The sequence below is a fragment of the Phyllobates terribilis genome, unplaced genomic scaffold (assembly GCF_046119375.1).
Source record: "Phyllobates terribilis strain yellow unplaced genomic scaffold, ASM4611937v1 Scaffold_156__1_contigs__length_4398808, whole genome shotgun sequence".
NCBI lineage: Eukaryota > Metazoa > Chordata > Amphibia > Anura > Dendrobatidae > Phyllobates > Phyllobates terribilis.
Genome location: NW_027362916.1, coordinates 2,004,582 through 2,076,670, shown reverse-complemented (window position 1 = coordinate 2,076,670; position 72,089 = coordinate 2,004,582). Strand labels below are relative to the sequence as shown.

The following is a 72,089-nucleotide window of genomic DNA, read 5'->3' as shown; positions in this document are numbered from 1 at the left end:
ATCTTGCTGCCAGGTGGGAAAAAGGGGTTAAATCTTACTGTCGCGTGGAAAAAAAAAGGGGTTACATCTTGCTGCCAGGTGGAAAAAAGGGGATAAATCTTGCTGCCAGGTGGTAAACGGGTTAAATCTTGCTGCCAGGTGGTAAACGGCTTAAATCTTGCTGCCAGGTAGAAAAAAGGGTTAAATCTTGCTGCCAGGTGGTAAACGGGTTAAATCTTGCTGCCAGGTAGTAAACGGGTTAAATCTTGCTGCCATTTGGTAAAAGGGTTAAATCTTGCTGCCAGGTAGTAAACGGCTTAAATCTTGCTGCCAGGTAGTAAATAGGTTAAATCTTGCTTGCCCGTTGGTAAATGGCTTAAATCTTGCTGCCAGGTAGTAAACGGGTTAAATCTTGCTGCCAGGTGGTAAAAGGGTTAAATCTTGCTGCCAGGTGGAAAAAATGGGTTAAATCTTGCTTGTCAGGTGGAAAAAAGGGGTTAAATCTTGCTGCCAGGTGGAAAAAAAAGGATTAAATCTTGCTACCAGGTGGGAAAAAAAGGGTTAAATCTTACTGTCGCGTGGAGAAAAAAAAGGGTTACATCTTGCTGCCAAGTGGAAAAAGTTGATAAATCTTGCTGCCAGGTGGTAAAAGGGTTAAATCTTGCTGCCACGTGAAAAAAAGAGGTTAAATCTTGCTGCCAGGTGGAAAAAAAAAGGATTAAATCTTGCTGCCAGGTGGTAAACTGCTTAAATCTTGCTGCCAGGTAGTAAACGGGTCAAATCTTGCTGCCAGGTAGTAAACGGGTTAAATCTTGCTGCCAGGTAGTAAGCGGGTTAAATCTTGCTGCCAGGTGGTAAACAGCTTAAATATTGCTGCCAGGTAGTAAACGGGTTAAATCTTGCTGCCAGGTGGTAAAAGGGTTAAATCTTGCTGCCAGGTGGTAAGCGGCTTAAATCTTGCTACCAGGTAGAAAAAAGGGTTAAATCTTGCTGCCAGGTAGTAAACGGGTTAAATCTTGCTGCCAGGTGGTAAGCTGGTTAAATCTTGCTGCCAGGTGGTAAACAGCTTAAATATTGCTGCCAGGTAGTAAACGGGTTAAATCTTGCTGCCAGGTGGTAAAAGGGTTAAATCTTGCTGCCATGTGGTAAGCGGCTTAAATCTTGCTGCCAGGTAGAAAAAAGGGTTAAATCTTGCTGCCAGGTGGTAAAAGGGTTAAATCTTGCTGCCAGGTGGTAAACGGGTTAAATCTTGCTGCCAGGTAGTAAACAGGTTAAATCTTGCTTGCCAGTTGGTAAACGGCTTAAATCTTGCTGCCAGGTAGTAAACGGCTTAAATCTTGCTGCCAGGTGGAAAAAAGGGGTTAAATCTTGCTGCCAGGTGGAAAAAGGGGTTAAATCTTGCTGCCAGGTGGAAAAAAAGGATTAAATCTTGCTACCAGGTGGGAAAAAAGGGTTAAATCTTGCTGCCAGGTGGAAAAAGGGGTTAAATCTTGCTGCCAGGTGGAAAAAAAGGATTAAATCTTGCTACCAGGTGGGAAAAAAGGGTTAAATCTTGCTGCCAGGTGGAAAAAAAGGATTAAATCTTGCTACCAGGTGGGAAAAAAGGGTTAAATCTTGCTGCCAGGTGGTAAACGGGTTAAATCTTGCTGCCAGGTAGAAAAAAAGGTGAAATCTTGCTGCCAGGTGGTAAAAGGGTTAAATTTTGCTGCCAGGTGGAAAAAAGGGGTTAAATCTTGCTTGCCAGGTGGTAAAAGGGTTAAATCTTGCTGCCAGGGAGTAAACGGGTTAAATCTTGCTACCAGGTGGTAAAAGGCTTAAATCTTGCTGCCAGGTGCTAAAAGCATTAAATCTTGTCTTGCTGCCAGGTTTTAAAAGGGATTAAATCTTGCTGCAAGGTGGAAAAAAGGGGTTACATCTTGCTGCCAGGTGTAAAAAAGTTGCTAAATCTTGCTGCCAGGTGGTAAAAGGGTTAAATCTTGCTGCCAGGTGGAAAAAAAAGGATTAAATCTTGCTGCCAGATGGTAAACGGGTTAAATCTTGCTGCCAGGTGGTAAGCGGGTTAAATCTTGCTGCCAGGTGGTAAACAGCTTAAATCTTGCTGCCAGGTAGTAAACGGGTTAAATCTTGCTGCCAGGTGCTAAAAGCATTAAATCTTGTATTGCTGCCAGGTTGTAAAAGGGTTAAATCTTGCTGCCAGGTGGAAAAAAGGGGTTAAATCTTGCTGCCAGGTGGAAAAAAGGGGTTAAATCTTGCTGCCAGGTGGAAAAAGGGGTCAAATCTTGCTGCCAGGTGGTAAAAGGGTTAAATCTTGCTGCCAGGTACTAAAAGCATTAAATATTGTCTTGCTGCCAGGTTGTAAAAGGGTTAAATCTTACTGTCGCGTGGAAAAAAAAAAGGGTTACATCTTGCTGTCAGGTGGAAAAAAGGGGATAAATCTTGCTGCCAGGTGGTAAAAGGGTTAAATCTTGCTGCCAGGTGGAGAAAATGGGTTAAATCTTGCTACCAGGTGGAAAAAAGGGGTTAAATCTTGCTTGCCAGGTGGTAAACGGCTTAAATCTTGCTGCCAGGTAGTAAACGAGTTAAATCTTGCTGCCAGGTAGTAAACGGGTTAAATCTTGCTGCCAGGTGGTAAAAGGGTTAAATCTTGCTGCCAGGTGCTAAAAGCATTAAATCTGGTCTTGCTGCCTGGTTGTAAAAGGGTTAAGTCTTGCTGCCAGGTGGGAAAAAAAGGATTAAATCTTGCTACCAGGTGGGAAAAAAAGGTTAAATCTTACTGTCGCGTGGAAAAAAAAAGGGTTACATCTTGCTGCCAGGTGGAAAAAAGGGGTTAAATCTTGCTGTCAGGTGGTAAAAGGGTTAAATCTTGCTGCCAGGGGGTAAAAGGGTTAAATCTTGCTACCAGGTGGAAAAAAGGGCTTAAATCTTGCTGCCAGGTAGTAAACGGGTTAAATCTTGCTGCCAGGTGGTAAAAGGGTTAAATCTTGCTGCCAGGTGCTAAAAGCATTAAATCTTGTCTTGCTGCCAGGTTGTAAAAGGGTTAAATCTTGCTGCCAGGTGGAAAAAAGGGGTTAAATCTTGCTGCCAGGTGGGAAAAAAAGGTTAAATCTTACTGTCGCGTGGAAAAAAAAGAATTAAATCTTGCTGCCAGGTAGTAAACGGGTTAAATCTTGCTGCCAGGTGGTAAAAGGGTTAAATCTTGCTGCCAGGTGGTAAACGGGTTAAATCTTGCTGCCAGGTGGTAAACAGCTTAAATCTTGCTGCCAGGTAGTTTGCGGGTTAAATCTTGCTGCCAGGTGGTAAAAGGGTTAAATCTTGCTGCCAGGTGGTAAACGGGTTAAATCTTGCTGCCAGGTAGAAAAAAGGGTTAAATCTTGCTGCCATGTGTTAAAAGGGTTAAATCTTGCTGCCAGGTAGTAAAAGGGTTAAATCTTGCTGCCAGGTGGTAAAAGGGTTAAATTTTGCTGCCAGTTGGTAAACGGGTTAAATCTTGCTGCCAGGTAGAAAAAAGGGTTCAATCTTGCTGCCAGGTGGTAAGTGTTAAATCTTGCTGCTAGGTAAAAAAAGGGTTAAATCTTGCTGCCAGGTAGTAAACAGGTTAAATCTTGCTGCAAGGTGGTAAAGGGTGGTAAATTGTGCGCTCTGCGAAACCATTATATACTGTGGGGCTGTATTATACTCTATGGGGCTGCAATGTACTCTATGGGGCTGCATTGTACTCTTTGGGGCTGCATTGTACTCTATGGGGCAGCATTATACTCTGTGGCTGTGTTTTACTCTAAGGGATGGCCTGCATTATACTCTATGGGGTAGCTGCATTATACTCTATGAGGGGGGCTGATTTATACTCTATGTGGGGCTGCATTATGCTCTATGGGGCGGCATTATACTCTATGCGGTGGCATTATACTCTATGGGGCGGCATTGTATGATATACGGCGGCATTATACTGTATGGGGCGGCATTGTACTCTCTGAGGCAGCATTGTTTTCTGTGGGGCTGCATTGTACTCTGTGGGGCGGAATTATACTCTGTGGGGCTGAATTATACACTATGGGGCAGCATTATACTTTATGGTGGGATGGCAATATACTGTATGGGGCTGCATTGTACTCTATGGGGCGGCATTGTACTCTATGGAGCTGCATTGTATTCTATGGGACGGATTTATACTCTGTGGGGCGGCATTGTACTCTATGGGGCAGTATTGTACTCTATGGGGCAGCATTATACTCTGTGGGGCAGCATTATACCCTATGGGGCTGTATTATACCCTGTGGGGCTGCATTGTACCCTGTGGGGCTGCATTGTACTCTATGGGGCTGCATTGTACTCTATGGGGCTGCATTGTACTCTATGGGGCGGCATTATACTCTATGGGGCGGCATTGTACTCTACGGTGGAACGACATTATACAGTATGGGGCTGTATTATACTCTATGGGGCCGCAGTTTACTCTAGGGGGCTGCATTGTACCCTATGGGGCGGCATTATTCTGTATGGGGCTGTATTATACTCTATATGGCGTAATTGTACTCTATGGGGCTGCATTTTTCTCTATGGGGCTGCACAGTACTCTATGGCGAGGCACTGTAATCTGTGGGATGGCCTGCATTATACTCTTTGAGGAGCTGCATTGTGCTCTATGAGGGGGGCTGCATTATACTCTTTGGGGCTGCATTGTACTCTGTGGGGCTGGATTATACACTGTGGGGCTGCATTATACTTTATGGTGGGATGTCAATATACTGTATGGGGCTGCATTGTACTCTATGGGGCGGCATTGTACTCTATGGGGCGGCATTATACTCTTTGGGGCGGCATTATACTCTGTGGGGCGGCATTGTACTCTATGGGGCAGCATTGTATTCTATGGGACGGATATATACTTTGTGGGGCGGCATTGTACTCTATGGGTCTGCATTGTACACTATGCGGCGGCATTATACTCTATGGGGCAGCATTATACTCTGTGGGGCTGGATTATACACTATGGGGCTGCATTATACTTTATGGTGGGATGGCAATATACTGTGTGGGGCTGTATTATACCCTATAGGTCTGCATTGTACTCTATGGGGATCCATTATACTCTATGGGGCGGCATTATACTCTATGGGGCAGCATTATACTCTGTGGGGCGGTATTATACTCTATGGGGCGGTATTATACTCTATGGGGCGGTATTGTACTCTATGGGGCGGTATTGTACTCTATGGGGCTGCATTGTACTCTATGGGGCTGCATTGTACTCTATGGGGCTGCATTGTACTCTGTGGGGCTGCATTGTACTCTATGGGGCTGCATTGTACTCTATGGGGCTGCATTGTATTCTATGGTGGGGCGGCATTATACTGTATGGGGCTGTATTATGCTCTATATGGCGGAATTGTACTCTATGGGGCTGCATTGTACTCTATGGGGCTGCACTGTACTCTGTGGATGCACTGTAATCTATGGGATGGCCTGCATTATACGCTATGGGGTAGCTGCTTTTTGCTCTATGAGGGGGGGCTGCATTATACTCTTTGGGGTGGCTATATTATACTCTATGGGGTAGAATTATACACTATGGGGTGGCATTGTACTCTATAAGTCTGCATTGTATGCTATGCGGAAGCATCATACGCTAAGCGGCAGCATTGTATGCTACGCGGCAGCATTGTACTCTGTGGGGCAGCATTGTACTCTGTGGGGCAGCATTGTACTCTGTGGGGCAGCATTGTACTCTTTGGGGCAGCATTGTAGTCTGTGGGGCTGCATTGTACTCTATGGGATGGGCTGCATTATTAGCTATCGGTTAGTTGTATTATACTCTATGAGGGCGGCATTGTACCCTATGGGGCAGCATTGTACCCTATGGGGCGGCATTATACTCTATGGGGCGGCATTATACTCTATGGGGTGGCATTATACTCTGTAGGACAGCATTGTACTCTATGGGGCTGCATTGTACTCTATGGCATTCTATGGGGTAACATTATATTGTATGGGGCGGCATTGTACCCTATGGGGCGGCATTGTACCCTATGGGGCGGCATTGTACTCTATGGGGCTGCATTGTACTCTATGGCATTCTATGGGGTAACATTATATTGTATGGGGCGGCATTGTACCCTATGGGGCGGCATTGTACCCTATGGGGCGGCATTGTACCCTATGGGGCGGCATTGTACCCTATGGGGCGGCATTGTACTCTATGGGGTGGCCTGCATTATACTCTATGGGGTGGCCTGCATTATACTCTATGGGGTGGCCTGCATTATACTCTATGGGGTGGCCTGCATTATACTCTATGGGGTGGCCTGCATTATACTCTGGGGTGGCCTGCATTATACTCTATGGGGTGGCCTGCATTATACTCTGTGGCTGCATTATACTTTATGGTTGGGAGGCATTATACTGTATGAGGCTGTATTATATTCTATGGGGCTGCATTGTACTCTATGGAGCAGCATTATACTCTATGGGGCAGCATTGTACTATATGGGGCGCCATTGTTCTCTATGGGTCTGCATTTTATGCTATGCAGCGGCATTATACTCTATGGGGCATCATTATAATCTATGGGGATGCATTGTACTCTATGGGGCAGCATTGTACTCTATGGGGCAGCATTGTACTCTATGGGGCAGCATTGTACTCTATGGGGCAGCATTGTATTCTCTGGGGCAGCATTCTACTCTATGGGGCTGCATTATGCTTTCAGGTGGGGTGGCATTGTACTCTATGTGGTGGCATTGTACTCTATGGGCCTGCATTATACTCTATGGGGTAGCTGCATTATGCTCTGAGGGGGTTTGAATTATACTCTTTGGAGTGGCTGCATTATACTCTATGGGGTGGCTGGTTTATACTTTATGGGGCAGAATTGTACTCTATAGGTCTGCATTGTATGCTATGCTATGTGGCGGCATCATACTCTATTGGGCAGCATTATACTCTATGTGACTGCATTATACTTTATGGTGGGGTGGCATTGTACTGTATGAGGCTGTATTATATTCTATGGGGCTGAATTGTACCCTATGGGGCTGCATTATACTCAATGGGGCGGCATTATACTCTATGGTGGGGCAGTATTGTACTGTGTGGGGCGGCATTGTACTCTATGCGGCGGCATTGTACTCTATGCGGCGGCATTGTACTCTATGCGGCGGCATTGTACTCTATGCGGCGGCATTGTACTCTATGCGGCGGCATTGTACTCTATGCGGCGGCATTGTACTCTATGCGGCGGCATTGTACTCTATGGGGCGGCATTGTACTCTATGGGGCGACATTGTACTCTATGGGGCGACATTGTACTCTATGGGGCGGCATTGTACTCTAAGGGGCAGCATTGTACTCTATGGGATGGCATTATACTTTTTGGAGCGCCATTATACTGTATGGGGCTGTACTATATTGTATGGGGCAGCACTGAACTCTATGGGGCGGCATTGTACCCTGTGGGGCGGCATTGTACCCTGTGGGGCGGCATTGTACCCTGTGGGGCGGCATTGTACCCTGTGGGGCGGCATTGTACCCTGTGGGGCGGCATTGTACTCTGTGGGGCAGCAGTGTACTCTGCTGGGCTGCAGTGTACTCTATTGGGCTGCAGTGTACTATATATGTACTATATGGGGCTGCATTATACTGTATGGAGGACTATGTGGAATGCATTATAGTATACGAAGGACTATGGGATGCATTATACTATATTGAGGACTATGGGGAGTGTATTATACTATATGAGGACTATGGGATGCATTATACTATATTGAGGACTATGGGGAGTGTATTATACTATATGGAGGACTATGGGTTGTGCATTATACTGTATGGAGGCCTATGGGCTGTGTATTATACTATATGGAGGACTATGGGGAGTGCATTATACTATGTGGAGTACTATGGGCTGTGTATTATACTATATGGAGGACTATGGGGTGCATTATACTATGTGGAGTACTATGGGGAGTGTATTATACTATGTGGAGTACTATGGGCTGTGCATTATACTATGTGGAGTACTATGGGCTGTGCATTATACTATGCGGAGGGCTATGGAGTGTATTATACTATGCGGAGGACTATGGGGAGTGCATTATACTATGTGGAGTACTATGGGGAGTGTATTATACTATGTGGAGTACTATGGGCTGTGCATTATACTATATGGAGGACTATGGGCTGTGTATGATACTATATGGAGGACTATGGGCTGTGCATTATACTATATGGAGGACTATGGAGTGTATTATACTATGCGGAGGACTATGGGGTGTATTATACTATGTGGAGTACTATGGGCTGTGCATTATACTATATGGAGGACTATGGGCTGTGCATTATACTATATGGAAGACTATGGGCTGTGCATTATACTATATGGAGGACTATGGGCTGTGCATTATACTATATGGAGGACTATGGTCTGTGCATTATAGTATATGGAGGACTGTGGGCTGTGCATTATACTATATGGAGGACTATGGGCTGTGCATTATACTATGCGGAGGACTATGGGCTGTGCATTATACTATGTGGAGTACTATGGGCTGTGCATTATACTATATGGAGGACTATGGGCTGTGCATTATACTACATGGAGGACTATGGGCTGTGCATTATACTATATGGAGGACTATGGGCTGTGCATTATACTGTATGGAGGACTATGGGCTGTGCATTATACTATGCGGAGGACTATGGGCTGTGCATTATACTATGTGGAGTACTATGGGCTGTGCATTATACTATATGGAGGACTATGGGCTGTGCATTATACTATGCGGAGGACTATGGGCTGTGCATTATACTATGCGGAGGACTATGGGCTGTGCATTATACTATATGGAGGACTATGGGCTGTGCATTATACTATGTGGAGTACTATGGGCTGTGCATTATACTATATGGAGGACTATGGGCTGTGCATTACACTAAACAATCAAAATGCTGCCTATTCATTCAGTGACTGGATTGTTTATGCCGGTACAAAAATCATTGTTCTCTGCAGCACATCGCTCAGAGAAAAGTTCAGATATGCTGCTGATAACATGATACTGTATGGGGACAGATTGATCTATCAGTGATTGTGTCCATCGTTCTTCCTCAGTCGGTGTAAAGAGGTCGGGAAACAATGGTTGAACGACTTCAATATTGTTGATCGCGCTCGTTTAACGGCCTGAACTCAGCGCATGTGAATACAACTGAAATGTTTCTGTGTGATGCTGCAATATGTGAACATTGGGGGTCCCACTTAAAACTTTTGCCCAGAGCCCACTTTGTCTAAAACCGGCCCTGTGCGCACCACACCACTGTACAGTGAGAGGAAGGACTTTTACCTGTGATTTACACTTGCATCTGAAAAAAACAAACAATAGTTTAGAATTAGATTTACTGAAGTATTTAATAAAAGTCACTCAGTTGGGCGACTCATTTTTAGGCCATATTCACACGTGATTTTTTTTCTCATCTGCAGAAAACCAAACAATCTAATTTTCATTAGTGTGCGGCTTCCTTTTTTTTTTTTTGGTCCATGTGTCCATTTTTACCATCAGTATGTCATCCATTTATCTTTGTATGAAAAAATAAAAAAGCTGATGGAAATTTCCCAAGTTTTTCCTAATAGTCAGTCAATGGGTGAGTGTGATCCACAATTCACCCCAAACCTGACAGGTTACTAGCTCCATAGAATATAAGGGCCAGTGAAAAAAACTTTTCTCTCTCCTGTGACGTTCTGCCTGTGGTTGGGCGTCATAGAAGACAGTGATTTTTACTATATACCGGAATACTGCTGTATGTGGCATAAGAGATCAGACAATCGCAGATTCAAGTCCCCTTAGAGGACTAACAAACAGAGAAAGAAGTGAAGAAAAACGTGTTTAAAAAAGTAAAAAAAAAGTTCAAATCACACCCCCTCTTCTCCAGTTAACATTAAAGAAAGAAAAAAAATAAAAAATACACATATTTGGTATCAACGTGTTCAGAAAAGTCCAATCTATGAAAATATAAAGTTAATTGACTCAATCTGTAAAAACTGTAAAGCTAAGAAGAAATCAAAATGGCAAAATTGCAGGTTTTTGATTGCTACAATTCCACAAAAAATGCATTAAGAAGCGATCAAAGCGTTGAAACTACCCCAAAATAGTATCAATAAAACCATCAGGTCACCATGCAAAACACAAGTCCTCACACAGCTCCATCGACAACAAATTAAAATGTTACGGGTATTCAAAAATGCAGACTCAAGCTAATTTTTGCTAATTTTTTTTCACCACTTAAATGAAAAAATACAAGTTTGGTATCGTGGTAATCGTACTGGCCTGACTGGTCCGGGCATTTGCCGTGCGTAAAGAACGGACATCAGAAAACAGAAATTCATTATTATATATACTTATAGAGACAGCATTACAATCACTGTTCTGAATTACATGACTTTTCTTATTTAGGACTTACCGGTACATAAATTGAGCTTCGATTTTTGCTCGATATTTTTCAAATCTAAATAACTGCAAAATCCTGAATTGAAGAAATAGAGAGGTTTCCTTATGAATAGCCTGATCTTAAAAACCAATTGTATCAATGGTAAATATTGCCATAACGAGCTAATTAATAAATCTAAGGCTTTCTCATTAAAAATGTATGGGAAATGAGAATTGGGGGGTAGATGAAGCTTGTCATAAGAAATCAGAAACGTATATAGACAGAAAATGGGAAATAATACGGACAGACCAGGAGTAGAAGAAACACTTACTCACTCTGAACGCCTACTATAAACTCTCAGAGGAGTTCCGGGTGAGCGGTTGCTTATATATTCCTCATGATGTCATAATATCCAGGCAGAGGTGATGATGGAGAAGATCTTGTGATGTCACAACATTCTAGAATGTGCTTAGGACAAGCCCTGCAGCCAATGCTATTCAATATAATCATGTATAATAAAGTCTATGGAGGGTTTATAATTGATTTTGCTTAATATTAATATTAACATATTAATTACAATTAATATTAATATAAAATAATTAGAACACTTAATATTGAACAGAATTAAGTATGCTTATTTCCCCCTATATACCGTGTATATATAAATATTTCCCCTTCTATATAACATATGAGCCCCCCTATATACCCTAAGAGCCCACACACAGCCCCTATAAACCTTAAGACCCCACATAGGCTCCCTATATATAGCATGAGCCACACATAGCCTTCCTATATACACCATGAGCCCCACATAGCCTCCCTATATACAGCATGAGCCCCACATAGCTTCCCTATATAGAGCATGAGCCCCCCTTAGTCTCTCTATATACAGCATGAGCCCCACATAGCTTCCTCATATACAGCATGAGCTCCACATAACCTCTATATACAGCATGAGTCCCACATAGCTTCCCCATATACAGCTTGAGCTCCACATAGCCTCCTATTTACAGCATGAGGCCCACATAGCCTGTCTATATACAGTATAAGCCCCCACATAGCCTCCCCATGTCCAGCATGAGCCCCACATAGCCTCTCCATGTCCAGCATGAGGCCCACATAGCCTCCACATATACAGCATGAGCCCCACATAACCTCTATATACAGCATGAGCCCCACATAGCCTCCACATATACAGCATGAGCCCCACATAGCCTCTATATACAGCATGAGTCCCACATAGCTTCCCCATATACAGCATGAGCTCCACATAGCCTCCTACTTACAGAATGATTCCCACATAGCCTCTCTATATACAGTATAAGCCCCCACATAGCCTCCCCATGTCCAGCATGAGCCCCACATAGCCTCTCCATGTCCAGCATGAGGCCCACATAGCCTCCACATATACAGCATGAGCCCCACATAACCTCTATATACAGCATGAGCCCCACATAGCCTCCACATATACAGCATGAGCCCCACATAGCCTCTATATACAGCATGAGTCCCACATAGCTTCCCCATATACAGCATGAGCTCCACATAGCCTCCTACTTACAGAATGAGGCCCACATAGCCTCTCTATATACAGTATAAGCCCCCACATAGCCTCCCCATGTCCAGCATGAGCCCCACATAGCCTCTCCATGTCCAGCATGAAAAATTGTTGTCTATTTCTTGCGACTGAACATATGGGCTTCTCATTACAGTAGGGGCATATTGTTGTCCTCTCCTTGCCCCGAATTATCAGCACTGCTGCACTTTATTTGTCTAGAATGGCTTTTTGAGCTAATACTTTTACATCCTATCAACGTAATCACTTATTGGTACATTTGACTTAGTTGTCCATATCAGTGCACTATATTTATTTTTGCATTTCCCTTGTTTTTGCTTTTTTGCTTGACTGATGTATTATATACTGCTTGGAGGAGGGAGCGTCAGCAGACGCATCCACCTCCATCATTCTGTGCATGTGGTCGGCCAGGCAGTACGGGTGCTGATGGGCGGAGGTGGGCAGTAACACGACTGCCGGTATCCTTCAATCTTTGATGACTTTTTTATGTATGTGTATGTCTGTTTAAGGGTAAAAAGGGTTAAGGGAGAGCCGATGTGGAGAGGGGACACCAAATCCATTCGCTAGGGTGTCAACCTCCACTGCTAAGAAGGCCAAGAGTCCAATAGGGAATTCTAGGGATAGCCTGGGTTGTGTCTTTATGTATATTGATAAGGGTACTTTTAGATTTATCTATTAAAAGTTATTTTAAGTTTGTTTGTTTTTTTTGCTTTGGTTACTATTTGACTTTACACCCCACCTTCTTTATCTTTCTTTTGGCATATAGTTTTGTCCAACATGAAACTCCAATAGCCTCCCCATGTCCAGCATGAGACCCCCATAGCCTCCCCATGTCCAGCACGAGAGCCCCATAGCCTTCTCATCTCAAGCCAAACATCCCATACACACACAGTGGCGTACCGCCAATGGAGGCAGGCCATCACTGCTATGGGGACGTGAACCGGGGAGGGGGGCGCACCACACTGGGCCCTCCCCGCACGGGGCCCCACCTCCGCCCATCAGCACCCGTACTTCCTGGCCGACCGCCCACACAGAATGATGGGGGTGGAAGCGTCAACTGACACTCCCTCCTCCATCATCATTGCTTGCGCTGATGGCCGGAGGGGGGGGCCCAGTGCAAGCAATGATGATGGAGGAGGGAGGGTCAGCAGTCACTTCCACCCCATAATTCTTCCTCGTCGTCTGACGTCTTAGAGCAGCGGTTGCGATGACGCCAACACATGGCGCCCGTTGCTCTGAGATGCCCGGCGCTTCACAATGCACGCTGAAGAGACTGGAGCACTGGATGGAACCAGGAGAGGTGAGTACTGTATTATTTTTTTTTAAATCAGGGACCAGTGGCCATAATACAGTATGGGGGGTGCATTATATTGTGTGGAGGACCATGGGGAGTGCATTATACTGTGTGGAGGACCATGGGGGTGCATTATACTGTATGCAGGATCATGGTGGGCACATTATATTGTGTGGGAGACCATGGGGGTGCATTAAACTATATGGAGGTCTATGGGGGTACATTATTCTTGTATAGAGGACCATGGGGGGTGCATTATATTGTGTGGAGGACCATGGGGAGTGCATTATACTTGTATAGAGGACCATGGGGGGTGCATTATATTGTTTGGAGGACCATGGGGAGTGCATTATACTGGGTGGAGGATCATGGTGGGCGCATTATATTGTGTGGGGGACCATGGGGGTGCATTATACTGTATAGAGGATCTTGGGGGGCACATTATACTGGTATAGGGGACCATAAGGGGGTGCATTATATTGTGAGGAGGACCATGGGGAGGTAGTTTTTTTTTGGGTGGGGCGGCTCAATTAGAACTTCTGTTATTGGGCCACATGATTTCTATGTATAGTTATATGAAAACGTTTGGGCACCCCTATTAATCTTAAGCTTATTGTTTTATAAAAATTGGTGTTTTTGCAACAGCTATTTCAGTTTGATATATGTAATAACTGTTGGACACAGTAACGTTTCTGCCTTGAAATGAGGTTTATTGTACTAACAGAAAAAGTTCAATCTGCATTCAAACAAAATTTGACAGGTGCATAAGTTTGGGCACCTCACCAGAAAAGTGACATTAATATTTAGTAGATCCTCCTTTTGCAAAAATAACAGCCTCTAGTCGCTTCCTGTAGCTTTTAATGAGTTCCTGGATCCTGGATGAAGGTATTTTTGACCATTCCTCTTTACAAAACAATTCCAGTTCAGTTAAGTTTGATGGTCGCCGAGCATGGACAGCCCTCTTCAAATGATCCCACAGATGTTCAATGATATTCAGGTCTGGGGACTGGGATGGCCATTCCAGAACATTGTAATTGTTCCTCTGCATGAATACCTGAGTAGATTTGGAGCGGTGTTTTGGATCATTGTCTTGCTGAAAGATCCATCCCCTGCGTAACTTCAACTTTGTCACTGATTCTTGAACATTATTGTCAAGAATCTGCTGATACTGAGTGGAATCCATGCGTCCCTCAACTTTAACAAGATTCCTGGTGCCGGCATTTGCCACACAGCCCCAAAGCATGATGGAACCTCCACCAAATTTTACTGTGGGTAGCAAGTGTTTTTCTTGGAATGCTGTGTTTTTTTGCCGCCATGCATAACGCCTTTTTGTATGACCAAACAACTCAATCTTGGTTTCATCAGTCCACAGGACCTTCTTCCAAAAAGAAATTGGCTTCTCCAAATGTGCTTTTGCATACCTCAGCCGACTCTGCTTGTGGCGTGCTTGCCGAAACGGCTTCTTTCGCATCACTCTCCCATACAGCTTCTCCTTGTGCAAAGTGCGTTGTATAGTTGACCGATGCACAGTGACACCATCTGCAGCAAGTTGATGCTGGAGCTCTCTGGAGGTGGTCTGAGGATTGTCCTTGACTGATCTCACCAGTAGTGTTGAGCGATACCTTCCGATATCAGGAAATATCGGATCGGATTGGATCGGGCCGATTCTCAAAAAGTATTGGACATCGCCGATTCCAATACCGGAAACCAATGCAAGTCAATGGGACACAAATATCGGAATGAAAATAAACCCTTTCTTTCCTTGTAGGTTAATTCTACATGAAGGAAAACAACTAAGAATAATGTAGAATGTATTGGGGGAGGTGGTTGCCCAAATCGATGGGAACAGTGCACAGTGAAACATGAAAAGCCGGCAATTCAGCAGCGGCATACACTGGTACCCGACAATTTATAACAGAAAGAATAGAGCTTCACACATAGATTAGATAGATAGAAACATGTCAGTCACATATATATGAAGTACAGTGACAGTGTTGCTTACTGTACTTGTCATTTAGTGTAAAGGATTTATTAAAACAAATATTAGTGTTTTCATGCACCGTCTCTTTAAAAAAGCCGGCCGGCAATTCAGCAGCAGTACCCGACAATTTAGAATAGAAAGAATAGAGAATCACACATAGATTAGATAGATAGAAACATGTCAGCCACATATATAAGAAGTACAGTGATAGTGTTGATTACTGTACTTGTCATTTAGTGTTAAAATAAAGGATTTATTAAAAAAAAAATTGGCGTGGGGTTCCCCCTAATTTTAGTCTCTAGCGGAGGTTAAGCAGACGGCTGGGGCAGATGTTTGAAGCCTGGGAAGGGGGTAATACTCACGGAGCTTCCCAGGCTACTAATATCAGCCCCCAGCTGAATACCTAGCCTTTACTAGCTATTAAAATGGGGGACCCCCCCAAAAAAATGACGTGGGGTCCCCCCTATTTTAATAGCTAGCAAAGGCTAGGCAGACAGCTGGGGGCTGATATTAATAGCCCAGGAAGGGTGCCATGAATATTGGCCCCCTCCCAGGCTAGAAACACCAGCCGTCAGCCACCCCAGAAATGGCGCATCCATAGGATGCGCCAATTCTGGCACTTAGCCTCGCTCTTCCCACTGCCCTGGTGCGGTGGCAGTGCGGTAATAGGGCTGGGGTTGATGTCAGCTTATAATGCCAGCTGACATCAAGCCCAGGTTAGTAATGGAGAGGCGTCTATAAGACACCCCCATTACTAACCCCATAGTCAAAGTTAAAAAAAACACAAACACCCAGAATAAAGTCCTTTAATTGAAATAAAGACACATCCAGACACGGATGAGCGCAACCATGCCTGCGCTTCTCAGTGTCTGTGGCATGTCAGGCTGGATGGCAGCTTTCGGCTGCGATCCAGCCTGTCATCTCGATGTAGCAGACCTGGAGCCGTCCTGGGAACCATGGAGAGGTAAGGATGATGTTGGTTTATTATTTTACTTTTATTGCAGGAGATCGTTGGCTTCAGCTGGAATGGGCGTGACGATAAGTATGGTTTAATTTAGAACATTAAAAAATTGTGTGTTTATTTCAATTAAAGGACTTTATTCTGGGCGTTGTGTTTTTTTTAAATACTTTACTAGAAATTCATGGCGGTCATGTCTAATATTGGCGTGACCCCATGAATTTCGGGCCTAGGGACAGCTGATAATACCAAGCTGGCCCTAACCCCTTTATTACCCAGTGAGCCACCGCACCAGGGCCCTGGATGAGTTGGGTACAGCGCCAGAAGATGGCGCTTCTATGAACGCGCCATTTTCTGGGGTGGCTGCGGACTGCAATTTGCAGCGGGGGGGGGGGGCCAGAAAGCTTGGGCCTCCCTGCGCTGCGGATTCCAGCCCCCAGCTGCCTACTTGTACCTGGCTGGACACAAAAATAGGGAGAAGCCCCACGTATTTTTTTTTTAAATTATTTCATGAAATTCAGCTGCCTATTTGTACCTGGCCGGACACAACAATATAGGGAAGCCCTTTTTTTATTAATATTTCATGAAATTCATGAAATAATTAAAAAAAGGGCTTCCCTGTATTTTTGTTTCCAGCCAGGTACAAATAGGCATCTGGTGGTTGGCGGCAGCCCGTTCCTGCTTGCTGTACCTGGCTGGATACAAAAATAGGGCGAAGCCCCACGTATTTTTTTTTTAAATTATTTCATGAAATTCATGAAATAATGAAAAAAAAATTGACGTGGGGCTTCGCCCTATTTTAGTGTCCAGCCAGGTACAACTAGGCAGCTGGGGGCTGGAATCCGCAGCGCAGAGAGGCCCAAGCTTTCTGGCCCCACCCCCCGCTGCAAATTGCAATCCGCAGCCACCCCGGAAAATGGCGCGTTCATAGAAGCGCCATCTTCTGGCGCTGTACCCAACTCATCCAGGGCCCTGGTGCGGTGGCTCACTGGGTTATAAAGGGGTTAGGGCCAGCTTGGTATTATCAGCTGGCCCTAAGCCCGAAATTCATGGGGTCATGCCAATATTAGACATGACCGCCATGAATTTCTAGTAAAGTATTTAAAAAACACAACACCCAGAATAAAGTCCTTTAATTGAAATAAACACACAATTTTTTAATGTTCTAAATTAAACCATACTTACCGTCACGCCCATTCCAGCTGAAGCCAACGATCTCCTGCAATAAAAGTAAAATAATAAAGCAACATCATACTTACCTCTCTATGGTTCCCAGGACGGCTCCAGCTCTGCTACATTCACATGACAGACTGGATCGCAGCAGAAAGCTGCCATCCAGCCTGTCATCCCGCAGACACTGAGAAGCGCAGGCATGCTTGCGCTCCTCAGTGTCTGGCTGTGACAGCATCCAGATGAGCCGAGATCATGTACAATGAACTCAGCTCACCTCATGCACGTCGCTGACAGCATGGGAAAATTATCCTGCGCTTGCCATCAGCGCAGGAGAATTCTCTCACGCTTACTGCATGCGCAGGAGAATTTTCCCACGCTGTCAGTGACGTGCATGAGGTGAGCTGAGTTCATTGTACATGACCTCGGCTCATCTGGATGCCGTCACAGCCAGACACTGAGGAGCGCAAGCATGCCTGCGCTTCTCAGTGTCTGCGGCATGACAAGCTGGATGGCAGCGATCCAGCCTGTCATCTCGATGTAGCAGAGCTGGAGCTGTCCTGGGAACCATGGAAAGGTAAGGATGATGTTGGTTTATTATTTTACTTTTATTGCAGGAGATCGTTGGCTTCAGCTGGAATGGGCGATACAGTAAGTATGGTTTAATTTAGAACAATAAAGAATTGTGTCTTTATTTCAATTAAAGGACTTTATTCTGGGTGTCTGTGTTTTTTTTTAACTTTGACTATGGGGTTAGTAATGGGGGTGTCTTATAGACGCCTCTCCATTCCAAACCTGGGCTTGATGTCAGCTGACATTATAAGCTGACATCAACCCCAGCCCTATTACCCCACTGCCATCGCTACAGGGCAAATACATACACTATAAAAAATCCATCGTAATGTAGGACCGACACGGTCCGTTCTGTGAGAATCACAATAGCTCAGTGGCCATGTGCACTATCATTAAGTGACCCACCTAGCCATACTAGAGTCCAAGTAAATGTACGAGCATAGAAGTTAAAGTTGTCCAGGGAAATAATACTGGTCTATGGTAAACAGTTCATTGAATAGTCACCAAATAGTTAGGCATCAAACTATCCACAAGAGATAGATATATGGACAATTAATTCATACCTGGACACAGGACCATATGGTGTGGGAGCACACAGAAGGGCCACACGTCCACCCCAACGCGCTGCCTTCTTCAGGTGGCGTAAAGCATCTCAGGAGGTGTGTCTCTTTAAATGATAGCCCAGCCAATGGGTGAAGATGGGAGGACCATAGGTGATGCATGTAGCGTCGCGGTTGCCGGGTCGACCCGTGACGTCAGTGTCAAGCGGCGGATCACGCGGAAGTCACGTGGGCCCATGTGACTCCGCAGGTCCTTGCAGGTAGACTCCGAAGACCACGGGGCGCTGTGCCAGCCCGCGAAGCGCATGCGTACAGGTCCTATCAGCCCCAAACACTATCCCAGTGCTCAAAGAATGCAATGCATAACCACATAAACGGCATACCATCCCAATGTTACATGTCACCTTTACCACAACTCATACAATGCGGTCTGAAGGTCAGTTTAGCAATACATTTAGATCTGGATAGTAATACATTATCATATACAACGCAATATATCAGATATGTTATAATTAATAGAAAAGTTTCATACATTAACCACAGCGCCCCGTGGTCTTTGGTGTCCACCTGCAAGGACCTGCGGAGTCACATGGGCCCACGTGACTTCCGCGTGATCCGCCGCATGAATCTGACGTCACGGGTCGACCCGGCAACCGCGACGCTACATGCGTCACCCATGGTCCTCCCATCGTCACCCATTGGCTGGGCTATCATTTAAAGAGACACACCTCCTGAGATGGTTTACGCCCCCTGAAGAAGGCAGCGCCGAAACGCACGTTGGGGTGGACGCGTGGCCCTTCTGTGAGCTCTCACACCATAAGGTCCTGTGTCCAGGTATGAATTAATTGTCCATACATCTATCTCTTGTGGATAGTTTGATGCCTAACTATTTGGTGACTATTCAATGAACTGTTTACCATAGACCAGTATTATTTTCCTGGACAACTTTAACTGCTATGCTCGTATATTTACTTGGACTCTAGTATGGCTAGGTGGGTCACTTAATGATAGTGCACATGGCCACTGAGCTGTTGTGATTCTCACAGAACGGACCGCGTCGGTCCTACATTACGATGGATTTTTTATAGTGTATGTAATTACACAATTTCTGTCAAGCATGTGTATTGCATTTTGCATTTTATATTTATACAATAAAATTTGTTTTTTATATTGAGAAACATTCTTTTGGGTGATCTTGATCGCTTTGTTCTTCTATGAGTCTACACGACCGATAAAGCAGCCACAGCCGGTGACTGGGAAGAATCTGTGACTTCTCTGCATTTAGTGGTCACTACTCACCTGGTCGGTTATATGTAGGAATCTCCTCTTTACACCACTCATCACCCCTCACATATGTCTCTGTAGTATTAATATGGGTCAGATCTTCACCCTGAAACAAATATTGTAAGAATCACAGACAGATGGAGAAGTCCCATCTATGATCAGCTCTAATCCTGCCATCTCCACCGTTCTCATTACACAAGTATAAAACATATAATACTGGTGGATAAAACAAGACTGAGCACAAGACCTTCACAGCCATCTACACATCACAGGAGAGATCTCATGACACCTTATCTCCATCTACCTGATGATCCTGAGGAACATTGGGATCTTCTTGTTTACAGTCCTGTGGAAGAAGAGGACGGGGACATCTCTCTGGTGTTGTCCTCTTACTGGATAAAACTGGAGGAAACACATACAGGGACTGAATTCATTCTTTACATACAGATAATTATAGGCCGTGTGTATTTAGTCCTGTCTATTACCTGATGATGTCAGGGGCTGGGGAACCTCCATGACCTCCTTGTACAGATCTTTGTGTCCTTCTAAATACTCCCACTCTTCCATGGAGAAATAGACAGCGACATCCTGACATCTTATAGGAACCTGACACATACAATGATACCGTCATCCCCCGATCCTTTCATAGCGTTACTGTATAATGTCCCAGCAGTCCCAGCAGTGTCACCTCTCCAGTCAGCAGCTCAATCATCTTGCAGGTAAGTTCTAGGATCTTCTGGTCATTGATGTCCTCATGTATCAGGGGGTGAGATGGAGGCCCCGTGATTGGGCTCAGAGGTCTCTCCCTTCCCTCAGACACAGGGTCCTGACAGCGCCCACTAGAGGTCTTCTTCACTACTGTGTAATCCTGGTTATGGAGAGACACATTGATAAATCGCACTACAGACATTTCCAGAGTCCTCACCTCTCCAGTTCTGTCCATCTGTTATTCCCATATATAAGAATGATGTAATGTGACGTCATCAGAATCTCTCACCTCTCCAGTAAGCCGGAAGAGGATCTCTAGGGTGAGGTGTAATATCCTCTCCGCCATCTTGTCTCTGTCCATATCCATATTTGATGGGTAAATAAGGAAAATTCTCTTATATAGAAGATCTTCACTGAGAGGATCTGATATTGTAGAGATCTGAATGGGAAGAAGATGAGCCTATGTAACATCATAAAAATCCTGTGTAATAATACAATTACTGGAGACAATGAGGGAAACATATGAGGAGATTTATTATTTTACAGTATTTAGTTTTCTTCTTTACATCTCGTCTCTTTTATGGACACTGGATTAGCAATACTGCAGGAGATATTCATTACACGACATGAGAAGTAATTACTTCATGATGAGGACGACATCTTCATCGTCTACTACGGCTCTAGAAACATAGTTAGCCAGAGTCCATCACTGACTACATCACCACCGGTCGTCTATATGAATGTTTCCCGTCTTCACCGGACTGAAATCTTCTATCACTTTAGATCTGATGTCTGATTCACACACAGAAGTTTGAGGCATTTATAAAGCTTATTTGTTTGCACAAACACCGAGGGCAGAAATGATTTGATACCAAAGTCTACATGTACAGTGTTTTATGGGGTTTATTTCTGGCCTTAGGCTTTCCTATATTACAAGAGAAACACCAGAAAAAAGTAGATATTATTGGCATCAACAATTCTTGTAAAAAGAAAAGAACATGCAAAAACCAAAGAACACATTTTGTTATTTTTTAACACGTTAAACATTTGTTGTAAAAAAAATGAACTCTTTTGGGCACCAGAACATAGATGTTCACCGCAGAAATGGCACAGGTGCGGCAGCAACAAAAACCCTGGTAGTTTAACCACTTGCTGCTGTCAAATGCAAACATGGCATCTAATAAGGTTTGACAGAATTCAACTAAATGCCTCTCCTCCCCCAAGTACTCGATTGTATGGGGCTACTTAGTTACTATGATACTTAAATGTCTAATAATGGTGTCTGGGCCTGCAATGTATGAAAGTCTACTATGCCGGACCAGAGACAGCTTCCAATAAGTTACCTTTTATCGCCCCCTATTCACATTAGACTAAAGTTGCATGAAAGCACTGATTTCGGGGGGGTTGGTCGACTATATCATTTATTTGGGGGCCTTCCGACCTATGATGTCAGGGCAGAGAAGGATTTGGCATCGTGAATTTCAGAGACTAATCCGTTTGCTCTTCCTGTAGAGGAGTCTGCAGCCGACTCTATTATACAGACCATAGGAAATTTGAACATTTGTGTGTATAGGGGAGTTATGAGAGATAGCCGTCTGCCAAATGACCATTCAGCAAACACTTATCTCATGTGTATGGGGTCGTTAATACTACACTGACAGGCAGTTGTTATAGCAGAAGATGAGGCCCCTCAAGTCAAAAGCCCCATCTATGCTATATAAGTCTGAAAGTTACTTTAGGTCAAAAGAAAAACACCAGCTATGAATGTTCCTTCTTGAATCAATAATGCGTCCTTGCCAGTCATCAGAATGTATCTGATTTAATGTGTCTAATTCAATGTGTCCGATTGAATGTTTCAACACAAGCACGAGAATAGAAGTTAGTCTTTGTGTGCTAAAATTATATAATCAAACCATATATGGTAAATCCATTTCCTGCCTTCAGGGTGGATATAAAACCTATGCTTTGTAATAAAGTTTAGAGCTTGTTTGACACACATCCTGTCCTGTGTCTCACTCTCCGATATCGTAATCCAAAGGATAGAAGACTCAGAATGCAGTGACTACAGCTGGCGCCTCGAACAGGGACCTTGAGTTAATCTACCCAAGGGTGCTCGACCGGTCCGAGACGTGGGACGAGTGAAGCTCTCTGTTGGTGATATATACAGCGCTGAGGTAAGAATAACTGTTATATTCTACCTAATTATATCACTGCATAGAAGAGACTCCCTCACCCCCGAGCAGTCGGCTCCCAGGTAATTCAACAGATTGTTGTCTGGCTCAGGTCCCTTTGAACCAGTAGAATCTCCCTCAGATAAATTGACAGTCCTGCCTTCTATCCTTTGGAGAATTTAAGAATGAAAGTATGGATCCAATGATTGTGTTGTGGATGTGTTCCGGGATTGATGTTTTTGGTCTGTTTTTCTGGCTGGCGTATAAGTCCTAGAGAGGCTAGTAGTGGAATGGTTCAGAAACCTTTATGGCCCATTGTCTATAGACGGAGTGAGCCGTCTTTCTTTTTGACGAAGAAGAAGCCTGCTCCCGCCGGGGAGGTAGATTTCCGGATAAATCCCCGGGCCAGATTCTCCTCAATAGACATGGACCGGGTCTCAGCAGCGGACAAAGGGTAAATACGCCCACGGGGAGGAGTAGCGCCGGGTATCAGGTCGATTGGGCAATCGTATGGTCTATGAGGGGGTAATGTCTCTGCTTCTCTTTTATTAAAGACATCCGCATAAGACCAATAGGGAACCTGTAGGCCGGGTAGATTGGCTGGGGTAGGAGAAGGACGGGCAGGAAGAACGGGAACTAAACAAGTCTTATGGCAGTCCTCTCCCCAGCGAAGGACTTCTCCGGTCTGCCAATCAAGCACGGGTGCATGTTTCTGGAGCCAAGGTAGGCCTTGCAAGAGGGCGTGAGAGAGTCCAGGCAGAACATGGAAGAAGATGCTCTCAGAGTGCAGCATTCCCACCTGCAGAGTTATGGATTCGGTGATGAGTTGAATGGGATGCGGTAAGAGACCCCCATCCACGGAGGCGACAGATAAGGGTACAGCCAGGGGTTTGGTGGGAATGTGGTATTTCTCTACCAGGGATAGAGAAATGAGATTTCCGGCAGCTCCAGAGTCAAGTTGAGCTAGTTCGCAGAAACTGTTCTCCCCGCAGATGATAGAGACCGACAGCATCAGAGATGGAGAGGGTTTACTCTTGTCTAGGATGACCTCTCTGAGCGATCCTAGACACAGGCGTTTCCCGACCTCTCCGGGCAGGAACGGATCCGGTGCTCCTTACTGCCACAGTAGAAGCAGCTCCCCTCGGCACGGCGTAATTCTTGACGGGTTTTGACCATCTTGGCCTGGTCGACCTGCATAGGCTCGGGTGAGTGCACCTGAGGAGTAACAGAGGAACGGAGGAAGTGACGGGTTTCTGAAAGGTAGGGGCAAGGCGTGGAAACCTCCTCTCACGGGTGACCTCTTTGGTGAGCTCCTGGAACCGGATGTCAATCCGGGTGGCGAGTGTTATTAAGTCATCGAGAGTGGTAGGAATGTCCCAACCGGCGAGTTCATCTTTAATACGGCCGGACAGACCCTCCCAGAAGACGGACACCAGGGCGTCGTTATCCCAGGCAAGCTCCGAAGCAAGGGTACGGAACCGTATGGCATATTGGCCCACGGTGAGACTTCCTTGACGGAGGCGTAGCAGAGATGAGGCGGATGAGGTCTTCCGTCCTGGTTCGTCGAAGACTTTCCGGAAAGCCGTGAGAAAGGCTGGCAGGTTGGACACCAGGGAATCTCCTCTCTCCCATAGAGGATTTAGCCAAGCCAGCGCCTCCCCCGTGAGATGGGACATGATGAAGGCTACTTTGGCTCGGTCGGTGGAAAACTGGTGTGCCAAAAGTTCGAAGTGCAGAGTGCACTGGTTAGTGAAGCCCCGTGCCTGACCGGGATCTCCGCCAAAACGAGACGGGGCGGAGAGACGGGGACCGGGAAGGGATGCTATGGTATTGATGGGCAGCGGCGGTGACGGGGTAGTAAGTGTGCGAGTGGAAGCAGCTCCCGATGAGACAGTCAGTGTGTCCAGGCGAGAGTTAACACTATGCAGGTGACTCAGGATGGACTCCTGTTGGGACCTCTGATGGGAAAGTTCATGACATAGGTCCGAGAGCGAGGGAGCTTGGGTGCCACCGGGTTCCATGGCCCGAACAAACTGTAACGGGTCTGGGAGGTGGAACCTCTGAGCTACTATACAAAGGGCAGTCCTTGTAAGGAAGCGGGTGGCTCCCAGGGAAGGCGGGTAGGTAGACACTGCAAGTGACAAGGACAGTCTCAGGGTAGAAGGGCACAGCAAGTGACGGGGACAGTCTCTTGACAGGCGGGTGGTCACGGCAAGTGACGGGGACAGTCTCTTGACAGGCGGGTGGTCATGGCAAGTGACAACAGGGTAAGAGTCTCTGGGCAGGCAGGGGGTCACGGCAAGTGACGGCAGAGCCTCCAGGTAGGCTAGCAGGCAGGTAGCAGGTGAGCGCTCCCAGGTGAGCGAGTAAGAGTCTCTGGACAGGCAGGTGGTCACAGCAAGTGACGGATAAGCCTCCAGGTAGGCTAGCAGGCAGGTAGCAGGTGAGCGCTCCCAGGTGAGCGAGTAAGAGTCTCTGGACAGGCAGGTGGTCACAGCAAGTGACTGCTAAGCCTCCAGGTAGGCTAGCAGGCAGGTAGCAGGAGAGCGCTCCCAGGTGAGCGGGTGAGAGTCTCTGGACAGGCAGGTGGTCACAGCAAGTGACGGCTAAGCCTCCAGGTAGGCTAGCAGGCGGGTAGCAGGTGAGCGCTCCCAGGTGAGCGCTCCCAGGTGAGCGGGTAAGAGTCTCTGGACAGGCAGGCAGGTATCTGGCAGGTAGTTCCTGGTCCGCAGGCGGACTGATCCATAGACAGACTGGCAGGTGCTGGTAGGCAGACTGTCGGACCACAGGATTGCAAGCAGGTAGACAGAAATCAGGCAGATATCAGGCAGGTATCAGGCAGGTATCAGGCAACGGGACCTGAGGGCTGAAGCAGAGTTGAAAGGCTTTGCAACAACAGAGCTCGGGCACCTCCATTTTGGAGGAGGTGCCTTATATATGGTGAGGTCCTCCGGCCATTGGCCGGGGACTCCTTAGGACTGCGCGCGCGGCCCCTTTAAGAGAGAGGGAGCGCGCGCGCGCCCTAAGCACATTGACCAGGAAGCAGCATGCGCTGCCAGCAGAGCGGGAGGAAGACGCCGGGCACGGAGCAGAGAGGTGAGGGGAACGGCGTCCCTGCCTAGCAGGAGGCAGGGACGCCGACGCTACAGTCGTCACGTGATTGTAGCAGCCGTCACGTGATTGTGGCAGCCGTCATGTGATTGTGGCAGCCGTCACGTGATTGTGGCAGCCGTCACGTGCTGGTATAACACGCTGCAATTAGAAATGGGAATCGGCACAGGAGTCACAATATAAAGTCAGTGCTGGTAGTAACACAAGAATCCAACAAGCCGAGCGTCCACACGTCATCCAACAGCCCAACATGGATGATGAGAAGCTGCGGGACGTCACATAATACGCGATATTCAGGCAGAGAACACAAACCGCAATGTGCTGCCACCGACATCTTCATCAGCTCAGGAGGAGGCGACTGTGTAAGAACATCACCGTTTTGTTTTCCCCCCTGAATATCGTGGATTATTAGATGACTGATGTTCTGCTACCTTTTCTTTTTGAAGTTGTCTACACACATAATGGCTGCAGAGGACTGAGAGAAAGTCCACAGGGAACAAAACAGAAGTCGGGAACAGAAGGGGAGACGAGGGCTGAGCCACTTACACAGCCAGAAAGCTGAGGAGGACATGTTATTACTCCAGGATCTGCTCCATTCATTCCCTATGTGGCATCCAAGCGCTGAGCTCGGCTTTTTCCAGAGCCCCATAGAGAATGAATGGAGCTGCAGTTGTTCCCTGACTTTCCGTTCCTTCCTGATCAGACGATGGTTCGCAGTGGTCAGACCCCACGATCAGTAAGTGATCACTGAGCCTGTGGATAAGTGATAACTAAAGTTGACAAATCCCCGGGCCCGGATGGGATACACCCGCGAGTACTGCAGGAATTAAGTAACGTCATAGATAGACCATTATTTTTAATCTTTAAAGATTCCATAATAACAGAGTCTGTACCACAGGACTGGCGTATAGCAAATGTGGTGCCAATATTCAAAAAGGGGACAAAAACCGAACTTGGAAATTATAGGCCGGTAAGCTTAACCTCTACTGTGGGTAAAATCCTGGAGGGTTTCCTAAGAGATGCTATACTAGAGTATCTGAAGAAGAATAACCTCATGACCCTCTATACAAGTCATTAGTGCGACCACACTTAGAATACTGTGTTCAATTCTGGTCTCCGGTGTATAAGAAAGACATAGCTGAACTAGAGCGGGTGCAGAGAAGAGCGACCAAGGTTATTAGAGGACTGGGGGATCTGCAATACCAAGACAGGTCATTACACTTGGGGTTATTTACTGTGGAAAAACGAAGGCTTAGGGGTGATCTTATTACTATGTACAAGTATATGAGGGGACAGTACAAAGACCTGTCTACTGATCTTTCTACTCTGAGGCCAGAGACGGGGACAAGGGGGCATCTTCTACGTCTGGAGGAAAGAAGGTTTAATCATAATCACAGACGGGGATTCTTTACTGTAAGAGCAGTGAGACTATGGAGCTCTCTGCCGCATGATGTTGTAATGAGTGATTCACTAATAAAATTTAAGAAGGGCATGGATGCCTTTTTTGAAAAGTATAATATTACAGGTTACAAAAACTAGATTCCTTGATAGGGCGTTGATCCAGGGAGCTAGTCTGATTGTCGTATGGAGTCGGGAAGGAATTTTTTTCCCCAATGTGGAGCTTAGTGTTTGCCACAGGGTTTTTTTTTGCCTTCCTCTGGATCAACATGTTAGGCTATGGATTGAACTAGATGGACTTAGTCTTCCTTCAACCTTAAAAACTATGTTACTATGTATGTAACTTGTTATCTTCAGACATCCCCTCTAAGCAATGGCGCACGCCAGCAGTGAAGGCGGGAGGAGGCGCTGGGTACAGGGAAGACTTTACCTCTGGGGGCCACATATAGGGCATGTGAGGGGTGGACACTTCCCGTATTCACCATTACTGAGCCCCCGCTCTGTACCGCTCTTATCTGAGTGCAGGAGACACAGCAGTCACTAATCAGCCACTCTCCGGCACTTGCAGATATCCGAGCTCTGCTGTGCCTGTTAGGGGTGAAGTTCGGGTCCTAGGAGGCAGCGACTATGCAGCCTGCAAAGCAGATCACAGCCCGGGTACCGCGTCTACGGATAAATCTCCACCTTGTGAGCTGCTTCTTGTGCAGCAGCCTCATGCAAGTCGCTCCGCTCTCCTCAGCCAGCTCCTGCTGAAGACTGAGGTCCTCTGCCCAATCTAGGAGCCCAATAGCCCTGATCACACCAGTGGTAGCCCAGTGCTGCTGGGGGGGGGGGGCAGGGCTAGATCCGATTTACAGATAGCAAACTAATCAGCCCTAGATATTTCTAATAGCTGCAGAGCAGGCGACATAACTCTGACCGGTGTCCTCATAGACCTCTCCTCAGCCGGGGTCTAATAAGAGCAGTAAGATGGCTGTCATAGGGTCCATTGTTAGATCTCGGCTGCCATAGAAACTCATCGGCACCATGATCGCGCCTCCCTCTCCGGTCTTAAGTGCCTAAATGCTGTGAAAGCCACTGACTGTGTCATATAAGGGGTTAAGCTGCCAGGATCAGGGTTGGCTCCACTGCTGGCACCTGAGGCAGGAGCGGGACTGTGTTATACCGCCACACGACTGCCGCAGATCTTGTAAGAGCCCTGACTGCACCTGCCTGATGATAATGTGTCCTATAACGTGGGTCCTGGTACCAGACTGCCCTTTACATATTAATCACTAGCTGGGAACCAGTTACTTACAGGTTCTAGTTTCTGATGTGTTTCCAGGACCTGTAGTTATCAACATTTTACCCTTAAGGCCCAGTTATAATATTACTGCAACACTCTCACTACATATGAGCGTCCTGTACCTGTATACCTGCCCTGTGTGCGGCGCAAAAGTATATAACAAAATGTGTGTACACAAATACCTATCTCCTGAATGGTATTACTGCTAGATCTCCTGTACATAGAAATATGAGGTTCTTAGCGCACACTTTGAGCAAATTGTGCGAGCCCATCTGCCAACGTCAAGGCGACCTCTTCAGATGGGTTCCTACACTAACACTACACTAACTTACTAACTGGGACCACCATTTTTAATGTTTATTATTACTGTACTAATGCAATCAATTGTACCTGTTATAATTCATTTTTTTAATTAGCTTTATAATTTTTTATTACTCTTGTGTTTATGATAATGGTATTACTAAAATCCCTATACTTAGTGTTGATCCAGAAGAAGGCAAAAACCCCAGGACACCTTCAGCCAATTTGTGTCACAGGGGAAAAATTCCTTCTTGACCCCGAGAAAAGGCGATCAGTCCTAGGACCCTGGATCAAATCTAATAATGTTATTACTAGTTATTAATAATTCTTATTAATATTACACAACTAATTGTACTGCTACTGTAGTTATTAGCATTTTAATTTAGGTTTTTGTACTTTTTATAGATTATATATTATTTATGTCCTGCTATCTTATTACTTTGCTATTCTAACTTTTCTATAACTACTTAAAATAATCAAAACAACACTATAATTATTTTTATATTCTTACTATTATTAACATCCTGCTATCTTATTACAGTATTATTCTACTTTCCTATCACTACTAATACTACCCTATACCTAGAGTGTTGATCCAGAAGAAGGCAAAAAACCCAGGACACCTTCAGCCAATTTGTGTCACTGGGGAAAAATTCCTTCTTGACCCCGAGAAAAGGCGATCAGTCCTAGGACCCTGGATCACACTGCTATTCTACCTACTACTATTACTACTGTTATTTTATTACTATTTTATTTATTTCTTACTATTATCACTAGTATTATTACTCTTATTACACTAATACTGATACACTACCACTATATTACACTATCCTGCTGTTATTTGGTGGTCTTATACTTACCAGCCGGTATTGCCGTATGTGATGTTATCGGCAGAGAGGTTCCAGCAGGATGGTCCACATGATGTTCCTCTTTCCTCTCAAATACCGGTTGATGTACTGGCGGAAGTTGGTCTGGTTCTCCTTCTTCCTTCTTGTTGTTGGGATCGGTAGTCTTCTTTTCTGGCCTTTGGCCGTCACTTCCCCCCTAGGGATCTTGATGTGGAGTTTCATCTTCTTTGCTTTCTCTTCTTTCTCTTCTTCCTCTTCTTCCTCTTCTTCCTCTTCATCCAGGTAGGCGCACAGTTCTTTTAGTGTCTTCTGTCTTAAATCCATGATGTCCAGCTTTATCTTCTTTGCTGCTTTCTCCTCTTCTTCCTTCTCTTCTTCCTCGTCTTCCTCTTCATCCAGGTACTTGCGCCGTTCTTTTAGTTCCTTGCGCCTTTCTTCCCTCTTCCTTTTCTCCCTGGCTTTATACTCTTCGATGCATCTTCTTTGGGCAATGGGGTTGGTCGGCATAAGGCGCTGGAAGAGAAGAGATGAAGTTAGGAGGCTACAAGGAAGATCCGAATACACAGCTACCTTATAGAAGAGGCCGTAGCGTTGCCCTGAGTCGTCTCACTGACCTCCTTCTTGTAGAGGGGAGAAGGGAGAAACTTCACACAATATGCCAGTCTCCTCAGCTGTTCCTCAGGACTGATGTAATCTGCAGAAAACACAACCAGATATTAGGAGCAATCCTCACCGTACAAAGAGGACGTATGTATGTTAAGACTGTCAGAAGGAGCTCACTGATGGATTCTCAGTTAACTAGTTCTGCAGCCAGCAATAGACAGTACAGCACAGAGGGTACAGGAGGCAAACTGTGCACAATTTTCAATAAAACTCAGAAAAATATTTACCACCAAGTATATGCATTAAAGGAAAGAAAATGTCCCCACAGATGAGTCTGTTTAATGAAAGCCCCAGAAAGCCATGTAACAAGAGTATAGAGAACGGTGAGTGAGTGATGGATACTACCTGCTCCAACGCTGGCAGAATACTCCATCCCCATGGTGTCCGCTGATATCTTCTCTTGTAGAAATGTCTCCACAATCTATAAAACCTCAGGAGGCGTCAGCAGAGGGTTTGGGGATTGGCTGATATTTCTTTGGTCTTAGAAACATTGGCTATAGATAATTCGGGGGCTCTGCTGGGGAAAGGGCAAATTGGGAAATGTGTAGGATATTTACTGTTCTGTATCTGAGCTTCATTAAAGGGGAATTATCAGATGGAACAAGTCATCCCCTTATCCCTGGGCTCGGTGACGACTGATAGATCAGTGGGGTCTGACCGCGGGAAACTCCAGCAATCACCAAAAAAGGGCAGTGACCCCCATTAGAAGTGATGGCTGGATCCTTCCAGATGGGAGATGTGATGAGTGTGGCGCCCCCCACTGGTGTCTCAGCGTATCATGTGTTGGGGAATAATGACTTCTCCTCTGGTAAATGGGCTGATTGCTGTCAGTTGTGGTCGCTGAGTGCGTGTGATGGGATGTGGCTCCGTCCATTATATTATATCACGTCTTATACCTAGAATCTCTCGCTGATCGCAGGTGTCTGTCTTCACACTCAGATCAGATGGAACAAACTGACCACAAGGGAGGTTTTTTTTTTTTTTCAAATTCAAACCGAGCAATCCTATTGGCTGAGTATGACTGTCGTTACCATGGTGACAGAATTTTAACGGGACAGAACATTAATAATGTATAATAGTGTATTTTATGACATATTTCACATAATAGTGGCTGATATATGGACCTGTACAGATAATACACTTCTATAACTCCTCATATTTTTCATACAGCAATTTGGTGGTGCTGCAGAGATATTTTGGGCGTAATATAACTTGTGCTGGCAATTGATCATCTATAAAGTAGTCTGGTAATGTATGTAATGGTCCTAAGATTGTGGTTTTATGTTCAATACAAATCTAAATATTAATCAGACGTCACTCCCTGCTATTTGAAGGGTTTTTGTCCCTTTCCCTATGTCAGAGTAGTATCACATATAGCTCGGATACGCTGCAGCCTTCAGAACAATGAGGTCCGTTGTGGCTTTTCCCTGCACATTCGGCCATTATATAAGTGACGGCAGCTGCGTTGTGTCCCTGCACGGCTGATAGCGTCGCTGTGCAGGGATTCAGTATGGTGGAGCTGCGGCTCTTTTCTTTTATGGGTCGATACAAGTCTTGTTCAGACATATAAATATGCCTTGATTACATAGTAGAAAAGAAGGGTGACATTACAGGAGTTTCATACATTCTCAGTGTAAGATCAGTGGGGTCGGACCCCCGGCACCAGGGAGTATACAGAAGGAGCTTGTGAATGTCTTACTTTAGTGGTCTTGTAAGCCCCTCATCCCACACTTTTCCTGTATAGGACATATAGCTTTTCTGTATACATAACTCTTATGTAAAAACAACATCCTCCATGCACATTTCTGTAGGTTGCCTGATGGTTCAGGTGTATTTACATCATTTTTTTCTACTGCCCGACCTAACAGCGTTCGCTTGCTCTTTTAGCAATCCAATTGTATTGTTTCACATTTGGGGCGATTGTGTCAGCAGCAGGTTTCATTGTGGCTTTATATAATGGACACTATTTTTATAGGCTTATTTGGATATTAATGCCTTTGTGAATAGATACTTTGCTGCTACCTTGCTCTTTATTATATTGTGGTGGGCAGTCTGTAGTCATATATTGAGATTTTCTGTGACTAGTTGGGCATATATATGTGAGGATTAACCATATCAGTACCTTGCAATGGTTTTGTTATTCATTGGGGCAATTGTTGCTTTTTAGTGTTTTTTTTAACATGTCTTGTATGTTTAGTCTTTAATAAAATTCTATATTTTTGCTATTCCTTGGTGATCCCGGTCATTGCATCCTTTCTTTCTCCTTGTTTCTTTGCATCTCTATTATGTAGCTGCATGGTTAGGGACGGCCGGTTCCTTGCAGGAATAGTTATCAGGACGGGTGCGGTTTCTGCTGTAATAACTCATTCATGTGACCCATCAGTCATCACCCGATCAGCCGGGCAATGCTCAGCACAGGCCGCCGTCATCCCACTTCTCTACATCTATTATATAGACACTCCACAACTGCTCCTTCTCTTCACAATTCAGAAAGATTTTTTTTTTAATTTATTTATTTTTTTATTTCTGCAGCCATGCAGTGACGCTAGGTAGGTGCAGAGCTAAAGGGAAACCCACCTCAGAAGAAAATTCTAGGGTCCTGATCACTAGAGATGAGAGCTTAAAGGGAATCTGTCACTAGGTTTTTGCCATATATTCCGAGAGCAGCATGATGTAGAGACAGAGACCCTGATTCCAGCGATGTGTCACTTTCTGGGCTGCTTGCTGGTGTTTTGACTAGAAGACTAGTAAACCTGCAACCAGGTATCCCTCATTCTTCAGGAGTGGTCCAAATTAAATAAAAAAGCGGTCTATAGGGCGCTAAAAGAATGAACACTAGAAGTGAAAAAAATTTTAGGACTAAAAAATAAATTTAATGAGCCCTTTCCACAAAGCGTTTCGATAGTGAACTATCTTCCTCAGGTGGTACATGGCGCGCTTTTTCTCCCTTTCTCTTTTCTCATTTTTCACAAGGTCTGTATAGCAGCCTTCTGCCTATGCACAGTGTACACAGAAAGCTGCCAATCAGTGGTGCAGCCGGTTATACGGAGCTCAGCATTCAGAGCACTGCTAGATCTGCAGTAGATAAAACTAAAATTTATCAAAACTGCAGCGAAATAAGGGACACATTTCTGGAATCAGGTTTCTGCCCTTACATCATGCAGATGGGATAGCAAAACCTGGTGGCAGATTCCATTTTAGAGCCATCGGATATTACCTTGTGACCTCTCAAAGGGGAACTTGATGTCTAGGATGGTTATTATTTTATGTCATGTGTCTCTTGATGCGGGATAACTTGTATGTAATGTGTTGTATGTTAGGTCTATGAACAGTACAAGTCCTTCAGTATAGGGTTACCTGAGAAGCGTACCCAGCATGAAGCAGGACTTGTATTATGTTTTGTCAGGGATGATTAATGTCTGAGTGCTTTATGCTGCGTTCTGCAGTCATCTCTCTGCCATCCTCCGTACACCCATCGCCGTCCTGTTCTCACACTTCTTTATTTGGCTTTTTTCTTGTGGTCGTAATATGGAGCATGTTGTATCCATAAAGCGGTCAGATTTGCCGGACCTCATGCTGTTCTGCCGAATCAGACCTAGATCACTATTGGGGGCTGGGGCACCTCCAATTCAAGACGGTAGACAAATCGTGTCTTGTGAGACTGCACGCTCCAGCACCCACAATACTGGAGCATCGGTTAGGTTTACACATATCCACCTGTTGTGTTTTCTTTTGGGACACAGCAGTTTGTAGAATTGTCATCATTAATGTTTTCTTTTTTTTATCTTTCCAGTATTACTGAAATTCAGAAAGATGTGGAGTACAGACTGCCAATCACCTTTAAGAACTTCACCATCAGCATCAATATGTAAGTGACACGGGGTGCTATTGTCTTAGTTGAGAGATTACGTTGCATTTGTTGGGGTTATTAAATGTGAACCTAATGGGAATTAAAGGGATTGTCCTCTACTTTGATATTGATAACATCAGCATTGGGTATCAATATCAAATCGATGGGGTTCTGACAGCCCCCCAGAGAGGGAGCCGCATGCTCCTATTCACTTGTGAAGATGGCCCCCACTGATTCCATATTAATGACCTATCCAATGGGTAAGTGATCAATATCAAGGTAGTGGGCAACCCCTTAAAGAAAGCAGACCATATTAGGTACTTCTAGAATATCGTTGTCCCATGCTGTTGATAGACCCCACCGCGTGTAATCGGTACCCTACAATGACTTGTCATCCATAGTCATGTCTTGTAGCACTGGAGCCATTAAATGATGTTGCTTGGCGGCTCATGACGTCACTATAGATGATGTGTATTAATGCAAGTTGTTTAATTGCTACTAATAAGAAATCACTTTAAATCAATATGGAGGCTTATAGGGTCCTCTCAGCTTCCTTTTACATATGGAAGTAGTGGTAGAACAGTATCGTCGATTGTCCCTCCCCAGAAAAATTATCCTTTTTTTTTTTGCAGAGCTCCGATGTGCCAGTCAAAAGGAAATGGAGTGTCTGCAGATTGGTGTGGGAGTGCAGAGGGGCGTGTCCGTGCACTTGAAAGGAGCTGTCTAAGTGCAGGGATACGCCCCAGTGCACTTCCAGACGGATCTGCATATGTTTTCCACACTAGATTTGTCATGATGGACTCATCAGATCTCTTATAACACCATTACGATCATATGTCAAGGTGCTGACGTCCCTTTATGCCTTACGCTACGTGCCACCTAAATGGATTTTCCATTGAGATGAGATGAGGGTGTTGGGTATTTTCCCCGGACCTGTCACGTTTCTGTAGGCTGCAGTCATGTATCCCGCGTCTTGCTCTAATACTTTGTTTTTATTGCAGTTTACTTCCGCCACAATTTCCTCAAGACAAACCTCTCATCACAGTCTTTCCACCGATAAGACATCACCTGGTGGACAAGCAAGGCCCCAATGTCACCTGTCCTTTACTACATAATGTAAGGAGACTTGGGAGATTTTGAGCACTGGACTTAGGAATGTTGTAATTTAACCTTTCAATGACTGAGGTGTTTTTGTTTTTTTATAAAGTGGATCTGTGTGGTCTCCTGACACATCTGTTTTAGTAATCTTATAAACCCTATAAAATCACAAATGTGCAGAATTTGTGTTTCAGACCACTGTGCAGTGCCTTTGAGGGCTATGTTCACACATTGCGTTTTTTTCAGCGTTTTTTTAATGCAAATTTTCAGCTGTGTTTTACAGTACAAGCAAAGTCTATGAGATTTCAGAAATCTCCTGCTCACACCCTGGTTTTTGTATGATCAGTATTTTGTGATTTGCATTGTTTTTTGCTGAATAGAGCACGTCACTTCTTTCAGTGTATTTCACCCATTGAAAGTAATGTGCAGTGAAAAAACGCCTAGTGTGAATGTGGCACCCCTGGGGTCTGGTTTTCCACAGTAATGTAATGTTATGTCTGAGAGCAGGTGGGAGGTCCTTTGGTCAGGGATCCTGTGCATGCCACACCTCCTGCCCAGTCTTGGGAGGGGAAGAACTTCCCCTGTATAAACCCGGGGCTGAGGCAGGGTGAGTCAGACAAGTGGAGTAGAGACAAGAAGCAGCATAGGAAACAGCAGAGTTACAAGGAGTCAGGGGCTGGCAGCTGCAGAGCTCGCCCTGACTAAGAAGACTTCTTTCCGGACCCGGAGTCCGAGGCTGTGGGGACTAACTCCTACCCAGCAGCAGAATCCGTCAGGCAGGGGATTTCAGGTCCTCTGGCCCAGAAGCCCGAAGGCACGGTCACACGCGTGGGACCAGCACCGCCATCGTGGAGCGGAAGCCATTAGAAGGCCCCGAGTCACCGGCCATACGGGTGAGCACCACACGGTACACTCAGGGACGTGGGCTACTTACATCAGCTTCTAGCAAGGTAGCCAGAAGAGTACAGTCAGTTTGGGAGGCCTACAACTACGCCTGGCCAGGGGAGATCCCATCTGTTCAAGGACTGACCAGGCCCCGTTCGCTAGCAAGTACTCCGGGAGGGTCTATCGTTGTTACCAGTAAAGACCCTGAACTACACCGTACCGTCTCTGAGTGGTTCCTGCTACCCCCATCATCCACGTCGGCTGCCCTGAGACCATACCCCTCCCGTTGGGGGTTATACTATCACGCTGCATAATCCTACCATCGGCCTCAGCGGTCTGCCCCGCAGCAGCAGCTCCCTGGCTGCACTCAACGGGTGGCGTAGTCATCAACTATTTACTACTAGTAGACTGCCGTCCAGTTTGACTCCCTGGGCACGGACCGGGTCACCGCCACGAGACTACAACCGTCCACGGATCCGGCTCCGGGTAAGCTCCCGCGTGCGCACCGCAGCGCGACACAGGCCCAGGGGCGCGTCATGAACATAGCCTTACATCTAATTGACAATGGGGTGTTACCTTACTCCTTGTCCATGTCTAATCAGTTTGGACAGTAGGCATAATCACTACGACCAGGGGCCTGGCAGTGGCCAGTTGTCAATGTATCCACACATTTCCAGAAGATTGGCACAATGCAGAGGACCTGGGAAGAAGAGATGCCACGGTATTGTTAGTTCATAGGGAATACACCTCTTTATTTTGGTAGATGAGGTCTTTGTCAAACACATCTTCAGCAAAGGAGAACGAAATGAAAGGATTAATGTATGTGTTAATGACCCAGTTCTGCGTGTGCTCTACGTAAAATGTGGCTGCAGATGGCTGTGCTGCATCGACACGTGAGGTTTGGGAGCCACCTTACATCTAATGGGTGGGGGTCTTACATTGAGGTCCCCACTTCAGACATTTCTGATATTTCCAGTGAATTTTCCAAGGAAGTTTCAGATAAAAATGCCATAAGAAAATGTGGTCAACCTTGTTTTAGTTTTTTTTTTTAATATATAAGATTTTTAGTTATAGTCTTTGTTATGTTCACATAGAAGACCGGTGGGTTTTTTTCTTTTTTAGTAACAAAGTATATACAGTGGGGAAAATAAGTATTGGATACACTGACGATTTTGCAAGTTTTCCCACCTACAAAGAATGGAGAGGGCTGTAATTTTTATCGTAGGTACACTTCACCTGTGAGAGACAGAATCTAAAAATAAAAAACAGAAAATAACATTTTATAATTTTTACATACTTATTTCATGCAATTATGCAAATTAATTATTTGATACAATAGAAAAACAGATCTTAATATTTGGTACGGAAACCTTTGTTTGCAATTACAGAGGTCAGACGTTTCCTGTAGTTCTTGACCAAGTTTGCAGACACTGCAGCAGGAATTTTGGACCACTCCTCCATACAGATCTTCTCCAGATCTTTCAAGTTTCGGGACTGTTGCTGGGTGCAGTTGTCCTGTCCCCTTTGCAGAAAAGCACCCCCAAAGTATAAGGTTTCCCCCAGCATGCTTCTCAGTTGGGACGGTGTTCTTGGGGTTGTACTCACCCTTCTTCTTTCTCCAAACACGGCAAGTGGAGTTGATACCAAAAAGTCCTATTTTGGTCTCATCTGACCACATGACCCTCTCCCATGCCTCCTCTGGATCACCCAGATGGTAATTGGCAAACTTCAAACTGGCCTGGACATGTGCTGGCGTGAGCAGGGGACTCAGAATCATCCTTATCCCACGGGTCGAGATCTTGCATGGAGCTCCAGACTGAGGAAGATTGACAGTCATCTTGTGTTTCTTCCGTTTTCTAATAATTGTGCCAACAGTTGTTGCCTTCTCACGAAGCTGCTTGCATATTGTCCTGTAGCCAATCCCAGCCTGGAGCAGGTCTACAATTTTGTCCCTGGTGTCCTTAGATAGCTCTTTGGTCTTAACCATGGTGGATAGGTTGGAGTGTGATTGATTGAGTGTGTGGACAGGTGTCTTTTATACAGGTAACGAGTTCAAACAGGTACAAAAAATACAGGTGAGGAGTGCAGAGTAGGAGGGCTTCTGAAAGAAAAACTAACAGGTCTGTGAGAGCCAGATTTCTTGCTGGTTGGTAGGTGATCAAATACTTATTTCATGCAATGAAATGCGATTTAATTATTTAAAAATCATACAATGTGATTTTTTTTTGGATTTTATTTTTAGATTCTGTCTCTCACAGTTGAAGTGTACCTATGATAAAAATGACAGACCTCTCCATTCTTTGTAGGTGGGAAAACTTGCAAAATCGGCAGTGTATCAAATACTTATTTTCCCTACTGCGTGCGTGTATGTATATATATATATGTGTGTGTGTATGTACAGTACGGACCAAAAGTTTGGACACACCTTCTCATTTAAAGACTTTTTATGTATTTTCATGACTTTGAAAATTGTACATTCACACTGAAGGCATCAAAACTATGAATTAACACATGTGGAATTATATACTTAACAAAAAAGTGTGAAACAACTGAAAATATGTCTTATATTCTAGGTTCTTCAAAGTAGCCACCTTTTGCTTTGATGACTGCTTTGCACACTCTTGGCATTCTCTTGATGCGTTTCAAGTGGTAGTCACCGGAAATGGTCTTCCAACAATCTTGAAGGAGTTCCCGGAGATGCTTAGCACTTGTTGGCCCTTTTGCCTTCATTCTGAGGTCCAGCTCACCCCAAACCATCTCGATTGGGTTCAGGTCTGGTGACTGTGGAGGCCAGGTCATCTGGCGTAGCACCCCATGACTCGCCTTCTTGGTCAAATAGCCCTTACACAGCCTGGAGGTGTGTTTGGGGTCATTGTCCTTTTGAAAAATAAATGATGGTCCAACTAAACGCAAACCGGATGGAATAGCATGCCGCTGCAAGATGCTGTGGTAGCCATGCTGGTTCAGTATGCCTTCAATTTTGAATAAATCTCCAACAGTGTCACCAGCAAAGCACCCCCACACCATCACTCCTCCTCCTCCTCCATGCTTCACTGTGTGAACCAGGCATGTAGAGTCCATCCGTTCACCTTTTCTGCGTCGCACAAAGACACGGTGGTTGGAACCAAAGATCTCAAATTTGGACTCATCAGACCAAAGCACAGATTTCCACTGGTCTAATGTCCATTCCTTGTGTTCTTTAGCCCAAACAAGTCTAATCGCTGTTAACCTGCGATTTCTGAGGCTGGTGACTCGGATAAACTTATCCTCAGAAGCAGAGGTGACTCTTGGTCTTCCTTTCCTGGGGCAGTCCTCATGTGAGACAGTTTCTTTGTAGCGCTTGATGGTTTTTGCAACTGCACTTGGGGACACTTTCAAAGTTTTCCCAATTTTTCGCATTGACTGATCTTCATTTCTTAAAGTAATGATGGCCACTCGTTTTTATTTACTTAGATGCTTTTTTCTTGCCATAATACAAATTCTAACAGTCTATTCAGTAGGACTATCAGCTGTGTATCCACCAGACTTCTGCACAACACAACTGATGGTCCCAACCCCATTTATAAGGCAAGAAATCCCACTTATTAAACCTGACTGGGCACACCTGTGAAGTGAAAACCATTTCCGGTGACTACCTCTTGAAGCTCATCAAGAGAATGCCAAGAGTGTGCAAAGCAGCCATCAAAGCAAAAGGTGGCTACTTTGAAGAACCTAGAATATAAGACATATTTTCAGTTGTTTCACACTTTTTTGTTAAGTATGTAATTCCACATGTGTTAATTCATAGTTTTGATGCCTTCAGTGTGAATGTACAATTTTCTTAGTCATGAAAATACAGATAAATCTTTAAATGAGAAGGTGTGTACTGTATATATACACTGCTCAAAAAAATAAAGGGAACACTTAAACAACAGAATATAACTCCAAGTAGATCAAACTGTCCACTTAGGAAACGACACTGATTGACAATCAATTTCACATGCTGTTGTGCAAATGGAATAGACAATAGATGGAAATTATTGGCAATTATCAAGACACCCTCAAAGGATTGATTCTGCAGGTGGGGACCACAGACCACATCTCAGTACCAATGCTTTCTGGCAGATGTTTTGGTCACTTTTGAATGTTGGTTATGCTTTCACACTCGTGGTAGCATGAGACGGACTCTACAACCCACAGAAGTTGCTCAGGTAGTGCAGCTCATCCAGGATGGCACATCAGTGCGAGCTGTGGCAAGAAGGTTTGCTGTGTCTGTCAGCGTAGTGTCCAGAGGCTGGAGGTGCTACCAGGAGACAGGCCAGTACACCAGGAGAGAAGGAGGGGGCCGTAGGAGGGCAACAACCTAGCAGCAGTACCGCTACCTCCGCCTTTGTGCAAGGAGGAACAGGGGGAGCACTGACAGAGCCCTGCAAAATGACCTCCAGCAGGCCACAAATGTTCATGTGTCTGCACAAACGGTTAGAAACCGACTCCATGAGGGTGGTATGAAGGCCCAACGTCCACAGATGGGGGTTGTGATCACATCCCAACATTGTGCAGGACGCTTGGCATTTGCCACAGAACACCAGGATTGGCAAAGTCGCCACTGGCCACCTGTGCTCTTCACAGATGAAAGCAGGTTCACACTGAGCACATGTGACAGACATGACAGAGTCTGGAGACGCCGCGGAGAGCGATCTGCTGCCTGCAATATCCTTCAGCATGACCGGTTTGGCAGTGGGTCAGTAATGGTGTGGAGTGGCATTTCTTTGGAGGACCGCACAGCCATCCATGTGCTCGCCTGAGGTAGCCTGACTGCCATTAGGTACAGAGATGAGATCCTCAGACCCTTTGTGAGACCATATGCTGGTGCGGTTGGCCCTGGGTTCCTCCTAATGCAGGACAATGCCAGACCTCATGTGGCTGGAGTGTGTCAGCAGTTCCTGCAAGATGAAGGCATTGAAGCTATGGACTGGCCCGCCTGTTCCCCAGACCTGAATCCGATTAAGCACATCTGGGACATCATGTCTCGCTCCATCCACCAACGTCACGTTGCACCACAGACTGTCCAGGAGTTGGCGGATGCTTTAGTCCAGGTCTGGGAGGAGATCGCACAGGAGACCATCCGCAACCTCATCAGGAGCATGCCCAGGCGTTGTAGGGAGGTCATACTGGCACGTGGAGGCCGCACACAATACTGAACCTCATTTTGACTTGTTTTAAGGACATTACATCAAAGTTGGATCAGCCTGTAGTGTGTTTTTCCACTTTAATTTTGGGGGTGGCTCCAAATCCAGGCCTCCATTAGTTAATAAATTTGATTTCCATTGATGATTTTTGTGTGATTTTGTTGTCAGCACATTCAGCTTTGTACAGAACAAAGTATTCAATGAGAATATTTCATTCATTCAGATCTAGGATGTGTTATTTGAGTGTTCCCTTTATTTTTTTGAGCAGTGTATGTATATGTGTGTGTGTATATATATAATTTTTTTTTATTTTTTCAATACATATTTCACTTTGGAGCTGACATAAGTCATGGACATGGGCTCTGTATCATGATATGTCTCCAATTTAGCAAATCTAGATCATGAAAGTAACTCTGTGACCTGCCATGTTGTCACCCTGAGTAATATGCTATAGGTATCATTACTGAGTAATATAGTGATGAAGTGATTGACAGTTGCTCCTGCTTTCTATCGAGCGTCTCTCCTGCTCTCTCTCTCGAGCTTCTCTCCTGCTCTCTCTCGAGCTTCTCTCCTGCTCTCTCTCTCGAGCGTCTCTCCTGCTCTCTCTCTCGAGCGTCTCTCCTGCTCTCTCTCTCTAGCTTGTCTCCTGCTCTTTCTCTCGAGCGTCTCTCCTGCTCTCTCTCTCTCGAGCGTCTCTCCTGCTCTCTCTCTCGAGCGTCTCTCCTGCTCTCTCTCTCGAGCGTCTCTCCTGCTCTCTCTCTCGAGCGTCTCTCCTGCTCTCTCTCTCGAGCGTCTCTCCTGCTCTCTCTCGAGCGTCTCTCCTGCTCTCTCTCTCGAGCTTCTCTCCTGCTCTCTCTCTCGAGCGTCTCTCTCTCTCTAGCGTCTCTCCTGCTCTCTCTCTCTCGAGCGTCTCTCCTGCTCTCTCTCTCTCGAGCATCTCTCTTGCTCTCTCTCTCTCGAGCGTCTCTCCTGCTCTCTCTCGAGCTTCTCTCCTGCTCTCTCTCTCTCGAGCGTCTCTCCTGCTCTCTCTCTCTCGAGCGTCTCTCCTGCTCTCTCTCTCGAGCGTCTCTCCTGCTCTCTCTCTCAAGCGTCTCTCCTGCTCTCTCTCTCGAGCGTCTCTCCTGCTCTCTCTCTCGAGCGTCTCTCCTGCTCTCTCTCTCGAGCGTCTCTCCTGCTCTCTCTCTCTCGAGCTTTTCTCCTGCTCTCTCTCGAGCGTCTCTCCTGCTCTCTCTCTCTCTCGAGCGTCTCTCCTGCTCTCTCTCTCTCTCGAGCATCTCTCCTGCTCTCTTTCGAGCGTCTCTCCTGCTCTCTCTCTCGAGCGTCTCTCCTGCTCTCTCTCTCTCGAGCGTCTCTCCTGATCTTGAGCGTCTCTCCTGCTCTCTCTCTCTCGAGCGTCTCTCCTGATCTTGAGCGTCTCTCCTGCTCTCTCTCTCGAGCGTCTCTCCTGCTCTCTCTCTCGAGCGTCTCTCCTGCTCTCTCTCTCGAGCGTCTCCCCTGCTCTCTCTCTCTCTCGAGCGTCTCTCCTGCTCTCTCTCTCTCGAGCTTCTCTCCTGATCTCTCTCGAGCGTCTCTCCTGCTCTCTCTCTCGAGCGTCTCTCCTGCTCTCTCTCTCTCGAGCGTCTCTCCTGCTCTCTCTCTCTCGAGCGTCTCTCCTGCTCTCTCTCTCTCGAGCGTCTCTCCTGCTCTCTCTCTCGAGCGTCTCTCCTGCTCTCTCTCTCTCGAGCGTCTCTCCTGCTCTCTCTCTCGAGCGTCTCTCCTGCTCTCTCTCTCGAGCGTCTCTCCTGCTCTCTCTCTCGAGCGTCTCTCCTGCTCTCTCTCTCTCTCGAGCGTCTCTCCTGCTCTCTCTCTCGAGCGTCTCTCCTGATCTTGAGCGTCTCTCCTGCTCTCTCTCTCGAGCGTCTCTCCTGCTCTCTCTCTCTCGAGCGTCTCTCCTGCTCTCTCTCTCTCGAGCGTCTCTCCTGCTCTCTCTCTCGAGCGTCTCTCCTGATCTTGAGCGTCTCTCCTGCTCTCTCTCTCTCGAGCGTCTCTCCTGCTCTCTCTCTCTCTCGAGCGTCTCTCCTGATCTTGAGCGTCTCTCCTGCTCTCTCTCTCGAGCGTCTCTCCTGCTCTCTCTCTCGAGCGTCTTTCTAGCGTCTCTCCTGCTCTCTCCAGCCCTTGTCTGCTTGATCGCTGATACTGCCATACTTTGTGGTCTGTATACACTGTGTTCCAAATTATTATGTAAATAATATTTTCTCAGATTTTCCCAAATTACCTGTATGAATTGCAGTCATTGTAATTTTCCAGTCAAATAACTATTAGAGTACAACTGAAAGGTTTTTGTACAAACTGCCTATGATAACAGTATATTTAAAAAAAACAACAAAAAAAACCTCAAACTGCACTCAAAATGCATGTTTCAAATTATTATGCACAGCAGAGTTTTCAACCTTTTCTTTTTAATAAAGAACAAAAAAATGGTCATTTTTGAAATTATAAGCATTAGCAGGTTATTACACACTGAAATCAAACAGTTTTCAACTCAAAACTTTATTCTAGGTGATGTAACATTTGCACATAGGACCGCTTGTTCGAAAGAAGCTTCTGAACTCTCTCGTCCATTGAATTTGTCAGGTTTTGGATGGTTTCTGCTTCAATTGTTTTGCATGAGGACAGAATACCCTCCCAGAGCTGTTGCTTAGATGTGAGCTGCCTCCCGCCATCATAGACACTCCTTTTGATGATGCTCCAGAGGTTCTCAATGGGGTTGAGGTCAGGGGAGCATGGGGGTCACACCATAAGTTTGTCCTCTTTTATGCCCATAGCAGCCAGAGATGCAGATGTGTTATGTGCAGCATGAGACGGGGCATTATCATGCATGAAAATGATCTTGCTGCGGAATGCACGGTTCTTCTTCTTGAACCATGGAAGGAAGTGCTGTTTGAGAAACTCAACATACATTATGGAGTTCATCTTTACCCCTTCAGGGATCCTAAAAGGGCCGACAATCCCTCTCCCCATGATTCCAGCCCAAAACATTACTCCACCTCCTCCTTGTTAGCGCCGTAGCCGTGTTTGCATGGGGTGTCCATCAACCAGCCATCCTCCACTCCATCCATCTGGACCATCGAGATCGTTTCATGCATGATAATGCCCCGTCTCATGCTGCACATAACACATCTGCATCTCTGGCTGCTATGGGCATAAAAGGGGACAAACTTATGGTGTGGCCCCCATGCTCCCTTGACCTCAACCCCATTGAGAACCTCTGGAGCATCATCAAAAGGAGTGTCTATGATGGCGGGAGGCAGTTCACATCCAAGCAACAGCTCTGGGAGGGTATTCTGTCCTCATGCAAAACAATTGAAGCAGAAACCATCCAAAACCTGACAAATTCAATGAACGAGAGAGTTCAGAAGCTCCTTTCGAACAAGCGGTCCTATGTGCAAATGTGACATCACCTAGAATAAAGTTTTGAGTTGAAAACTGTTTGATTTCAGTGTGTAATAACCTGCTAATGCTTATAATTTCAAAAATGACCATTTTTTTGTTCTTTATTAAAATGAAAAGGTTGAAAACTCTGCTGTGCATAATAATTTGGAACATGCATTTTGAGTGCAGTTTGAGTGTTTTATTTTTTAAAAAATATACTGTTATCATAGGCAATTTGTACAAAAACCTTTCAATTGTACTCTAATAGTTATTTGACTGGAAAATTACAATGACTGCAATTCATATAGGTAATTTGGGAAAATCTGAGAAAATATTATTTGCATAATAATTTGGAACACAGGGTAAAGCCAGGAATCTCTGATCATGTTAGGTGTTATTATGGCATTAGCCACATGATTCTTTCTGATGAGAGTTTACAGCTGTTAACATCTTAACAATTTTCTCCTTTTTAAGTTTACTATGCACTCAGATCTTGGGAAAATAGTCCAGAATTTACTAGAAGAGTTTTGGAAAAGCCCTCCAACCCTGGCCCCAACCTCTGGCTCTTTCCCCTAGTAAGTAATTATATTGTCCTGAGATCTCAGATCCTTCCATTGTTATGGTGGAATATCATCTAAGTTTAAAGGGTTATTCCAATATTCTTAAAGTGGTGAAATTGCAAAATTCTTGTAAAATCAAGCAATTTAGTAATTTACTTGTTATTAAAAATCCTTTCCATTCTCAACAATGGAAGTATATTTAATTTTATTCTTTTCTGCTTCTGCGGTGGCAAAATACAAGTCCTTCCCAGTAGAGCTTGTAAGCACTGCCCGAAGCTGGCTGGATGGCTGGAGCGCACTGCCGGCTTCAGTGCCGCTGCTTCCCAGATGCTGCAAAGGCAAAATGATCTCTGCTTGCAGCACCAGAGAGCGCATAGTTCGGACAAGCCGCACAACACATGCCGCTGCACCAAGCTGTCAATCAAGCAGGAGCGCACTGCTCCCCATAAATCGGGCAGCGAGGAGGCTGGGGAGCGGTGCACTTCTACTTGATAAGATGGCACATCCGCTTTTAGCACTTATTTCTGCTCATCTGAACGATTGTTTACCCTCACATTGCGGCTGAATTTGTGGTTCCATGTAGCAAATGACAGTAAGTTCTAATTTTGACTGCAGGTTTCTTTGTAGAGTTGTACCTTAACTTGTACCTGAACATTTCTTTTTCTCTCCTTTAGACTTTTAACATTATCAAAATTCAGACTTTACAAATTATGGGTCCCCTCCTTTCCATATTGTTTGATGGGAATACCCACTGTACACCAATGCTGAGAGTTTTGTACCGAGTGGTTGGGGTCTAAGGGCTAGCGTTTCTCCTTGTGGAGAATGCCAAGCCAAGCCTGGCATGTCAGAGTGAGGAGACGTATAAGCCGTGCATGCTCCTCTGGGCAATTAAATATGCAAATTGTCTCTTCAGAGAGGAAGAGGATTAGAACTTTAGCGCCACCTTTTGGAAGTAATCCTAAAAGTCAATATCGACCCTTTAACGAGCCTTGCCATATGACTTAGGATAAAAGCCAAACCAGATTCTCAATTTGCAGACACGGTGTGTCGGGGAAACTCTGCATGATGCCGATGCACATGAGACTATGTTCACACGTCAGTAATCATCCATTAGAGCGTTCTAACATGATTACTGGATGTGTGAACATAGTCCGTATCCAGCCGCAATCTGATAACAGAACAGTTGTGCAGGCCCAACTTTTTTTATGTGGCAAAAAAAAAAAAAACTTATTTCAATTTGATCCATTTTGTAACATTGAACCCTATGGAAAACTGATTTGTTAATTAGCCATCCATTTTTTTTTCATTTTGCAAAAGGTTAATTGTTCTATTTACTGGATCAGTTTCAAAAGGAAGAAAACAGATGGCTAATAAACGGATCCGTTTTCCATAGACGTCAGTGTTAAGAAAATGGACCGAGTTGAAATGAGTTTCTTTTCAGGTGGACAAAAAAGTTGTGTCAATTATTTTTTTTTTTGTGTGTGAATGGATCGCTGCTGGATCCATCCTAACTGATGATTACTGCACATGTGAACATAGGCTAACGCTATGGGAGCTGTGGAAATGGCGGTGTGTTCACAATCATTTACACTTCAGAGACCAAAGAAGTCTTCAGTTGTAGTGACAAGTTGGAGTCACAGTGATGTCAATTTATCAGAAATCTGTGGCGGTGAATAGAAGAGACTTGGAGCACAAAGCTGGTGCGATGGGGCGGTCATTTTCAAGACTGCTTAAGCTGTAGCGTTATTGGCAGCACATCATCGCCCTGTGTGATCAGATCGTGTGCTGCTGAGATTCTATCATATTAACCATCGTTCTGTGCGGACAGAAGTGCGGCTCGCCTGTCTAAACACCTCCAGAAGTGACTGCCTATGGATATGATGCTGCTGATGGGCAGAATGGGTATAATGACTAAACCCAGCATTACAGTGTGCTATATACCATCCAGACGGCTCCTCTTACTTCTCTTGTACATTTTCTGTCCGTGGATGTGCTGTATGTTGCTGCTGCCGGTAAGCAGGGCCCGGACAGTTCTCTCCCATTGTGCACCTTGCATGGCGGCTACACTAGCAGTAGAGGAGAGGTGATCATCTGGCAGCCCATGTGGAGCACGGGCTACATTGTGTCCTCATGAAGCCTGTCAGTAACCTTATCTGCAGATTAACATCTCTGGTATACTAATAGGATTGCAGGGTAACTGTGTGTTAATAGTGTGTATCTGTCCGTACACAGTATGTTCAGAGCTGCAGAATTACAGCACATAATAGGCTGATCTATCTGCTGGCATGTTGGCGACACAGCATCTACCTACAGATATTGTATGTCCTATTTCATTACGATGGTGCTTGGGAGAATACTAATCTAATGAGGGAAACCCTTTCTTGTCTTTCCGCCTGTACAGCAATCCCGCAGGGAGGCCTCTGCACCCTCTTTCTGGCTTTTCTTTGTTTCCACCTTTCCCTACACAAGATAACAATAGATCAGTGCCAGTATCTGAACCTGTTCCTTCCACATACAACTCTGCCAAAACTGCCGCCCCCGCATACGGCCTAATTACAGATCTGCCGGTGCCTGTCCCCACGTCTGAAGTAAGTGCGCAGCCGTGATCAGAAAAAGCCAAAAAATGTCAATTAAACTTTAATAGGTGGGCAGGGAAGATGTTTCTGTAAAGGGGTTGTCTGGTCTAAAACGACAAGTCTGCAGTCACTGTGTATGACTGCAGACTTGTGAATCCTCACATAGAGCACACTGCACACAGTGAGGATTCTGTGGTGTCCACACCGGGAAAGGCGGTCAGGTGGCCACAAGTATACAATATGCGTACTTCCGGCCACAATCTGGCTACACTGTTTCCAGCGCGCTCAATGCAAGTGTATTGTGCGAGGCCTTGAACTGTAGTTGGATTCTGGCTGGGACTATGCATAGCGCGTACTTGCAGACAGCAGTGCACACTATCTGAGAATTCACAAGTCTGCAGTCAGTGTCATGTCGGATCAGAAAAGCCCTTTAAGAGCTTGTCTAATCTTGTTTCATCAGGAGCACACTGCTCCTCTGTCTTGCTGGCTACCTCCTTGCTGGGGGCAGTGCTCTCCTGAAGATGGACAGTTTCAACCAGCGGCATGGTCGCGCCGCTGGTCTGAACTATGCACTTTCCTCTGCTGTCGGCAGAGACCACTTTGACTTTGCAGCGTCGGAGGAGCACAGACGTACTGAATCCAGGGATCCGGCCAACTTCAGAGCTGCACTTGCAAGCTGTATAGCAAACTGCTTTCCTTGCCTAGGAGACTGGCCACCACTGATAGACAGCAGCAGTGGCCGGTAACCTAGGCACCGAACATTTCTGTTTCTGTAGTCTCTCACCAGTACCTGTATATATTTCTTAGGTGGGTGTGAACGGCTTTACATATAAGATGCCTGATCTCCCTGAAACGTTTCCTGAGCTGTCAGATTTGAGGTTTGTATTTTTACAACTAAAATAAAAAAAATAAAAAGTTTAATTTTTATTTGTCAAAAAAAAAATTCTGAATTCTATATTAGTTCTAATGATAAAATGACATCCATCCTAGTATTCTCCAGGGCCACCCCTATAGATAAGTCTGTGGGGGCTTATTCTGCACACTAGCTTCTCTGTACCCTGTTGTAACATTTCCATGAAAGTCTTCGACGCCCGTTTCTCTTTTTTTCTACTTCAGCGTGTCACAGCTCACCGATATGATGGAGCAAGAGGATGTTCTTCTGGAGCAGTTTGTAAATCTTCCACAACTAAAACAGATTATATCTGATAAAGAGGAGCTAGTGAAAAATATCGAGGAGCTGGCAAGTACGATTTGGTGGATGGTAGTTGAATACGGTTTTGAGGAATGAAGAGTTTTTCTGGTTCTTGGGAAAAAAAATATAGATAGATAGATATACAGTACAGACCAAAAGTTTGGACACACCTTCTCATTTAACGATTTTTCTGTATTTTCATAACTATGAAAATTGTACATTCACACTGAAGGCATCAAAACTATGAATTAACACATGTGGAATTATATACTTAACAAAAAAGTGTGAAACAACTGAAAATATGTCATATTCTAGGTTCTTCAAAGTAGCCACCTTTTGCTTTGATGACTGCTTTGCACACTCTTGGCATTCTCTTGATGAGCTTCAAGAGGTAGCCACCGGAAATGGTTTTCACTTCACAGGTGTGCCCTGTCAGGTTTAATAAGTGGGATTTCTTGCCTTATGATTGTGGTTGGGACCATCAGTTGAGTTGTACAGAAGTCAAGTGGATACACAGCTGATAGTCCTACTGAATAGACTGCTAGAATTTGTATTATGGCAAGAAAGAAGCAGCTAAGTGTAGAAAAACGAGTGGCCATCATTACTTTAAGAAATGAAGATCAGTCAGTGCAAAAAATTGGGCAAACTTTGAAAGTGTCCCCAAGTGCAGTTGCAAAAACCATCAAGCGCTACAAAGAAACTGGCTCACATGAGGACCGCCCCAGAAAAGGAAGACTAAGAGTCACCTCTGCTTCTGAGGATAAGATTATCCGAGTCACCAGCCTCAGAAATCGCAGGTTAAGCGCAGCTCAGATTAGAGACCAGGTCAATGCCACACAGAGTTCTAGCAGCAGACACATCTCTACACCAACTGTTAAGAGGAGACTTTGTGCAGCAGGCCTTCATGGTAAAATAGCTGCTAGGAAACCACTGCTAAGGCCAGGCAACAAGCAGAAGAGACTTGTTTGTGACGCGCCCCCTGGGCCAGTGCTGTGTAGGGGGATACCCGGAGCCGGATCGCTGTTGTAGAATGCTGGGGGTTGTAGTCTCCGTGTGGCGGTGACCCGGTCCGTGCCCAGGGTGGTCAAACCAGTGGCAGTCTTAATGTATAGCAAATGTCCGACTACGCCACCCGTGGATTGCGGTCAGTGGGGACCGCCGCTGCGCTGCCGACCGCTGAGGCTGATGTTGTTTGCGCAGCCGAGTATGGGATAACTCCCCACGGGAGAACTATTGCCTCAGGGCAGCTAATGTGAGAGATGATGGGAGAGATGGTGTGAGGGTCCCAGTGCTAATGGTGCTGGTGCGGCAAGGAATCACAGAGACGTGAGGTGCAGTTCAGGGTCTTTACTGATGGTACAAGGCAGACCCTCCCGGGAGTACTGGCTAGTATAAGGGGCCTGGTCAGTCTGCGAGCAAGCCTCCGGGCTTCTATGGCCAGAGGACCTGGAATCCCCTGCCGGCTGGTTTCTGCTGCTGGGTATATATCAGTCCCCACAGCCTCGGACTCCTGTGTCCGGTTTTAGTAACTTCAGCCAGGGCGAGCTATATCTCTGCTCACAGCCCCTGGCCTTCTGCCTCTGCTCCTACAGAGCTCCTGATGTATCTTTTCCTGTGTCTGGAACTTTACTCCAGGCTCTGACTGCTCTGCTTGTTCTGCAGGCTCTGTCTGACTTAATCCCGCCCCAGACCCAGTTTATAAGGGCAGATTCCTCCCCTCCCAGGTCTGGGCGGGCAGTGTTGCATGCTTAGGGCTCCTGACCAGAGAAACCTCCCACTTGCTCTCAGACATAATATCTCTATTACTGTGGCAACCAGACCCCTGGGGTGTCACATTCCCCCTAGTAAATTTTAGTACTCCGGGACTAAACACATTTTTAAAACATAATAACAGGGTATAAACAATAATACGATAACATATTTACAAGAAGCTTTATTTCTTTAAAGGTCACGGTGTGTCCGCAACCGGGTGTCCATATCACCCAAGGTGAAGCTTTAAGCGAAGTAGGGGACCTGTCCAAAGCAAACCCCTTGCGTTGTCCTTGGGCGTGGCTGCAAGGGTAGACTAACTACTTTGGGCCGTAAGGAGGCCACGCCAGACAGGTTTTCTCTTCCGCAGCCGTCTTCGCAAGAGGCACCAAGGTGCAACTATCTACAAAACTGTTCCGGTTATCCAGCATCCATAACCTGTTAGTCCATAAAAATCTGCAGGGTAACTGAGAAACATAATTAATAACAGGCAACAAACATAAACCATAAACAGTTAACAGATAAATTCACAGTGCATTAGTTTAGATTCTCCAGCGAGCGGGCATCTGACCTCTAGTGACTCTAGTGGACCTACGGAGCTCACTAACTGGTTCTGCACTACAGGGTGTAGGAGGTGTTATGGGTAAGCTGGGCAGCTGTCTGCGCACTCTTTGGCTCACTAGGGGCACGGCAGGCTCACTACTAGCAGAGGGTTGATCCTCCTGTACTGCTGGTGTGGACTCTTCTGCCTCTTGGGCCGGCTGCTCTTCCAGCTCTACCGGTTCCTCTGTAGGCACTTGCGGGGCTGGCTGGAGAAAGGTGAGGACGGGTACAACGACAGCGCCGTTTACTTGTGTCCAAGACCGGGGGAAGTCTCCGAGTACGGTACTGATCATTTCTTCCCTTTCCTCTGCGGGTTGAGGGTTTCCTTGATCTTCAGGGCTTTGCAGCTGCTCGGGACACTTTTTCAGGTGGTCTCTGGAGACAATGGCTGTGGTTTCTCCTCCATCCTTACTGATTACGCAGATTTTTGGGTTCTCATGGCTTGATGGCAGTACGGTGTACGGGTCCTTCTCCCACTGGTCGTCCAACTTGTGGAGCCGCCTCTTCCTCTTCAAGACCTGCTCTCCAGGTACCAGGGGAACAGCGGGAGCATACTGGTTATAAGCCTTCTCTTGCCTTTCTCTAGCTTGAGACAGACTTCGCTCGACGCTCTCCTGTACTTTCCGATACTGCTGCTGCCGTTCTGTATCCCAGTCTGCCTCTGGCGAGGTGTCCTCAGGCGTCAGGACTCCCATATCCAGGTCAATAGGCAGCTTACCAGGTCTTGCTCTCATTAGGTAAGCCGGGGTACCGTTGGTGGAACCTACAGGGATGTGGTTATACAGGTCCACCAGATCGGGCAGTTTCTCAGGCCACAGACTGCGTTCTTCCAGGGGCAATGTTTTTAGCAGATCTATCACCACCTGGTTCATCTTCTCGCAGAGTCCATTGGTTTGAGGGTGATAGGGCGTTGTTCTTATCTTCTTGCAGCCATACAGGTTGCAGAACTCCTGGAAGACCTCCGCTTCGAAGGCTGGTCCTTGGTCTGTCAACACTTGGTCCGGGTACCCGTGTGGACGGCAGAAGTGCTGCTGGAAGGCTCTAGCTGCTGTTTGAGCCGTTAAGTCCTTGACCGGGACCACCACCAGGAACCGGGAGTAATGATCTACGATTGTGAGGGCGTACACATACCCAGATCTGCTTGGAGCCAGTTTCACATGGTCCAGGGCTACCAGTTCCAGTGGCTGTCTGGTGATGATGGGCTGCAGGGGAGTCTTCTGGCTGGCTCGGTCTTTTCTTCTCAGGTGGCACGGGCCACAGTCTCTGCACCACCTCTCGATGGCTCCTCTCATGCCTACCCAGTAGAACCGTTCACGCAACAAGAACTCCAGCTTCTTCCATCCGAAATGCCCTGCTCCGTTGTGGTATGCCTCCAGAACCATAGCTGCGTCTCGTCTTGGGACCACTATCTGCCAGGTCAACTCATGTGTTCGAGAGTTAACCATTCTCCGGCACAGCTTCTCCCTGTAGAGGAACAGCTTACTTTTCTCCTTCCACAGTTGCTTGGTCTCCTCCGGAGCATCTGGGTCAAGACGGGCATCGGCCTGGGTCAGCATTTCCTTCACCAAATGGACTGCGGGATCACTGTCTTGCGTCTCCGCCCAGTTGTAGTGGGGCAAGGGATTGAACGTCACGGAGCGCCTGTCCTTCACACGGTGGGAATACAGGGTAATCCCATGACGGTGGAACGCAGGGAGCTCAACTTCTTCCAGATCTTCTGGATCTTCCCCTACGTCCGGTAAGTTCGGCATTCTAGACAGGGCATCCGCGTTGGCATTTGAGCGTCCTGCCCGGTATTTGATGGTGAATTCAAAGTTGGACAGACGGGCCATCCATCTCTGTTCCAGGGCACCGAGCCTTGCAGTGTCCAGGTGTGTCAACGGGTTGTTATCCGTGTACACGGTGAATTTGGAGGAGGCAAGGTAATGCTTGAAACGTTCGGTCACTGCCCACACTACTGCCAGGAACTCCAGCTTGAATGAGCTATAATTCTCAGGGTTCCTCTCCGTGGGCCGTAGCTTTCGGCTGGCGTAAGCGATTACCCGTTCTTTCCCTTGCTGGATCTGGGACAGTACGGCTCCTAGCCCGATGTTGCTTGCGTCCGTGTGGAGGATAAAGGGCTGGCTGTAGTCTGGATATGCCAGGATTTCATCCCCCGTGAGGGCCATCTTCAGCTGGCAGAAGGACTCCTCTTCCAGCTTTTCCCACCTAAAGGGCGGCTTCTGGTTTTTGGCTTTCCGAGATTGACCTATCAGGAGGTCCTGCATAGGGGCTGCCATTTTGGTGAAACCGGGAATGAATCTTCGGTAGTAGCCTACCAACCCGAGGAACTGCCGCACTTCCTTTATGCTGGAGGGTCTTGGCCAGTCCTTAATCACGGTGATCTTATCAGGGTCAGGAGCCACTCCGTCAGCACTCACCAAGTGTCCCAGGTATTGCACCTTTGGTTTCAGGAGGTGACACTTGGAGGGTTTCACCTTTAGGCCGTAGTTTGCCAGAGCTTCGAACACTTCTGCCAGGTGTTTCAGGTGGTCCTCGTAGGTCTTGGAATAGACGATGACATCGTCCAGGTATAACAGGACCGTCTCGAAGTTCCGGTGTCCCAGACAGCATTCCATCAACCGTTGGAAGGTTCCTGGTGCGTTGCAGAGCCCGAACGGCATACAGTTAAATTCGCTGAGACCCATCGGGGTGGTGAATGCGGTCTTCTCCCGGTCCGCCTCTGCTACAGGAACCTGCCAGTACCCGCTAGTGAGATCCAAAGTAGAGAAGAAGTTAGCAGATTTTAATGCAGCTAAGGACTCTTCTATCCTTGGTAACGGGTACGCATCTTTGTGTGTGATACGGTTGACCTTCCTGTAGTCTACACACATTCTCATGGTGTTGTCTTTCTTTTTCACTAAGACTAGTGGAGCTGCCCAGGGGCTACAGCTGTCCCTGATTACCCCAGCCTCCTTCATGTCTCTAAGCATCCCCTTGGCGTGTTGGTAGTGTGACGGGGGTACGGGTCGGTATCTCTCCTTTATGGGAGGATGGTCTCCCGTGGGGATGTGGTGTTCTACCCCCTTTACTCGCCCGAAGTCTAGCGGGTGTTTACTAAACACTCTCTCGTACTCTCGAACCACCCGATAGACTCCCTGTTTCTGGTGTGAGGGAGTGGAGTCAGTACCCAAATGCAGTTGCTGACACCAGTCCTCCATTGGTTTCTTAGAGCCGTTACCTTCCTCTGGTTGAGATGGAGGCAAGGGTTCCACGGCCTGTACAGAGTTCTGGTTGATGGTGAACAATTTGGCTAGCGAGGCATACCGGGGCAGGTGTACTTCTCTCTCCCCGATATTTATGATGCGAACGGGCACCCTCCCATGGCGTACATCGACCACCCCCCGTGCTGTCAAAATGGTGGGCCTACTGTCTGAGTAGACGGGTTCTACCATTGCTTGGTAGTCTCTACCTCTTAGACCAATAGCTGCCCGGCACCAAATCATCATCTCACTTTTTGGGGGCATGGCAATAGGGAACGGGTCACACATTCTCACGCTACCTATCTCACCACCAGATAGTTCCACCTGTTGCCGCTTCATCAGTGCCCGGATCTCTTTTTGGAGCACACGCTGCTGGCTGGAACTGGCGTTCTTGGCAACCTGCTGTAAAATGAGAATCACCTCTGAAAGACAATTTTCAATCACATTAGTTCCCAAGGTTATTCTAGGGTGACTCTCATGACGGTCTATGTCCACTATAATCAGTCCTTGTGCCGCCAGTTCGACTTTACCGATCTTAATGGTCACCTCTTTGAATCCCACCTGCGGCACGGGCTGACCATTGCTGGCGATGATACTCAGGTCGTCATCTGGGTAGCGGGTTATGTCCGAGTCATTCCAGTACTGTTTAAAGAGCACGTACGGGATGGTGGTCACCTGTGACCCAGTGTCTAGTAGGGCACTCATAGGAATGCCATCCAGTACCACAGGCAAGATTGGACGTCCCCCTACGTATTTATCACGCCAGTTTGATGGGCCTGATGGTCTTATGCCTGGGGGTTGGCCCTCTACCCCAGGTTGTGCCCGTTTAAATGACAGTACCTTGCCACATGTCCGGGTTGATTGCAGCGGCGGCAGATGGGTCGTCCGTCCTCGTTGTATCTGTCGCTGGGTCTTCCTCTGGCCGGTGGGGTCCTCCTCAGTCGGCGCCACGGGACGTCCTCCGGTCCGGATGCCAGCTGGATCTTTCCTGGAGAAGAGACCTGTAAAGACTGCACAGTTCTGGATAGCGCGGCAACGCTCTTAGTCAGCTCTTGGACCTGATGGTGCAGGTCTGTAGCTGGGTCACTGTTTAAAGCCTGCGCATCAGCTCCCACAGGCCCTGCAGACAAGGGCGCCGTCTCCTGGTGGTAAGTGATAGCAAGGCGCCTGTGGGTCACAGCGCCACCTGGTGCCGGTTCTCGGAGCACCCGGATGGCTCTGTCCTTGAACTGTGCAAAGTCCAGGTCAGGGTCCTGTAAGGCCATTGCCCGCAACTGGGTTCGGTGGGCATTGCACAGTAGACCCTCAATAAATTTTTCAGTCAACAGCTTATCTTCATTTCCCACGCTGTCAGGGTCTGCCTGCTTAATGGCTCTCAGGGCCTCTTGTAGGTTTAGAGCATAGTCTCTTATACTCTCATGTGCCCGCTGTTTACACCCATAAAATCTGAGCTTTATTTCGGCTGAGGTGCGGGTATCAAATGTGTCTTTCAGCCGGGCTAGTATTTCTCTGACAGTCCTCTTCCTCCCAGGTGGCCAGGACTTTACCTCCCTTTGGGCTGCCCCGATTAATTGGGCCACCAGGATGCTCACTTTTTGCTCTTCTGTGAGGGGGTATACCTGGAAGAGGCTATCCAGTCTTTCTCTAAAGTCATTTAGAGTATGTGACTCCCCTGAGTACTGGGGTAGCCAGGTTGCCCCCGGGATATAGGGCATGGTGAATGGCATGACTGCTGCAGCGGTTGCGCTGGCGGTGGCTGTGGCAGTGGAGCTCCCCTCGGTATCCGGCATCCTCCTCCCCCCTAGTGGACCGTGGCCTACCTTGCGATGCTCTTCTTCCATAGGTCGCGGCTCCGCAGTCGATCGTCGGGGTTGAGGACCTGGCGTCGCGCTCCGATGACGTCAGCGTCGCTCTTCCTCCCTTCCAGGACCTTGCTCAGCGTCAGAGCGTGGGGCGGAGCGTGGTGCGAAGCTTCGGATCTCGCGCGCTTTTGGCGTCCACGCCCCTCTTCTTCCCGTGCGGCGTCCCGAAGATGGCGTCCGAAGGCGGGAAGCAGCTGCGGATGGCGGGAAGAAGGCAGAAGACGACGGGAAACGGTCCAAGATGGCGTCTGATGGCGGGAATCGGCTCCGGATGGCGGGAAACGACTCCGGACGGCGGGAAACTTCACCACAGGTAAGTATAAAAGTCTCTTTTTCAGGCACGCAGTACCCGGTGGTTGCGGGCACGAAATCCTGCCGACTACGCCAAAGTTGACGCGCCCCCTGGGCCAGTGCTATGCAGGGGGATACCCGGAGCCGGATCGCTGTTGTAGAATGCTGGGGGTTGTAGTCTCTGTGTGGCGGTGACCCGGTCTGTGCCCAGGGTGGTCAAACCAGTGGCAGTCTTAATGTATAGCAAATGTCTGACTACGCCACCCGTGGATTGCGGTCAGTGGGGACCGCCGCTGCGCTGCCGACCGCTGAGGCTGATGTTGTTTGCGCAGCCGAGTATGGGATAACTCCCCACGGGAGAAGTATTGCCTCAGGGCAGCTAATGTGAGAGATGATGGGAGTGATGGTGTGAGGGTCCCAGTGCTAATGGTGCTGGTGCGGCAAGGAATCACAGAGACGTGAGGTGCAGTTCAGGGTCTTTACTGATGGTACAAGGCAGACCCTCCCGGGAGTACTGGCTAGTATAAGGGGCCTGGTCAGTCTGCGAGCAAGCAGGAGTTCCCCTGGCCAGGTGGAGTTGTAGGCCTCCCCGTTTATCTGCACTCTTCCTGGCTACCTTGCTGTCAGCGGTTACAAGTAGCCCACGTTCCTGAGTATACCGTGTGGTGCTCACCCGTATGGCTGGTGACTTGGGGCCTTCTGTTAGCCTCCGCTCCTGGATGGCGGCGCTGGTCCCTTCTTTGTGACTGAGCCTCCGGGCTTCTATGGCCAGAGGACCTGGAATCCCCTGCCAGCTGGTTTCTGCTGCTGGGTATATATCAGTCCCCACAGCCTCGGACTCCTGTGTCCGGTTTTAGTAACTTCAGCCAGGCCGAGCTATATCTCTGCTCACAGCCCCTGGCCTTCTGCCTCTGCTCCTACAGAGCTCCTGATGTATCTTTTCCTGTGTCTGGAACTTTACTCCAGGCTCTGACTGCTCTGCTTGTTCTGCAGGCTCTGTCTGACTTAATCCCACCCCAGACCCAGTTTATAAGGGCAGATTCCTCCCCTCCCAGGTCTGGGCGGGCAGTGTTGCATGCTTAGGGCTCCTGACCAGAGAAACCTCCCACTTGCTCTCAGACATAATATCTCTATTACTGTGGCAACCAGACCCCTGGGGTGTCACATTTGGACTAAAGAACACAAGGAATGGACAGTAGACCAGTGGAAATCTGTGCTTTGGTCCAAATTTGAGATCTTTGGTTCCAACCACCATGTCTTTGTGCGACGCAGAAAAGGTGAACGGATGGACTCTACATGCCTGGTTCCCACCGTGAAGCATGGAGGAGGAGGTGTGATGGTGTGGGGGTGCTTTGCTGGTGACACTGTTGGGGATTTATTCAAAATTGAAGGCATACTGAACCAGCATGGCTACCACAGCATTTTGCAGCGGCATGCTATTCCATCCGGTTTGCGTTTAGTTGGACCATCATTTATTTTTCAACAGGACAATGACCCCAAACACACCTCCAGGCTGTGTAAGGGCTATTTGACCAATGAGGAGAGTGATGGGGTGCTACGCCAGATGACCTGGCCTTCACAGTCACCAGACCTGAACCCAATCGAGATGGTTTGGGGTGAGCAGAACCGCAGAGTGAAGGCAAAAGGGCTAACAAGTGCTAAGCATCTCTGGGAACTCCTTCAAGTTTGTTGGAAGACCATTTCTGGTGACTACCTCTTGAAGCTCATCAAGAGAATGCCAAGAGTGTGCAAAGCAGTCATCAAAGCAAAAGGTGGCTACTTTGAAGAACCTAGAATATAAGACTTATTTTCAGTTGTTTCACACTTTTTTGTTAAGTATATAATTCCACATGTGTTAATTCATAGTTTTGATGCCTTCAGTGTGAATGTACAATTTTCATTGTCATGAAAATACAGAAAAATCTTTAAATGAGAAGGTGTGTCCAAACTTTTGGTCTGTACTGTACATATACATGGTGGTAAAAATAGTATTTGATACACTGCCGATTTTGCAAGTTTTCCCACCTACATAGAATGGAGAGGTCTGTAATTTTTATCGTATATCCACTTCAACTGTGAGATACAGAATCTAAAAATAAAAACCAGAAAACCACATTGTTTGATTTTCAAATCATTAAATTGCATTTTATTGCATGGAATTAGTATTTGATTTCCTACCAACCAGCAAGAATTCTGGCTCTTACAGACCTGTTAGTGTTTCTTTAAGAAGCCCTCCTACTCTGCACTGATTACCTTTTATTAATTGCACCATATAAACCTGTATAAAAGACACCTGTCCACATGCTCAATCAATCACACTCCAACCTCTCCACCATGGCCAAGATCAAAGAGCTGTCTAAGGACACCAGGGACAAAATTGTAGACCTGCACAAGGCTGGCATGGGCTACAAGGCAGTAGACAAGGAGCTTGGTGAGAAGTCAACAACTGTTGGCACAATTATTAGAAAATGGAAGAAACACAAGATGACTGTCAATTCTCCTCGGTGTAAGGCTCCATGCAAGATCTCGTCTTGTGGGGTAAGCATGATTCTGAGAAAGGTCAGGAATCAGCCCATCACTACACAGGAAGACCTGGTCAATAACCTGAAGAGAGCTGGGACCACAGTCTCAAACAAAAGCACATGTCCAGGCCCATTTCAAGTTTGCCAATGACCATCTGGCATGGGAGAAGGTCTTGTGGTCAGATGAGACCAAAATAGAACTTTTTGGTATCAACTCCACTCGCCGTGAGAAAGAAGGAGGATGAGTACAACCCCAAGAACACTGTCCCAACCGTGAAGCATGGTGGGGAAAATGTCATACTTTGGGGGTGCTTTTCTGCAAAGGGGACAGGATGACTGCACCATATTGAAGGGAGGATGGATGGGGTCATGTATCGCGAGATTTTGTCCAACAACTTCTATCCTTGAGTAAGAGCATTGAAGATGGGACGTGCCTGGGTCTTCCACCATGACAATGACCCGAAACACATAGCCAAGGAAACTAAGGAGTGTCTCTGTTAGAAGCATTTCAAGGTCCTGGAGTAGCCTAACCTGTCTCCAGACCTGAACCCAGTAGAAAATCTTTAGAGGGAGCTGAAACTCCAATGTTGCCCAGCGACAGCCCCGAAACCTGAAAGATCTGGAGAAGATCTGTATGGAGGAGTGGGCCAAAGTCCCTGCTGCGGTGTGTGCAAACTTGGTCAAGAACTACAGGAAACTTCTGACCTCTGTAATTGCAAACAAAGGTTTCTGTACCAAATATTACGTTCTGTTTTTCTATTGTATCACATACTTATTTCAATCAATAAAATGCTGATTAATTATGTAAAAATCATACAATGTGATTTTCTGGATTCTTCTTCTGTCTCTCACAGTTGAAGTATACCTACGATAAAAAAAAAATACAGACCTCTCCATTCTTTGTAGGTGGGAAAACTTGCAAAATCGGCAGTGTATCAAATACTTATTTTCCCCACTGGATATACACAGCGGGTGAAATACTCACACTTCACCAATTTTCTAAGTAACTATGTTACTAAAGGTGCTATAGGCATGAAATTCTCCCCAGATATCAGTAACAGACCATTCAATCCACATAGGCAAAGAAATCAAACAATAGATGTCCATAAATTAAGTTATGTGTAATAATGAGAAATTACACGGGGAAAAAGTATTGACTATGCTTACTGAAATGTATTTAATACTTCGTACACAAGCCTTTGTTGGTGATGACAGCTTCAAGATTCATCCTGTATGGAGAAACTAGTCGCATGCATTGCTCAGGTGTGATTTTGTCCCATTCTTCCACACAAACACGCTACAAATCCTGAAGATCCCTTGGGCTCCTTCTATGAACTCTGAGCTTCAGTTCCTTCTATAAATATTCTGTTGGATTTAGGTCAGGTGATTGGGTGGGCCATTTTAGCAGCTTTAATTATCTCTCTCTGAAAACAATTGAGCGTTTCCTTGGCTGTGTGTTTGGGATCATTGTCTTGCTGAAATGTCCACCCTTGTTTCATCATCATCCTGGTAGATTGCAGCCGATTTTTATCAAGAATGTCTCGTACATTTATCCATTCCTCCTTCCTTCATTAATATGAAGATTGCCGTATGCTGAAAAACAGCCCAACACCATGATGTTCCCACCTCCAAACTTCACTGTTAGTATGGTGTTTTGGGGGTGATATGCAGTGTCTTTTGGCCTCCAAACATGGTGTGTATTATGACATCCAAAGAGTTCAATTTTGGTCTCATCTGACCAGACTATATTCTCCCAGTATTTCACAGGCTTGTCTAAATATTGTTGAGCAAACGTTAAACACGCGTCAACATGCTTTTTGTTCAGCAATGGAGTCTTGCGTGCTAAGCGTGCATACAGACCATGGAGGTTGAGTGCATCACTTATAGTTTTCTTTGAAACAATTGCTGATTCCTGGTCTTTCTGTAACTCTCCACAGGTGGTCCTTGGTCATGGACAACTCTTTTGATAATTATTTTCACTCCTCTGTTTGAAATCTTGCGGGGAGCACCTGGTCGTGGCTGGTTTATTATGAAATTATGTTCTTTACATTTCTGGATTATGGCCCCAGCAGTGCTCACTGGAGCCTTCAGTAATTTAGAAATTCTTCTGTAACCAATACCGTCAGTATGTTTTGCAACAATTAGGTTACGGAGGTCTTGAGACCGCTCACTGGTTTTACCCATCATGATGTGTTTCTTGTGTGGCATCTTGCTAACGAGACACCTTTTTATAGGCCATCAGTTGAACCACCTAATATTATTTTTCACTAAGTGGCAGGATGGGTTTCTAATTACTGATAGATTTCAGCTGGTGTCATGACTTTCCATGGCTTTTTGCCTCTCTCTCTCTTCATGTGTTCAGTACCTTTTTCCTGTGTCATTTCTCATTATTACACATAATTCATGGACATCTATGATTTGATTTCTTTGCCTGTGTGGACTGGATGGGTTGTTACCGACATCTGGTGAGAATTTCATGTCAATAGCACCTTTAGTAATATATTTACTTAGACAATTGGTGACATGTTCAATACTTATTTCATCCTCTGTATGTGTATATTAATATAGAATTTTTTTTAATTTTTTTAATCCAGAAAAGAATCTTCAAATTGAGCCAATTCTGGAGTCAAAGCGACAAGCATTATTAGATAAGGTAAGCCACTGTGGATGGGGCTGACATGGCAGGCGCAGTCTTTACGGTAGGTTTGGTTCATTTGTGGATTGTGCTAAGGAATTCTGACGATCTCACCATTGCTATATTGAAGTTGGTGAAATTCACATTGATAATCTGCTGTATTTTCACCCCACAATGACATGCCGGGATTTGGAACATCTTTGGCGTTCTCATTTTTCTATATGGGCAATCTTTACAGTTTGCGGATGAGATTTGTAAAGTCTCATCCACTTACCTTATAAACCTGCTCTGATCTGGCCGTAAAAGCTGCAGCAAATGCGGCCCGCGTGAATTCATCCTCATTTCCTTGTGTTTTTCTTCTCTTCCAGTATGAGCTTCTGACTCAAATGAAAACCAGCAAAGACAGCATGAGCTGAGCGAGGTAATGTGGCGGATACGGGGCTAGAGAAGATGGCGCCTGCGGGACAGTGATATCACCTCTTGTGAATGGTGGATTCTATTGTATATTGATTGTTACCTTTCATTATTATCCTGTCTGTGATGATCATGAGACTGATGCAAAGCCTTGTGAACAGAATAAGAAGTTTGAGTCTAGTATTAGGATTAATGGCCAGTTTGCATTTTTTTTTTATCTAGATTGTGTTATGGAAAATCGAAAAAAAACTCAGTAGTTAAAAATAACATGTAATGAGAACCTGTCAGCTTTCTCATGCCTCCCGAAGCGCCACCATGGATTTATTCATCTTTTTGTACCCTGTGTAAAGAGCCCATTAATAGTGGCTTACTGATTTCTAATATTTTTATAACTGCGGCCGTGATAATAAGTAGGTGAATATTTGTGGGGGCATTGCAACGCGCCCCACCACTAGTCACCCTCTAATTAGCAAATTGCCACCACAATTATAAAATAGATTTTCGCCAAATGCAGAAATCAGAAAGCCACTAAAAGGGGTTTGTTAGGACGGGTATAAAGTGAGAAATAAATACATGGTGACGGTTTGTGATCTCGGGGGAGCTGACAGGTTACCTTTAACATAAAGTCCTGGTCATTTTCTGATGACACATTCCCTTTAATTGCAGAACTGTGCTGTCAGTAGATCTCTTTGATAAGTTAAAGGGTAATAAAAGCCCTTTATGTGTCCTGTGGAAACTGGACTTCTAATCTGCAGAAAGCCGCTGAAGCCACAAATGACATTATTGTTCAGTAGAACAAAGGGAATGTTCTGAAAGGTTTACAGTGCGGGGGGATATGGACGGCGTGCACTGTAAGGGGGCCATGCAAGAATTGGCTGAATATTGAAATATTAGTATATGTATGATGTCGCTACTAGTGATGAGCGAGCGTGCTCGTTTAACCCTTTAAACGAGCACGCTCGGGTACTCGCCAAGTAGTTTCGGCGTGCTGTGCATATCGGTTGCAGCTGCAGCAGCTGCATGTGTCGCGGCTGTTACACAGCTGTGACACATGCAGAGACTGGCTAACAAACAGGCAATCCCTGCATGTGTCACAGCTGTGTAACAGCCGCGATACATGCAGCCGCCCCGGCTGCAACGGAAATGCTGAACACGACGAAACTACTCAGCGAGTACCCGAGTGTGCTCGTTTAAAGGGTTAAACGAGCACGCTCGCTCATCACTAGTCGCTACATGTTCCCAGATTGCCACTATAGTCCTATACAATGTTTTCAGCATCATCTCGCCCAGTTTTCCATATAATACACATTTTTATATCAGCTGATCTTTTCTACTAGACAGACGATAGGTCCAATTGTCCAGACTTGTATTTAATCCTGATGATTAGTACTGTGAGGTTATAGCGTGTGAATGGTACATGACCAGATGCTTTCACAGCAGCCAACCAGAGCTTGGCTTTCATTTTTTAGGAACAGTTTGAGGAATGAAAGCTGCATTATGATTGGCTGCAATGGACGATCTGTAAATGAGCCCCATTTGCTGGGGAAACCTACTGCCGCTAGTAAAATAGGTGACTCCCTGTGCCATATGGGATGAGGTGTAACGTCCTGCTCCTTCCCCCCTCGCAGAGCTGCAGTCTCAGCGCACTACAGGCCAGGTTAAAAGTCGCTGCCCACCAAGCTGAAGAGGACTCTGACAATTTTGCCGAAAATTTCCTTGAGGGAAAAACAGAAATAGATGATTTTTTAACTCTGTTCATGGAAAAGAGAAGAGTAAGTGCTGTGGTATTGGTTTAATAGTGGTGCAGCTTATACTGGGGAATTGCATGAATAGCAGTTCCCTAAGATATGTCTGTATACAGGGAATTGCTGCCATTAATGATTCAGTATCTGGGCTGGTCAGCCTTGGATCCATAGAGCGAATGTTATCTGCGGTCTGGATCTGGTGGAGCAGCGGACACGGCTTGTACCGATGAGCGGGAAGCCATGGACCCCACATTGTATGTCCTCCTAGAGAGGAAAGAAGAGGTTAATCCAGCTCCCCTGCTGATTGTGCATACTCCCCCCAGCAGGGCAAAATGGCTACAAGAGGGGTGCACCCAGCACCAGGCCCGAAGAAAATCATTGTAAAAACCATTTATTGAAAAAAATGTTACAAAGAATTCATCTAATAAAAAAAGCATTTCTCCGAGGCATGCACGACTGCCGCGCTTCACACCATGTGTTCTCCTAGTATGTTCTAGCTCTCCAGCGCTAGGTGGGGGGAAATAATGAAGGTATAGGGTATCCGGTGCCTCTCCACATCAGCACAATGGTGATGTCAGAAGCCTCGGGGTTAATGCGGCTGAGAAAGTTCCTCCACCCAAGAGAGGAGGCGATGGATCACGTAGTAGAAAACATAGAGGCTTCATGGCTCCTCACATTAAAGATCAGAGAACCAGATGGCATGCATGCTGGAACTGATTTAATGGATATTAACGAAATAAATCATTGATTGGAGAAACAAATGTCTATATATTCAGTTCAGAGAACTAATGATCTGTCTACATCATATCCTATACCTTCATTATTTAACCACGACCTAGCGCTGGAGAACTGCGCCATACTAGGATTAAGAGCGCAGAGTCTGAAGTGCGTCAGTTTTAAAAACTTTTCAATAAATGGTTGTTTTTACAATGATTTTCTTCAGATCTGGTGCTGGATACAGCCCTCTTGTATTGTATGTCCTCCTGTGTTATCTCAGTATGACTGGCAGTCACTGATGCACCTATAGTGCACCTATACAACGACGGCACGAAGAAGCCTAGGAAAGACAAAGAGAGTGACTGACACTGGCTCCATGGCCCAAGGTGGCATTGTAATTGCTCTCTAGATCATATTGTGCATCTGTGCAGAGCCGAGTCCTGTCATGTTTCACTTATGTCTCTAGAAGCCATTCACATCACTGACGATTTGTCTCCTATCTCTCAGTGCTGCCACAGTAGAGAAGCTGCAACAGTCCATATCCCTGCACAGCCAGGACCATGCACCGCTATAGGTACGATAATATACCGCCATGTTGTCTGCATGTTCATATACACCATCCATACTATGCACCGCTATAGGTACGATAATATACCGCCATGTTGTCTGCATGTTCATATACACCATCCATACCATGCACCGCTATAGGTACGATAATATACCGCCATGTTGTCTGCATGTTTATATACACCATCCATACTATGCACCGCTATAGGTACGATAATATACCGCCATGTTGTCTGCATGTTCATATACACCATCCATACTATGCACCGCTATAGGTACGATAATATACCGCCATCTTGTCTGCATGTTTATATACACCATCCATACCATGCACCGCTATAGGTACGATAATATACCGCCATGTTGTCTGCATGTTCATATACACCATCCATACCATGCACCGCTATAGGTACGATAATATATCGCCATGTTGTCTGCATGTTCATATACACCATCCATACTATGCACCGCTATAGGTACGATAATATACCGCCATCTTGTCTGCATGTTTATATACACCATCCATACCATGCACCGCTATAGGTACGATAATATACCGACATGTTGTCTGCATGTTCATATACACCATCCATACTATGCACCGCTATAGGTACGATAATATACCGCCATCTTGTCTGCATGTTTATATACACCATCCATACCATGCACCGCTATAGGTACGATAATATACCGCCATGTTGTCTGCATGTTCATATACACCATCCATACCATGCACCGCTATAGGTATGATAATATACCGCCATCTTGTCTGCATGTTCATATACACCATCCATACTATGCACCGCTATAGGTACGATAATATACCGCCATGTTGTCTGCATGTTCATATACACCATCCATACTGTGCACCGCTATAGGTATAATAATATACCGCCATGTTGTCTGCATGTTCATATACACCATCCATACTATGCACCGCTATAGGTACGATAATATAACGCCATGTTGTCTGAATGTTCATATACACCATCCATACTATGCACCACTATAGGTACGATAATATACCGCCATGTTGTCTGCATGTTCATATACACCATCCATACTGTGCACCGCTATAGGTATAATAATATACCGCCATGTTGTCTGCATGTTCATATACACCATCCATACTATGCACCGTTATAGGTACGATAATATACCGCCATGTTGTCTGCATGTTCATATACACCATCCATACTGTGCACCGCTATAGGTATAATAATATACCGCCATGTTGTCTGCATGTTCATATACACCATCCATACTATGCACCGCTATAGGTACGATAATATACCGCCATGTTGTCTGCATGTTCATATACACCATCCATACTGTGCACCGCTATAGGTATAATAATATACCGCCATGTTGTCTGCATGTTCATATACACCATCCATACTATGCACCGCTATAGGTACGATAATATACCGCCATGTTGTCTGAATGTTCATATACACCATCCATACTATGCACCACTATAGGTACGATAATATACCGCCATGTTGTCTGCATGTTCATATACACCATCCATACTGTGCACCGCTATAGGTATAATAATATACCGCCATGTTGTCTGCATGTTCATATACACCATCCATACTATGCACCGTTATAGGTACGATAATATACCGCCATGTTGTCTGCATGTTCATATACACCATCCATACTGTGCACCGCTATAGGTATAATAATATACCGCCATGTTGTCTGCATGTTCATATACACCATCCATACTATGCACCGCTATAGGTACGATAATATACCGCCATGTTGTCTGCATGTTCATATACACCATCCATACTGTGCACCGCTATAGGTATAATAATATACCGCCATGTTGTCTGCATGTTCATATACACCATCCATACTATGCACCGCTATAGGTACGATAATATACCGCCATGTTGTCTGCATGTTCATATACACCATCCATACTATGCACCGCTATAGGTACGATAATATACCGCCATGTTGTCTGCATGTTCATATACACCATCCATACTATGCACCGCTATAGGTACGATAATATACCGCCATGTTGTCTGCATGTTCATATACACCATGCATACTATGCACCACTATAGGTACGATAATATACCGCCATGTTGTCTGCATGTTCATATACACCATCCATACTGTGCACCACTATAGGTACGATAATATACCACCATGTTGTCTGCATGTTCATATACACCATCCATACTAAGCACCGCTATAGGTACGATAATATACCGCCATGTTGTCTGCATGTTCATATACACCATCCATACTATGCACCGCTATAGGTACGATAATATACCGCCATCTTGTCTGCATGTTTATATACACCATCCATACCATGCACCGCTATAGGTACGATAATATACCGCCATGTTGTCTGCATGTTCATATACACCATCCATACCATGCACCGCTATAGGTACGATAATATATCGCCATGTTGTCTGCATGTTCATATACACCATCCATACTATGCACCGCTATAGGTACGATAATATACCGCCATCTTGTCTGCATGTTTATATACACCATCCATACCATGCACCGCTATAGGTACGATAATATACCGACATGTTGTCTGCATGTTCATATACACCATCCATACTATGCACCGCTATAGGTACGATAATATACCGCCATCTTGTCTGCATGTTCATATACACCATCCATACTATGCACCGCTATAGGTACGATAATATACCGCCATGTTGTCTGCATGTTCATATACACCATCCATACTGTGCACCGCTATAGGTATAATAATATACCGCCATGTTGTCTGCATGTTCATATACACCATCCATACTATGCACCGCTATAGGTACGATAATATACCGCCATGTTGTCTGAATGTTCATATACACCATCCATACTATGCACCTCTATAGGTACGATAATATACCGCCATGTTGTCTGCATGTTCATATACACCATCCATACTGTGCACCGCTATAGGTATAATAATATACCGCCATGTTGTCTGCATGTTCATATACACCATCCATACTATGCACCGCTATAGGTACGATAATATACCGCCATGTTGTCTGCATGTTCATATACACCATCCATACTGTGCACCGCTATAGGTATAATAATATACCGCCATGTTGTCTGCATGTTCATATACACCATCCATACTATGCACCGCTATAGGTACGATAATATACCGCCATGTTGTCTGAATGTTCATATACACCATCCATACTATGCACCACTATAGGTACGATAATATACCGCCATGTTGTCTGCATGTTCATATACACCATCCATACTGTGCACCGCTATAGGTATAATAATATACCGCCATGTTGTCTGCATGTTCATATACACCATCCATACTATGCACCGTTATAGGTACGATAATATACCGCCATGTTGTCTGCATGTTCATATACACCATCCATACTGTGCACCGCTATAGGTATAATAATATACCGCCATGTTGTCTGCATGTTCATATACACCATCCATACTATGCACCGCTATAGGTACGATAATATACCGCCATGTTGTCTGCATGTTCATATACACCATCCATACTGTGCACCGCTATAGGTATAATAATATACCGCCATGTTGTCTGCATGTTCATATACACCATCCATACTATGCACCGCTATAGGTACGATAATATACCGCCATGTTGTCTGCATGTTCATATACACCATCCATACTATGCACCGCTATAGGTACGATAATATACCGCCATGTTGTCTGCATGTTCATATACACCATCCATACTATGCACCGCTATAGGTACGATAATATACCGCCATGTTGTCTGCATGTTCATATACACCATGCATACTATGCACCACTATAGGTACGATAATATACCGCCATGTTGTCTGCATGTTCATATACACCATCCATACTGTGCACCACTATAGGTACGATAATATACCGCCATGTTGTCTGCATGTTCATATACACCATCCATACTAAGCACCGCTATAGGTACGATAATATACCGCCATGTTGTCTGCATGTTTATATACACCATCCATACTATGCACCGCTATAGGTACGATAATATACCGCCATGTTGTCTGCATGTTCATATACACCATCCATACTATGCACCGCTATAGGTACGATAATATACCGCCATGTTGTCTGCATGTTCATATACACCATCCATACTATGCACCGCTATAGCTACGATAATATACCGCCATGTTGTCTGCATGTTCATATACACCATCCATACCATGCACCGCTATAGGTACGATAATATACCGCCATGTTGTCTGCATGTTCATATACACCATCCATACTATGCACCGCTATAGGTACGATAATATACCGCCATGTTGTCTGCATGTTCATATACACCATCCATACTATGCACCGCTATAGGTATAATAATATACCGCCATGTTGTCTGCATGTTCATATACACCATCCATACCATGCACCGCTATAGGTACGATAATATACCGCCATGTTGTCTGCATGTTCATATACACCATCCATACTATGCACCACTATAGGTACGATAATATACCGCCATGTTGTCTGCATGTTCATATACACCATCCATACTATGCACCACTATAGGTACGATAATATACCGCCATGTTGTCTGCATGTTCATGTGACACCCCAGGGGTCTGGTTGTCACAGTGATAGAGATATTACGTCTGAGAGCAGGTGGGAGGTCCTTTGGTCAGGGATCCTGTGCATGCCACACCTCCTGCCCAGCCTTGGGAGGGGAAGAACTTCCCCTGTATAAACCCGGGGCTGAGGCAGGGTTAGTGAGTCCAGGAAGAGTAGAGACAAGAGCAGCATAGGAAGCAGCAGAGTCACAAGGAGTCAGGGGCTGGCAGCTAAAGAGCTCGCCCTGACTAAGAAGATTCTTTACCGGACCCGGAGTCCGAGGCTGTGGGGACTAACTTCTACCCAGCAGCAGAATCCGTCAGGCAGGGGATTTCAGGTCCCCTGGCCCAGAAGCCCGAAGGCCCGGTCACACGCGTGGGACCAGCACCGCCATCGTGGAGCGGAAGCCATTAGAAGGCCCCGAGTCACCGGCCATACGGGTGAGCACCACACGGTACACTCAGGGACGTGGGCTACTTACATCAGCTTCTAGCAAGGTAGCCAGAAGAGTACAGTCAGCTTGGGAGGCCTACAACTACGCCTGGCCAGGGGAGATCCCATCTGCTCAAGGACTGACCAGGCCCCGTTCGCTAGCAAGTACTCCGGGAGGGTCTATCGTTGTTACCAGTAAAGACCCTGAACGCTACCATACCGTCTCTGAGTGGTTCCTGCTACCCCCATCATCCACGTCGGCTGCCCTGAGGCCATACCCCTCCCGTTGGGGGTTATACTATCACGCTGCACCATCCTTCCACCGGCCTCAGCGGTCTGCCCTGCAGCAGCAGCCCCCTGGCTGCATTCAACGGGTGGCGTAGTCATCAACCATTTTCTACCGCTAACAGACTGCCGTCCAGTTTGACTCCCTGGGCACGGACCGGGTCACCGCCACGAGACTACAACCCTAAACAGATCCGGCTCCGGGTAAGCTCCCGCGTGCGCAACGCAGCGCGACACAGGCCCAGGGGCGCGTCAACTTTGGCGTAGTCGGCAGGATCACGTGCCCGCAACCACCGGGTACTGCGTGCCTGAAAAGCAAAGACTGTTCAAACTTACCAGTGGTGAAGATTCCCGCCATCGGTGAAGATTCCCGCCATCCGGCGCCATCTTCAGCCTTCTTCCCGCCATCCGTGGAGTTTTCCCGCCATTGGACGCCATCTTGAGGACGCCGCGCGGGAAGAAGAGGGGCGTGGACTCCGAAAGCGCGCGAGAACTGAAGCCCCGCCTCACGTCCGGACGTTGCGTAAGGTCCTGGAAGGAGCCCAGCAGACGCCGACGTCACAGGAGCGCGACGGAAGGTCCTCAACCCTGACGATCCACTGCGGAGCCGCGGCCTACGGAACAGGATCATCGCAAGGTAGGCCACGGTCCACTAGGGGGGAGGAAGATGTCGGATACGGAGGAGAGCTCCACTGCCTCAACCCCCGCCAGCGCTACCGCTGTTGCAGTTATGCCCTTCACCATGCCCTATATCCCGGGAGCAGCTTGGCTACCCCAGTACTCAGGGGAGTCACATACCCTGCATGACTTTAGAGAAAAGCTGGATAGCCTCTTCCAGGTGTACCCCCTCACAGAAGAGCAAAAAGTGAGCATCCTGGTGGCCCAACTAACTGGGGCAGCCAAAAGGGAAGTAAAATCCTGGCCACCTGGGAGGAAGACTGTCGCAGGGATACTAACCCGGCTGAAGGACACCTTTGATACCCGCACCTCAGCCGAGATTAAACTTAGATTCTACGGGTGCAAGCAGCGAGCGCATGAGAGTATAAGGGACTATGCACTCAACCTACAAGAGGCCCTGAGGGCCATTAAGCAGACCGACCCTAATGGAGTGGGAAACGAGGACAGCCTGTTGACCGAACAATTTATAGAGGGTTTATATTGCAATGCCCACCGCACCCAGTTGCGGGCAATGGCCTTACAGGACCCTCATCTAGAATTTGCACAGTTCAAGGACAGAGCCATCCGGGTGCTCCGAGAACCGGCACCAGGTGGCGTTGTGACCCACAGACGCCCCACTACCACTTACTACCAGGAGGCGGCGCCCTTGTCAGCAGGGCCTGTGGGAGCTGATGCGCAGGCTTTGGACAATGACCCGGCTCCAGACCTACACCATCAGGTCCAAGAGCTAGCTAAA

At 46.2% G+C, this 72,089-nt stretch overlaps 1 protein-coding gene and 1 long non-coding RNA gene across 2 annotated transcripts; both read left to right on the top strand.

The window, feature by feature from the left end:
- Window positions 1-34,059: 34,059 nt before the first annotated feature.
- Window positions 34,060-45,256, top strand: LOC141206977 (uncharacterized). The gene is made up of 3 exons (XR_012277444.1): window positions 34,060-34,137; window positions 35,121-35,235; window positions 45,156-45,256. It is a non-coding gene; the product is annotated as an uncharacterized lncRNA (long non-coding RNA).
- Window positions 45,257-47,704: 2,448 nt separating this feature from the next.
- LOC141206976 (vacuolar protein sorting-associated protein 37A-like) lies at window positions 47,705-62,520 on the top strand. The gene is made up of 5 exons (XM_073664336.1): window positions 47,705-47,829; window positions 48,625-48,695; window positions 48,934-49,061; window positions 61,873-61,931; window positions 62,282-62,520. Exons 2-5 carry the CDS (start codon window positions 48,652-48,654, stop codon window positions 62,327-62,329), a joined length of 279 nt encoding a protein of 92 aa, XP_073520437.1. The 5' UTR covers window positions 47,705-47,829; window positions 48,625-48,651; the 3' UTR covers window positions 62,330-62,520.
- The last annotated feature ends 9,569 nt before the right edge of the window (window positions 62,521-72,089 follow it).

Bases quoted from the DNA above. Each gene is read 5' to 3' on its own strand.
- LOC141206976 (XM_073664336.1), top strand. From the start codon at position 48,652: ATGCCTGATCTCCCTGAAACGTTTCCTGAGCTGTCAGATTTGAG. The intron at 48,696-48,933 runs GTTTGTATTTTT...TTTCTACTTCAG, and splicing joins CCTGAGCTGTCAGATTTGAG to CGTGTCACAGCTCACCGATA. The intron at 61,932-62,281 runs GTAAGCCACTGT...CTTCTCTTCCAG, and splicing joins GACAAGCATTATTAGATAAG to TATGAGCTTCTGACTCAAAT.